The following is a 72,089-nucleotide window of genomic DNA, read 5'->3' as shown; positions in this document are numbered from 1 at the left end:
AGTTCAAGACCAGGCTGGGCTACATACTGAGTCCAAAGCCTGCCTGAGCTACATAGTGAGACCTTGTCTCCTTGTCTCAAAAAAAAAAAAAAACAAAAACAAACAAACAACAAAAAAAGAAAGTTCTGAGAAATTCTAGCCTTTCACTATTACGAGTATTGCCCAAGGTGACTCCTACTTAATTGTGTAAATGACCTACAGGAAACATAGAACTTTATAGCAAAAATCCATAGTACTTGGAAGGCTTCTCCAAGATTACTTTCCCTACCTTGGTCTGGTACCACAGTGATCAAGCCAGTGTCAGCGACTGCAGGAGCCAACACTTCACCAGGATAAGGTTCCTGTCTTGGGCTGCCCCAGTCACACTCGGACTTCAGCGGCTTGCCCTGTCAGTTATTCTGTGACAGTCTTTTTTTAATGAAGGCTATCACACATTGAAAAGATCAGAGAGGGGCTTACATTATATTAAATCAAACTTCTGAGACTCACGGTTCTCTGAAATAAAGCATTACTGAGCTATTAAAAATGCTGCCCAAATGTGAAAGGACCACTCCTGGGACCAGTTCCCTAAGCTCTCAGCAGCATGGCTGGATCAAATTGGAAAAATGTCCGCTGGGCCTAAGAAGTTAGGAGGTTTTATAATGAAAATTTAGGAAGAAAGATATTGGCAATAGATAAGAGGGGCAGGACAGGGAAAAGGGGGCCATGTCTGGGAGAGGGTTAGTCCAGAAAGAGTCCTTTGATGGCTAGTTCTAAAAACAAAATGCAATCTGGCCTTGATTAAAAAGAAAAAAATCTGGCCTTGATGGCTACCCTCGCATACACGAAAGAAAGGTGCAGCAGTTTTTCTTTGTTAATTTAGTTTTCATCTGTGAGTTAAAATGAGTTTCTCTCTCTCTCTTCTCTCTGTTCTGCAGACTGTAACTTAGCTTATAACATCTCACCATTTTTCTTTTTTCAGTGGCTGGCATACCCCTTGAGTATGTGATGTTTTACTACCTCTGTATCCTTTGTGACTCATACAATGCTCAGTACCAAAGGAATGGTAAAAATACAAGAAAGGATAACACATTTGTTTTCCCATGATTGCAATTTTCCAGGGGAGCCCTGGACTCTGCCTCCCTAGAACTGGCCCTTTCCCCCCAAGTCCTGCTACACTGCCCTGGAGGAGCTAGCAAAATAACAACTAAAGTACTTCTTAAAGTCTTAAAATACTTAGAGGCTTAAAAGAAATTATCTCCAAAGGTTAATGATGAGGTAAAACAATGGGGAAAGAAATGGAGGAAGTGTGTGAATGGGGGGAAGGGCAGGGACTTTCCAGTGCATTTCCTAACACACAGAGACACAGGCGCTTACTTTGCTTACAATGACTGGTCCTGCTGGAGGCAATTCTTTGAAGTACTACTTCCATTTACTGTCATAAAACCAAGCCCTGAATTTCATGTCGGTCCTTCTCTAGTCCTGACAATATCAGGTAAAAGGCAGATATTTTCTATGCTTTCCAAGTTTCCCATCAACCTCATTCTGTCCTTAGACACAAAGAGGGCTGAAGACAGGATGCTTGGAAGAAAATGGAAGAAAAAAAATTTGATTCAGAAAACACTATGGCAAGTAAATAGAACGCTCCAGGAACCAGGTGGACAACATTTGAAAACCTGGCTCATTTTGTGTTTCACGGACTAGATTCGAAGCACTTGTTTAAGTTGGTTGAGAAAAGTTTATTTGAGGATAAAATCCTGAAAGTCAAGTTGAAGATCCAAGATTTTTGTGTATATTGTTTCTACAAAACAAATGAAGCTACATTTAGAAACAATTATTTCCTAGGAAGGGAGAGCTGGAAGTGAATTTACAAGCTACTTAATCTCTGGAAACTGCATCTCAGAGAAGATAAGTGACTAGTTTGAAGAATAATACCGTCTTTAGGCAAGAAGGCTAGGTGTTCACCAGCTAAGGGAGGATTACCTTCTAGAGCATCCTGGGAAATCCCAGTTCCAGGTTGTGTGACTATTTCCAGGAACCAGGAGATTAACCTTTGATGAACACCAATAATTAGTGGGTTCTTTCCAGTTTGGGGCCAAATGCTGCATGTTTTCCCTTGATAATTCTTTTCTAGGAGAAATACTCAGTTCTTCAGGTATTTCTAGTCAACAGTGAGGGGCTTTTGACCCCGTTGCCTTCTTGGGTACCTTCTTCCTGATCTACTTCCATTCGTTAATGTTTCAGATAACAAGTGGAGCCCAAAAGAGAACAAAATACTCAGAAGCTGGATTGGTTTAGACATAGTACCACAGACACAATACTACTACTTGTTTCCAGTTCTGATCAATATTCTACTAGCAATGCTGCTTTCAAGTTCCCCATAGCTGTTTTAGTAATGGATTTTGATTCAACTTGCATTTATAGTTACAGGAAATTTATATTTCATATGTATGTTACTGTTCATATTATTTCATATTAAGCACTAATAATTTGTCTATATTAACTGCTCACAAACCAAGCTTCTTCCATCTTGGGTGTGTAAATCAAAAGTAGGGCTTCACATTCTACCTTTTTAGTTTTGGCCTAGTGACTGGGATTTTAAGGGAGAAACTCTTTTTTTTCCACCTGACTCTCCCTGTTGCTTCATTAATTTTCAGAAATTATGAGCTTCTTCTATGTCTTCATCCAGATCACCCACAAGAAAGAGGTAAACAGAAAACAGTTTTAATAGTTGCTTCTATGTCTTCATCCAGATCACCCACAAGAAAGAGGTAAACAGAAAACAGTTTTAATAGTTGCTTGGTCAGCCTGACCTCATTTCTCAACCATATTGTGCACAGCATATAAATGCAATACTTTGATATGCACAGGGATAAAAATCAAGATATACTGAGTCTATGGCACTTACTTAAATTTATACAAATTTTTTTCACATATGATATATTTCTGTAGATTTTTTTTTAAATCCCTCAAGATGTAGCATATTGAATAGTCTACCAAACTAGTAACTTAAAAAGCAATGGGCTAAGTTAAGAACATTACTTAACTTCTTTAAAACTGAGTTTATCATTCCATATAATGGGAACATTTGCTGTGTCCCCTTTACCAAGTGGTAGAGAGGCTCAACTGGTATAACAGGACATTTGAAAATGCATTTCAAACTGTAACATGTCACAGAAATAAAAATTTTATTATCATAATTTGTTACTAATATAGAGTGAAATTAGCTTAGGTGTGGCCTGCTTCCCTCTTATTCCCATTTGCAGTGCTTAATAGTGTATCATTTCCTGATTCCACATTTTCACTGGGTTTCTAATCTGTTCGCACCTCCCTGTCAGACCCGTCTCCTCTGATGCCTGACACAGATGCACAGCCAGACTCTGGTTTACTTGTTTCTTTCCATGGCGACTCCCAATTTCTGGTCTGGCCCCGTGTCAGGACTTGTTGCAGGGAAGCACAATTGCTGTATGATAACTCTACCTCTGAAGAGATCCTTGCACATGGAGAATTCAAGGGTGTCTAGCATTCAGGGCACAAAGTTTCCTAAAGGAATGAATGAATGAAAGAAAAACAAAGGCCTTCTTCATTTCCTCTTCTGTACCTTCTCCTGTTTTTGTCCTACAGTGGGCAGACACACAGGTAGATAGACGAAGAGATAAACCAATCAAGCAGAATATATGTGTGAAAGTAAGTTTGAAATGTTTCTGCTTTGCCATTTGCTCTCACTCAGGGCTGACTTTCAGCAGATAATCACTGGCATGGCTGCATCACTGTAGGGGATAGAAGTGGATGGAAAATGCCTAGAGCACCAAGTACCCTCAGTACTCACACCGCCCTGCCTATTCCCTGGGACTTGCCACTTCTCCATGGGACCCGCAGATATCCTTACAGCCTAACAGCCAAAGGAGTAACTCTCACCTTGGCAAGCCTCCAGAATGCTTCTCCAGCCAGTGCCCATTACTTATCAGCTCCTTATCCATCACCTGCGATCTGCCAGGCTCAGCACACTTTTCATTCTCTCCCTGATTTCCTGTGTTGCTCTCTTCCATGGAGACCTCCTACCTACTGTGAATTCCTTTGGGTCTTACTGTCTACTTCCATTCACCAGACACTTAATTGTGTGTGACTTTCTCCATGTGTGAAGTATTTCTCCAGTTTACTTTAAATTTCGTAAGGGGCAACATACCCAGTACACAGCTGGCTAGAAGTTTAAATCCCACGACAGAATCAAAGTGATTCTAATTGGGGTTGGAGACTAGATGTGCTCCACACAGTCCTGAAAAAGAGAGGTGCTATCAAGGTAGTCCAATAGCTTTCTGTGTTTCACTGATGTACAATCAGAAAGCAGAGCCTTTGACTGAGCTGGGTTTGAACTTTTTATTTTGTTTCTCAGAAGAGGTAGCTGCAGCCTGTTAGGCTGGCATTTTGGCTTAAGAGCTTTCAAATGTCATCTTGTACTACCTAGCACGCATGCTCAGAAGCTGTTCTCTCATCTTCATTCTGAGAACAGTTAAGAAAAGTTTTTGTGCTTTGGAAAGACCCTTCTTACTCCTACCCAAGCATTTTCTGCCTTCAGGATGGTAGTTCTTGAGCACAACTCCCCCAAGCACTAATTGGAAAAGACACACACAGCTTGTTCTGTCACATCTGCCTCATGTGACACCCACGGACCAGTCATGCATTGTGTACACAGACTCCTGTGACATTCGATAAGGCAAGCAGGATGCCGGCAACCCCACTGCCTGTTCAAACTTTCACTGGGTAAATTTTTGTTTTAGTTTCTCTTTAGAATCTTGTGAAAGTTTGCACGTGACACAATGGAAAAAACAAGTCGTACGTGAAAAATTTTTTTAAAAACTCCATTATATATGGCATGTGGGTAACTTTTGATTTTTCAGTAGGCAGACCCTGAAATTCTAAAATTCAACTTATTTTTAAAAGAACACTTAATGTTTATTATTTTTGGATCAAAGATGTTAATACAAGGAAATAAAAATTGCTTATAATCTCATGATAGCAACAAAAATAGTCCCTGCTATTGCCAGTCTCATTTTATAGTTGAGAAAGCAAAGGAGAGGAAAGTAGGAAAAGGGAGGGAATAATGAGTTTTTAGACTTTCTTCCAAACTTTTATAGAAGAACTCTGTGGAGGCATTAGAAGTGATATGTGTTTATCTTCCTAACTTAGGAGCACATGTTGTAGGAGTACCTTGGCTGTTTCTGCACACGGCACGCCAGTGGGCAGTGAGATTTACAGAGCTCAAGTTTTCATGGCATAGAGGAAATGTCTTTCAAAGCTTTCAGATTTTTATTATAAAATATATTATAAAAGTACTACAAATCTTGGAGTTTCTTTACAAGAAAATTACATACAACTCTACCACTCGAACAAAATCCTCTTGACATTTTAGTATATCTTCCCAGCCTTTCATCCCATTCTCAAGTTCTCTTGTGATTTACTTATTTGGATCTACACTGCAGTTGAAAGGGCAATAAGGCAATAATTATGATAAGGCCATTCACATTATTGCTTCACTGATTTACCTCCCTGTCATATTTTCTCTCTCATTCTCTCTCCCTTTCTTTCCTTTGCTTATTATCTTCAGGAGTCTGGGGCTTTCATAGTGTGTTAGATAAGAAAAAATTGCTTTGACATTAGTTATCTTACATCTGAATGCTGGTTCTTCTAAACTTTGTCTCAGTTCTCTCATCGTACAATGAGAATCACATTCTCCCCTCATAGGGTTCTGTGAAGACGGACATAGATAATGTATGTAAATTGCATGCTGATGGTGTTCAGTACTATATAAAGTAATTTTACTTTAAAATGATATAACAACTATGTCATATTTCTATGCAATTTTCATAACTGACATTTTTGTGGCTAGGTCGTTCTCTATAGTGCAGACACAACACTATGACTAATTCACTTCCATTTTGTTTGATAGGTTATTTCCAGTTTTGGGTCAGACAGATAATACTCTAATTAACATTTTTTGGGGGGGGGTTGTTTCTGTTTTACATACTAGTCCTTTCTCTTCAGTCTACTGAGTTTCTTTTTCTTTTTCTTTTCTTTTTTTTTTGATACAGGGAATCGAACTCAGGACCTTGCACTTGCCAGGCAGGCGCTTATGCCACTGAGCTATATCACCAGCTCCTGATTTTCTTTGGAAAAAAAAACACTTGAAATAGTATTTCTGGGTATAGTCATGAATCTTGGATTCTTATTACATAGTCGAGCATATTTTTTGAGTTCACCTCTTTTCAAACTTAGGCATAACCTGAGTAAGAGTTTTGTACCTTGCTTTTATCATTTAATATTGAAAGTTATGGGCACACAGCACAACCTCTCTGTATCTATAATTTTTCTCTACTTTCAATTATTTCCTTAGAGTAAATTTACAAAGGAGTATGATTACTTGAAGAAATGGAATAACAAATTGTATGGCCTCTGCTCTACAGACAAATGGTCTTCCAAAAGAGTTGTATCTGTGATTGCGAATAATTTATGAGTCTATCGACTTAAAAACACATTCTGGAAGGTTACGTGTAAAAATTTAAAACGTTTTTTGACACGTAATGGTTAGAAAAGACTAAGTTTAGTCTTGAATGAAATTTTAAGTTACTTTTAAGTCAGGCTTTCATTTTTTGAATTTTAAAAGAACTGAGATATTGGGAAGTTTACCTGATGTGACCACTGGTTCTCACCACTGTGATGTGACCAGCGGACTGGTTATATTCCTCTTCAGTCTCTATAATTCAACAGTCTGGACATTTGTTGCTTCTTTTGCAGCTGCTTTAATACGGAATTCTATTTTTATAGGACAAGCAGAGTCAAGAAGAAAACATACCACTTTCTTTTAGTTTACATCTCCTAAGAAGATCTGTTGTTGGGAATACACCAATACAGACAAGATATAGGGGACAGCTGAGGCCCACCATACCATCTTTACAGAATAATGATTCTTATTGGCATCACAAAGTAGTATCTCTAAGGTCAGGAAAAGTGGCTGTCGGTCCTCAACAAGATATGTGCAAACAGAGTGCAACAAATCATTAGAAAGATCATACATTATGACCAACTTGGCTTCATCCCAGAGATGCAAGGATTGTACAACATACATAAATCAATAAATGTAATGCACCACATGAATAGAATCAAGGATAAAAACTGCATAATCACTTCAATAGATGCAGAAGAAAAAGCTTTAACAAAATCCAACTCTTTCTCTTTAATAAAAACAAACCCTGATGAAAATAGGTGTAGAAATACCTTGTCTCAGTTGATAAAAGCCATATATGACAAACTTACAGCCAAGATCATACTGAATGGGGGAGAACTAAAAGCATCCCTTCTAACATCAGGAATGAGATAAGGGTGCCCTCTTTCACCACTACTGCTTCATATAATATTCAAAACTTTAGCTAGAGTAACCCAGCAGGACACAGAAAGAAAAGGGGTATAAATAAGACAGGAAGACATCTAGTCAGTAGTGTTCCTGTATGCCAATAATGAACACACTGAGAAGGAAATCAGGAAAACAACTCCATGTATAAAAGGGTCAAAAAATCAAATATCTAGGAATCAGCCTAAGCAAGGAGGTGAAAGACCTCTAAAATGAAAGCTATAGAACTCTGAAGAAAGAGATTGAAGAGGATGGTAGAAAATGGAAAGATATCTGCTGTTCCTAGAAGGCAAACTAATATTAAAATGACCACTTTGCCAAAAATGATCTATAGATTTAATGTGATCCCTATTAAAATGCCAAGAGCTTTCTTCACAGGCTTGAAAAACAATCTTAAAATTTATATGAAAATCAAAGAGATCCAGGATAGCAAAAATAATCCTGTGAAACAAGAGCAAAGTGGGAGGCATTATAATTCTGGATTTCAAATTATGTTACAAAGCTATAGTAACATAAACAGCATGGTACTGGGACAAAAATAGATATGTAGATGATTTGAGTAGAAATAGCAAACTTTAGCCATCTGATCTTTGACAAACAGGTCAAAAACATACACTAGAAAAAGATAGCATCTTTTAACAAGTGGTGATGAGAAAATTGGTTATCCACATGCAGAAAAATGAAATTGGACCCATATTTCTCACCCTGTCCTAACATTAAATAAAAATGGATAAAACACTGAAAGATATAAAAGTAGAAACTTTAAAACTACTGGAAAATAACATTAAGAAAAGCCTAACCCTAACCCTAACCCTAACCCTAACCCTAACCCTAACCCTAACCCTAACCCTAACCCTAACCCTATCCCTCACCCTCACCCTCACCCTAACCCTAAGGATGATGACAGGCAGTGTCACCCCTGATATGGGCTTCCTGATTTCAGTGGAAATGATGAGATCCCAGAAGCAATTAGATATTTTTCCCCCCACAGGGGTCTTTGGTGGCAGTTGGGTTTAAGAAATAAACAGATGGGTAATCTAACAAAGCATTACTTGATTTGTAGAACAGAAAATCTACACCTGACTTACTACCTTGAGAATTACAACTTCTTCCTCAATTACAAAATCAGTGTGAATCAGAATATATTTTACTCAGCTATTTCACAACTAACAAAATAATTTTAAAATATAATTTTTGAAGATTTTATCCTAAAAGGGTTAAGAATCTCCTAATGTCACAAAATAGAAGTATAAACATGAATACTATTGAGCTGTCCAGATCATCTATAGTATTATTTTATAAGGTAAATTCAATATAAATTTGAATGAAAAATTATTTTATTTTATTTTTGGAGATGGGATTTTGCTATGTTGTTGAAATTGCTTTCGAACCTCTGGGTTCAAGTGATCCTTCTACTTCAGCCTTCCAAGTGCTAGTACCACAGGTATGCATGCACATCCAGCTCCACAAAACTGAAAGAAAACTGATATAAATTTTGGTCAAAAGATTGGCATGATTTATTGATTGAACCCCATACATATTTATGAAGGTGAAAAGAATTTCTATTTCTTAGATGACTTTTATGTGCTGGGTGCACATAATTCTCACAATAATCTTGTTAAAGAGGAGAGCTATACAGAGGAAGACAATGAGACTTTTAAAAAATTGATTAATCTGTTAAAAAGATTAAATTACTTGGCACACTGGTGTTTGAATTTTAAAAAGGTTAAACCCTTAAGTAAATGAGTCACATAATTAGAGAATGAGTGGACAGGGGAGGAGCATTTTATACCTGGACACAACCCAAGGTAAGAATGGCTATGGGAAGAGCTCTGACTGAGAAGCAAATCTGAGCATAACCCCAGACATGAAATCATAAATCACCATAAAATCCCAGTTTAATCTGCTGAGTGAGCAAAATTACATTTCAAAAATATTCAGTATGGGAAGGACAGGCCCGTAGCAGTGTAAACAGAAATTTCAAAAGCTAGTTGAAGACAGGACTCAAAAGCCTGAAGAATGTTCATGTCCTTTGACTCTATAAATTCCGTTTCAGGTATACCCCTAAGGAAATTAGATGCAAAAAGACTTGCATTATCCAGCTAGGAGCTCAAGTGGATTGGTTGAGTACTTCATTAAAGGAACTCTTTACAAAGGATTTGGGTAATTAAAGGAACTCTTCACAAAGAATTTGAATAATTAAAGGGAAAGCCCACAATTTTGCAAAGGTGTGGGCTGGGTATAGGGAACTCCAAGGGACAGCTAGTACCTCAGGGCTAGCAAGAAGAGTGGTGTTGCTGTTGTTGTTATCATTCTTGTTGTTGTTCTTGGTGGTGGTGGTGCTCGTGGTGGTGTGTGTGTGTCACTTAGGCCTGAAAAGGGAAGGAGAGGGAGCCATTCCAGAACCTAGCAGCAGAATAAGCCAGAAGGTCATATGATGGTCTCTCTGGCCTTTGATTGAGAGACTGATCGGGCCAGCAGTGACCCTAGAGAGACGGAGCATGGGGGATAAATATCCTTTCTCATCTTCTGATTTCTTGCCAGCGTCCCCATTGGCTGAGCCCCATCAGAAGCCAGAGGACAAAGGAGCCCATTGTGGTAGTCAGCAAAAGATAGGCTTGTGGGGCAGCACAGGGAACAGGACAGGAGGAGAGTGGATCTGGAGGGCCAAGGCCAAATATCCAGCCCCCAAACTTTGAACTAAAATGGCAAAAAGTCAGCTGCAACTGTAGCCTTTTAGCAACAGGTAAATGGCTAATTAAACTTCGTTGCAGCTGTTCAGATTAGGTAGCCTTTCAAAATGAACGTTACAAGAACTGGTCAGCAATATAATATGAGCTTAAGGTACATAAGAAATTTTAAGAAGCATGGAAAATTACATGTTACAACTGTAACTAAATGTAATCAACAGGCAAAGAGCAGAACCAAATAGCAAAAAGGAAAATACTTGTGATTGGATGATGAGATCATGGGTGATTTTTGTTTGTTTACTCTTTCTCATTTCCTCAAACTCTCCCAAAAGCTCCCTTTATTTATTTATTTATTTTTTTTTTTATTTATTTTTCCAGTACCGGGAATCGAACTCACGACCTTGCGCTTGCCAGGCAGGCGCTGTGCCGCTGAGCTAAATCCCCAGTCCCAAATGCTCCCTTTATAAAATGTATTTTTTAAAAAAAGACTTAGTACTCTCTTACCTCTTTTAAGAATTTCCATTATATATTTTTAAGCCCGTCATATTAATGTCATAAAAAGCATGAATGCTTAGTGTAGTTGTTCTCTTCACTATATAATGAATCTCAGAGCCAACTGTGTATGAGGCACTTATCACATACATGGTATCATGGAAGTGACAAAATCCCACTCCTTGCCCTCCAGGAGCCCAAGGGGAAGATGAAGCAAATGGTCAAATCCTCAGGATTTGAAACTGAGAAAGATAATTGCTTTGGGGTCGGGGGAGCATTATTATATCCAAAGGAAAGCAAGTTCATACTCAGTTGGAGAAAATCATAAAATATTCACTCACAAAAAGGATGACACAATTTTTCCAGGGAGAATTAAGGTCCCTAAAAAAAATGAATTCTGGGTTAAAGGGACTGTGTAAGACATAGTTGAAGACCAGTGAGACTTTGATGCTGCTGGAAGTTGAAGCATATATACAAGAGCCTGGGACTCAAACTCATGCCATGTATTTAGGATAGAAATTTCTTGGAAAGGGGCTGGGGATTTAGCTCAGCAGCACAGAGCCTGCCTGGCAAGCGCAAGGTCATGAGTTCAATTCCCAGTACCGGGGAAAAACAACAACAACAACAACAAAAAGAAATTTCTTGGAAAGCGTAGCTCACTGCTCCCTTAGGAGTAAGGCTTAGGAAGACTCTCCTACAGATAAATTAGCTTGATCACATACTAGGAACTGCCTTTTTGGTAAGAGGTTGTGTCTGGTACGTAGTGAAACTACCAATGATATTTGGCATGTATCAAGAATTACTGTGTGTTACACATGCTAAATGCCTGATAAAGGAGAAGTATTAAGTACCTTTCTTATACTGTTTATTTTTAGATAGGAAGCTCACCTTTAGGGAGGTCAACTGGTACATCCAAAGTCATGCAACTTATGCATAGTCAAACTGGTGTTTGAAGCCAGAACCAGCACCCCACCGACTCTTCTGTGGTAACTCCTCAGAAAAAGCCAGCGTGTAATGAATCCTTGATCAGCCAAGAGACCATGGGATGTATGTAACTGGTAAAGTCCTACTTTAAAAGCCCTTCTGATAGGAAATCAAGGCACATTAAGGGTTGTAGTTTATATGGATTCATTGTCCTAATCTGAACTGGTAGCCTTAACCAAATTGTTTAACATCTCCATACCTCAGTTTCCTCATCTATAAAGTGGAGATATTAAGAGTGTCATTTTCAGAGAGTTTGGAAAAGATTCATTCCAACAGTTTGCACAAAATACTTAACAGCCTCAAGCACAGAGTATGTACTTGATGTAGATAAAAGGTGACGTCCTGTAGTGTAGAACATTTCCCACACTGGGACGCACTGCCTTGTGGTCTCCTCCCATGACAACAATGCCTGGATTTTAGGATACTGAAATTAGGTAGCCCCCTCCCTATTTGATATTCTAGAAAATAGCCCTAGCTCGGGCTAAAGATGGCAATATTTTGCAAAATTCATTATGCCACTGGAGCCCCAACAGAGCTCAACACAACCACCCAATCTCATTTGGCAGTCAGGATTCAGCATGCCAGTCACACATCTCGGACGGGGGACCAGCGTAGGTGAGCTTGCTTCCCAGGGAAGAAGACCATGGGTGCTTACCCTGTTCTCTGTGCATTCAGAAGTGCTCCCCTCTACCAGGGACCCCAGATCAAGACATGGGACCTGGGAAGCAACTCAGAGACCTTACCCTGCTGAAAATTGTATCCAAATGTGCCTCAAAATCTATCAAATCTATGCGAGCCAAACGGCCTGGCAGAAGATTAAATGTGCCAACTTGAAAGCCCTGAGAAAGCCACACTGCCAAAAATAAAACATCCGAAACACTTTAAAGAACAATTGACTCTATACTACAAAGGCATTCTCTGACTGGTGTAGACAGACAATTGAGAAATTACAGTGCATCATTTATTACTTTCATATCCCTTTATTCCCATTAGTCCCACGAATTCTGTCTGGCCTACATAGCGTGATAAAAAATACATTGAAAATTCAAACTAAAAAAATTATTTCAGTAAAAGACATATTTCTATTAATGTCCTCAAAATATTCAAAATGCCTCCCCTCACTTTGAACACACTTATCCCGCCATCCACGGTGATGTGTCTTTTGCTGTAGTAAGTTTTTAGAAATTCAAACATTCAACATTTTTTTTTTTTTTTTTTTTGTGTGTGGTTTTCTCCGGTACCAGGAATCAAACTCACGATGTTGCACTTGCCAGGCAGGCGCTGTGCCGCTGAGCTAAATCCCCAGCCCCCATTCAACATATTTTTTGATCACGTCTTGTAAGTAAGTACCAGCTAAAGAACTTGCTTTAGGCTTACTAATCTAGGACTGTTCTGCTGGTTATTGTACACATTTGGATATTCCATGGGTCAATTAATGCTTTGAGCTTCCTGACTCTGGGATATACACCTCAATGTTGTAGATTTAACACAACTACCCTGTTGTGTGGCCCCATCACTGTCTTCCTCAACACATGTACTGGGAGCTATAGGACGTCCATAGTGCTAACCATTAAAGGTCCACACTAGGGAGCATCACTGTACCCCAGGAGCAAAAACTGAGGTGCAGGAAAGGTTACATTTAAAGTCGTGCAGAGGACCAAGAAAGGAGGGTTGCTGGGGCTCTGTTATGGCCCTCATCTGAAACCTCTGCAGGAACAACATATTACAATGCCAATTCTTTTAACTGTATGTCATTGATTTCTAAGGTTAAAAAACAATATTTTAGAGGAAAGGTACAGTTAAAAGAAGAAAAAAACCCACCACCAAACATTGTGCCATTATTGGTTAAAACAAATACTATGTGATTTGAAATTTAAAAAAAAAATCACTCAAGGGTTTTGCTCTACCATTTGTGCACTTGATGTGTTCTTAAACGCATTTTGTTAATTAGAACAACTTCAAATGCAGTCAAGACTCCAGGAAGCCATAAAATGTGTCAGTTATGGCTTAAGTTTATACAAAGGCCTGTCTGTGAGATTCCAGTCTCTGGAGGAAATGATAAAAATAACTCTACTGACAACCTGTTTCTGTAACTGGAAATTTCCATGCATATCTGTCTCTGGAACTCATTTTGAAAAGTTAGGGGAAATAATTCCCTTTGCTTTCATGTTGATAGAAAGAAAAGGTCTCAGGACCCATGCTGCAGTGAGGATCCCATGGGCTGACTTTGTAAAGTACAATAGTGCTTTTTGGGATTTAGTATGGATTTCCACACTCCCATAGTAATAAAATCTCAATATAATAAACAAAAGTTTATTCTTGTCACATTCTACAGCAGTGAGAGCCCCAAGAGGGAAAGGGTGAGCTGCTTGACTTCCTCTAAGCACAACATGACCAGGTACTGTCTAGTCTTTGCAGGCTCCTAATGAAAAGCTGGGTTATCCAAAGGCATTGCAAAGTAAAAATGGGAAGATAAGCAGGCCAAGAGACACCTGTTCAGTCTAGAAGCCATTGGAAGATGTCCCATCAAGTCATTCTAGCTCCCAAGACCATAGGTTCAGATCTAGGAAGAAAAGTTATCAAATAGGAAAAAAAAAATCACTTTTCTGATTAGAAAACATGTAACTTCTCAAAAATAGGTTGGAGAGGAGAAATTATCCTTGGGAAAAAATGGCTCTATCTGCAAGCAGCATGATTCAAAACTTCTCTTACCACTCTACCGTTATCCTCGTCCAAGTGTTCAGCCTCTCTTCCCAGACCTATTACAAGAACTTTCTCCCTCCATGCTGTGGCCCGCCGACAGCTCAGTAACACCAGAGCACATTTCATGGAGTGCTCCCACTGTAAATATTATATACTGTCCTATTGACTCACATATTTTTATTGGTTTCTACAAAATTTACTCCCTACCCTGCTCTCCCCTGTTCACGTCCCAGGAGGGTGATGTTGTGTATGACCCGTCCTGCAGGCCCTTCCTTCTTCCCTATGCTCTGTGAAGAAAGAAAGGAAGCTTCAAGTTACTAGAGCTCACGTGGCACTTCCTGTGCTTTGTGCAGGAAGGAAAGAAAGCTTGAAGCCACTTGGGGTGGGGTTATGAGGACAGATAAATAGGGTTGGCTTTGGAATAAAACAATGCTATGAGCACTGAGTGATTTTCCAAATATGTCCTAAGAAGCACAAGGTACCTCAAAGGCCTCTGCACGGGCTTATCGTAGGGTGCTTATATCCTCCACTACAATCCTACCACTGTTTTTTAGACAAATATTTTTAATTGACATGTAATAATTGTGTATATTTATGGGGTACAACATGATATTTTAGTACTGTACACAATGTATAATGATTAGATCAGGGTAACTGGTATACCTCTCACTACACCTATATGGAAATGGTTATCATTTCTTTGTTTGGAGAACATTCAAAATCCTTTTCACTAGTTATTTTGAAACATACAATTAATCATTGTCAGTCATAGTTACCCTACTGTGCCATGGAACTTAAAAGATAGTTCTCCTATCCGACTGCATCCCTAAGTCCATTAACCACCCTCTCTCTCCCCACATGCTTCTCAGCCTCCGCAAACCACTACACTACAGTACTCTTTACTTTTTTTTTTTTTTTCCGGTACCGGGAATCGAACTCACAACGTTGCGCTTGCCAGGCAGGCGCTGTGCCTCTGAGCTAAATCCCCAGCCCCTGTACTCTTTACTTCTTTGAGATCCACTTCTTTAGCTTCCCCAGAAAAAAGAGAACAAGCAGTACATGTTTTTCTATGCCTGACTTATTTTGCTTAACACAATGCCCTCCAGTTCTATCCATGTTGCCACAAATTATAGGATTCATTATTATGTTTGAATAATATTCCACTGTTCATATACATCACATGTCTTTATCCATTCATCCTCTGGTGAACACCTAGGTTGATTTTTTATCTTGCTAGTGTAAATATTGCTGAAATAAACTTGGGAAATGCAGGTATTTTTTTTTCTTCTTTTACACACTCATTTAATTTCCTTCAGATACATCCCAGGGGGATTACTGGGTCATATGGTAGTTCTTTTTCTAGGTTAAAAAACCCTCTATGCTACTTTCTATAAGGAACACTAATTTACATTCTCACGAACAGCGTAAGGGTTCCCTTTTATGCATGTCTTCATCAGCACTTATCATTTCTCTTTTTGAAAATAGCCATGCTTATTGGTGTGTGGTGATCTCATTGTGGTTGTGAATACCTTATCTCTAATATTTAGCTGTAAGAATCTCAGATGGGGGCTGGGGATTTAGCTCAGCGGCAAAGCGCCTGCCTGGCAAGCGCAAGCGCGTGAGTTTGATTCCTGGTACTGGAAAAAAAAAAAAAAGAATCTCAGGTGGCTGATACTATGCTTCATTCATCCTTATAATTCCCATAAGACCTACTTGACACAGTCTTTCAAATAGCAGACACTTAAATCAGGTTTGTTATGGATGAATGAATGAAAGGTTAGTATTATACTAGGAATCAAAGGAATTATTTTTTTTTTGCTACTACTTGACTCAAGAAAGTCATTGAGTTCCAATATCACCTCCTCTAAAATAAAGGAGGTAGGCTGGGCATGGTGTGCATGCCTGTAATCCCAGCACTTGGGAAGCTGAGGCAGGAGGATCGTTGCCAGTTCGAGACCAGCCTGGGCTACAAAGTGAGCTCATGGCCGGCCTGAACTGCACAGCAAGACCCTGTCTCAAAAAGAAAAAATAAATAAATAAAATAAAATAAAGGAGGTAGATTACATGGTCTCACATATGCTAGACAAATGTTCTACCATTGAGTTATAATCTCAGCCCTAGAATAACTCTTTTTAAAGGTCATGAAATATATACCAGAATATACTCCTAAAAATTTATACATGCACACATATATATCAAAATCCATTCCTGATGGCCTAGCTGTTGTCTGCATAAGAACAAAAAGGCATGGGCCCAAAGAATAACATGTGCAAAGTTGGATGCAGGAGCAGTTTCCACAAAGGGTTTAACACAGACAAGGACTCAATTCCAGCTCCTGGTCTACCCTTCAGTTATGAGGTTACTTTATAGAAGTCAACTGACCTCTTATGTATTTGGAGAGTATCCACTTTTTTTGTTTAATTCTGTTAGGAATTTTAGAGAGGCAACTAAAACATTGGCAATTTCCTTTAAAAGAAAGCATAGCATTGCCCTCCCTACAGTCAACAAGAACCCACTGAAACTCTATGTAATGCAGCTCCATTGGATCGACAAGAAACCAGTCAAGTTTGACACAATACGTTTAACTACTGGAATACAGACAGGTGAACAGGAGATGGTTAAAAGGCCATTGCTCTTCATCTAACAGGCAGTCTTGGGAATTTAAATATAATATATTGGGGTGATTAAAATGCATTAAATACATATTACAAATGAAAATATATGAAATATGCAAGTAGACAACAATACAAGGTTCTATAACCCAAGATAATAATTCTGGGAATTTTCATACTTTTACTTCTTCATTTTTGGAGAAAGGGGATGTGGTAAGTATATAAAAATTTTTAATAGAACATGAATCATATAGTAAATATTTTAATATACTACCTCTTTCTACCTTTTATTATATAAAAAGTAATTCAATTCCATACCATTATTCCTCACAAATATGATACATATATTTTCAGTAGTGGGATTTAATCTAGGGCCTTGGGCATGCTAGACAAGTGCTCTACCACCGAGCTACATCGAGCTACACCCCCAACCTCAGAAACAGAATTATAAATGGCAACATATAGTCTGTTAGGCAGAGACTCACGTTCTCCCTTGTCGTAGCAGTCAGGATAAACTAGGTAATGCTGTAGCAGCCAAATCATACAACAAACATATTACTTTTGGTCATATTCTATAGCTGTTGAGCGTCAGCAAACATCTCGGTTAACTTTTGTTAGCAAGAGACTGAGGCTGATGTAGCCATTGCTACCTGAAAAGTTGTTGGTTACTATGTCAGATGGAGAAATCACAAAGCTCCCACATCTTCCACACAGAAATAACACCCATTCTTTATGTTTACACTTAAAGTGACTAAAGCAAGTTACATAACCAGATCTAGACACAGGTGCAGGGAGGTGGAATCCCATCATGTGCACAAGGACAAGAGACCTGTAAAACAGTGAAGTAGCACTAATGACCTCCACACTCACCATGTGAGAAGTAGGAATAAGTTATTTCTTTGGCAACATCTCCGTAGTATTAACTGAGTTGTTTTATTTTACAGTATTACAGTGAATGTATTGAGGGCCCATCTGGGTAAACTGAGAAGTATGGATTTCCATAAAAATAAGAGTAGGCAGCAATTTTCCCAGGATTGCTAGAAGGTTAAGGGCAGAACCATGGAGTGGCAAATGTCACTCTGAGAGGGTATTGCTTAAATCACTGAGCTCTGCAGGGCACTCCTACAGTGACTGGATCTGGATACAGTTGTTAGTGAAACTAAACCAGCACGATCTGCCCTGCTTAAGTGCGAAGGGGGAATACCCAGCTGAAGGAAAATCTTTTCAGAAATATGCACAATGGACATGCCCAGGCAAAGTGCTAACATCTCATCTCTCGGTGTGATGCTGAGTAAGATTATGAGGGTGCAGGATGGCTCTCAGGGATCCTAGAAGTGGCTAGTTCCTCACAGTGGAGAGCTTCAGGGTGAGACTGAGCTAGGATAAAGGAGAATGGGCATGGGAAAATGAAAGCCCGTGGCTGGCTGGACCTAAGCAATATTACAACGGTAGTTGTAATATGGATTTAAAATTATTTTTATATTCTTTATACTTTTTATTTTTATAATCAGAAAGAATACAGTAGTGAGAAAATTTGTTTAAAGTTAGTCATTTGTTTGAAATCCATCACAGAATAAAATATAAGAAACACAGACCAATATTAAACACTCAAAGCTGCACTGACACTTAATATTTCATTACTGTGATGAAGTAGATATAAAATATAGACATGTAGATACATGAAAAAAATACTATAATCATGTACTTAAGAGGGATGTGGACTGTGCACCCAATGCATAGGCATGAGCTGGGGAGAGTCTTACCAATTAAGCGGTAAAGTGTGGTGTGTAGGTGTGGACGGCTACTCTCAGCCAGGCTGCATGAAAGCTCCCCGTTGGCAACAGCATTCATCCATCGTCACACTCCTTACACATGAGGAATCTCTCAAATCATCTTCTCATCTGTCCTCCAGGCATGCGTGGCCTGAGATGAAAACCTGTTTGTCTTTCTGGACTTGATCCAAAGTTCTCAGTTTACAGAAAGTAAAACTAAAACCATATAGAGGCAATGAATCTTACCTATGATTCTGTAGCCAGCTCACAGAAAAACCTGAATCCAAATTTCCTGAATTTGAGTCACGAGCGCTTTTTAAAAACTAAAAGTAAATTTGGAGGGGGATTTATTGTCCATGCTTTATTAAAATGGTACTTATATTTACAGTGCCTGCAGAAAGAGTCCCTTCCAAGGCACTCACACACAGCCAGACACACCCACACAGACATCCACACCATGGCCCCATGCACCCACACCAGTGAGATGTGAGCTCTGATTCCTAAAATTAGGCAGTTTCTGTAGGGGGATAAGAGCTGTTGATCTGATTTCCTTTTTTTTTTTTTTTTTTTTTTTTAAGAAAGCATTTGGCATGCTTTTACATTCTATATACACAGAATGACATCAAAGCTCTGTGGGCCAGAAGAATATTTCAACTTCAGTCTCATTGCTGTTTTTAGTGACTTCTAAATTCATATAAGGGCTTCTCCTAAAAATAATTCACGTCTATGGAAGTAAAATAAGGCATGATTAATATTGATTTGAACTAAGGGAACGAAGGAAAGGGATAAACCTGGTTTGAAATGATCTTAGTTGGGGGAATTTCCTTGACTTCAATCCACTTTAAATCCCTTCTTTTTTTCTTTTTCTCTGAAATATTTCAAATAAAATAAGGTATGGTGAATAATACAGTAGACAACTGTGTACCATCTCTATACCCAGTCTAAGAGCTTGATTTTGACATTAATCATTTCCATGATGGTTTTATACATCGTTCATATGAGTATTTCCATAAAAACTACTAAAGGATTATTTGTATGCTCTAAAACACTCCATAATTAGCATTGTACTGTGTGTTTTCCTGAAAATTGTCATTCCACTCAAAATTATATTATCCAGATGTATGCACCCTCAAAACACATCTAGTCTTGCTTCTTTCACTTTTAATTATTCAGTACTCCTATCCGTCTATTCTACTGATACATTTTTGATCCTTTCCTGTTTGTTGCTATTATAACCCATGGCACCAAGAAACTTACTATATGGGACTCCTTGAGCACATGTGGGAAAGTATGTTACAATGCCTAAGTCATCCTGACTATTTAACACTACATCTAATATTCTCATGTAAGGAATAAGGCGGGCAGAGAGAGAGAGAGAGAGAGAGAGAGAGAGAGAGAGAGAGAGAGAGAGAGCGAGAGGGAGAGAGAGGGAGGAAAAGGAGAAGGAGGAGGAGGAAGAGAAAGAGGAGGAGGAACGGGATTCTCAACACCTCCACTTTCCCTCCTATCCAGGTTAGAAGGGAGAGAGGGTGACTATACATAACTTGGGAAAAAAATAAGAATAGTTGCATTTCTTTATCAGATTTTAATCAAGCTACATTTTGAATTTCAGATACTGTTAAAAGAATGTCTGAGAGTTTTCTTTTTATAGGGGAAAATATTTGTTAAAAATGCTTATGATATCCTAATTAACTCAAAAAGCTACTCCCTAACAGTGCAGTATTCAGACCATGTGACAGGCTATAAGACAAAATATTTAGAACCTTTAACAAGTTTTTGTGTGCTTTTGATTCCTCAAATAGATGTCTCTGCCATAATCATTCAGATCTTAGTGCTTTTTTTCTGATAGTATTTTCTTTCTTGGACAGATGTTGCAACCGGGAATGTTGCTAGAAGCTAGAAGTACCCATTTCCTCATATCACCCTATGGGGATATTTAATTGATCTCTTTGGTATTTAAAATGTTGTCTAGCTAGCATTTAAGAACTAGGAGATTTTACATAAATATCTAGGTTTCCAACTTCTTGACAGTGACAGCTAGTGGTGAGTTGACAGGTGTATGCTTTTCCTTGGCTGAATTTCCACTCTCCCAGCCTGCCCTTTTCACTCATTTTATCACCTGCCTGGCCCCTGTGAGCATCTGTGCTTACCACCTCTGTTCTCAGGCCTTTCAACCTTTCTTCTCTATACTGAGGAGCTGAAGAAATTGCTCAGACAGAGACCTGGCACCCGTGAAACTCAAACACACACCAGTGCTTCTCTTGGGAATCTACCTGTAGGCCAAGAAGGCTCTTTTATAAGAATACAGGGTTTCTGTTTCTTAAGAAGTGGACATTTTAATCAGGCTTCCTAGTGTTGATCCCAGACTTTTTGCTGATTCAGAGAAACTCACTGAAATTAGACCTCAGTAGAGTTCTGCGCAAGCTGCAGCTGATTCTGAGCCCAGGGCGTGAGTGTGCAGTGCCAGGGTACAGTTTTCAAGAATGGTTTTCAGAGCAATAGTGGGAAGTGGGGAGGGTGCAGAAAGCAGTGTCATCCTTATTTTGCCCTTGTGACTGCCATCTCATATATATGCTGAATGTAGATCCTGGAATTTGAAGATTTTCTAGGGTTGGTTTCACAACGTGTGAATCTGGAATTGTGCACGCTATATTTAGCAGAATTCTAAAATTAGTTCTAACTATTCTGAATTACTTATGCAGAGTTATTTCAAAGCGGCTCTTATTTGCCTGGGTCATTCTAGTGAACTCATGAATTCATGTGTCACACCATATGACTCCTAGATCACAAAGGAAAAACTGCTTTTCTCAAGAAAGCTAGAAGTACCCATTTCCTCATATCACACAGGGCTGTCTGATCCAAAAAAAATGCTTCCACAGGGTCTATTCTTTCCATTAAACTGACCTGTGTGATTTCGGCAATAACACTTCAGACTTAAAATTGTTTCTTTTTTCCCCCACAAATTCCAGCACCTCTCCTGTCAACCTCATGAAGAGACCTCCATTGGTCTAGCATGGTTCTTGACTTGGAGTCCCCAGTAATATACTTCTTAATTAGTGTTGGTTATAAAACACAGGCTGCTGATTTCATCATGGGTGAGTGTTTTTACCTTGCTGGTAAACGCCAACCATGTTTCTAACTTTGCAAGACAGTATTGTGCAGTGTTGCCTAGGAGAGTTTAGGAATACAGGCCAAGCAGGATTGCTCTGGGGCTGAGCAGCAGACACCACCTTCGCTCTCCGAGAGAGCTATGGACCACTACAGGATGCTAAGATGAAGCCTTGTGGAAATGCCATGGAACAGAAAGGTTCTGTATGAGCTGAAACTATTCAGTTGCCTTTCATGAGTAAATAGGACAGTAGTTACAGTTACCCCTCCCGATGTATGGAATCTGCATTCACAGGTTCAAACAACTGGGGCCAAAAATATTGCAAAAAATTGTGCCTATATTGAATGTGTACAGACTTTTGGTCTTGTTATTATTCATAATAGAGCATAACAACTATTTACATAGCATTTACATTGTATTAGATACTATAAATAATCCAGAGGTGATTTCAAGTATCAGGATGTATGTAAGTTATATGCAGCTATGTCATTTTACAGAAGGGACTTGAGAATTGATTTTGGTATCTGTGGGATGAGGGGGTCTTGGAACCAGTTCCTCATGGATATTGAGGAATGGTTGTATTTCTTAATTCAAGCTAAGAGAGAAAAGAATGTGAAAAAGAGGAGTCATGCTTCCAGCTCTGTTCACTTCCCTCTGTATTATCGTGACAGATCTTTTGGTTGTGCCTAACAAATACAAACAGAACAGTATTCATGAGAAATAATATTCAGAAACAATATTCTGTGTATGGACCACAATCTGGCAGAACAAAAAAAGTAAATCCATGTACAGAGCTCCACGTGTCCACCGTGGCTTGGGTTTCCGGGCTGGGTAATGTATAGTGTAAAATCTGGCCCCCTGCAAAGATCATGAGCAAATGCACCCTCTATTTTTATTTCATTGTCTGCTCTTCACCGTCCCAGGCACTCAAATGCTGAGGGGCTGCTAAGTTGAGTATTCAACCCAGAACAATGTCTGGCCCCAGAATTACCCCTCTCTTTTCTGCCGTAGCCTGGACTGCCAGTTGCTGCCTGCCGGCTGTGGCATAGAGCAGAAGGTATAATCACTTAATTTGCACTATGATATACGTGAACAATACAGATTCAAAATGTTAATGGGCAAAAGCACAAGTTTGTTTAATGGGTCACTGTTTACCACTAAGGTTCTTTGGTTTCATTTTCTTTCTTAGCCCTTGACTGCACACGTTCCCTTCCACTCTGAGTCTCTTCCTGGACTTGACTCTCAACTCTTGACATTGTGTGTGTTCCTAAACCCAGTCTTATTTCTGCTTTTGCTCCATATGTGAGGTTTTTACTAACTCCATCACAACTACCCTGACTTTGGCCTGGAATTTGAGGGTCTCTGTCCAGCACTGTAATCTCCTTTAGGCAGGTTTGCATTTGAAAGGTGCCCAAGGGTTAACCCAAGGGAACTGCTCTTGAAAGTTGGCATTTTCAGTGGGAGTAGCTCTAATGCCAGAGGTCAGTGGGAGCAGCTCTAATGCCAGAGGTTAGTAGGAGTAGCTCTAATACCAGAGGTCAGAGTCAGCCCCACTATTCTCTGTGGGGCTTAGGTAACTCTAAACCAGCATCGTTGGCCTTTGGTTGAGATCCCGGTAAGGTTCTGGCTCAGTCTCCTAGGGTAGTGCCACTCAAAGTCTGGATCTTGGGCCAGTGGTTAATAGGCAGGCTGTTTACACCAGTCTATGATAAATACAGAAGTAGACTGTAAACATGTAGAAATTTTTATAACAATTGTTTTACTGTTATTTTTCTAATTATACATATTGAAATGTAATGCTATATTTATTGTATATAGTAATAATTGGGGCTTACAGTTTTATGTTTTTATTCTTTCCATTATTTTTTTTATTATTTATTTATTTGGATTTTCTTGAGACAGGGTCTTGCTAGGTAGTTTAAGTTGCTCTTGAATTCACTGTGTAGCCCAGGCTGGCCTCGAACTTGAGGTGATCCTCTTGCCTCAGCTTCCCATGTGCTGGCATGATAGGTGTATGCCACCATGCTCAGCTTCTATTACAGTTTTTAGTAATTCATTTGCAAGGTGTATGATAAAAGTATTAACCCTAACAAATTGGAAATCAAGCAAAAAAAATAACCAAATTGATCCTTTATCTGAATTTGAGAAGCACTGTTTTTAAGATCTGGAGACTTGTTCTCATGGTTTAAATTCCATAGCCAGAAACTCCTACTGGATTCTAACTTGGTGTTGTCATTGGCTCAGCAAGTCAGTGGAAAAAATTCACTCAGTTCTTTGGGGATGAGATGTATTTGTCCCTTCAGTTACGCAAAGGTGTTATTATTCAGATAGATCCAAATTTTAATAAACTCTTCTGCAACAAAAAACCCCACAAACTTTGGAGTCAGGCAGACCTGTGGACCTGTGTTCACACCCAAGCCGTGTTACTCGGAAAGTCAGAAAAACACCAAGTTGCAGTTCTTTCATCTGCAAGGTAAACGCTATATTCTGCTTCCAGCAACTTTTGTGAAAGTAAGTGAAAAGTTTGTGAAGGATCAAGTACGGTGCTACCCATAGAACTTCCCACAGGGATGGAAATGTTGATGATCCATAGTATTCAAATATGGTACCCACTTGCTGTAAGTAGCTCCTGAGCACCTTTAATATGCCAGCATTTAAAATGTGACCAATGAATTGAGCATTTTATTAAATTTAAACTTAGACACAGGTGGCCATTGTACTGCACAGAACGGATATGGCATACTCACTTCTCTATGGTAGGTTCAGTGTTTAAAGTTTTCTTGAATATTTTATAGACACCAAATAATGCTTTAGACACTGGCCTATGTTGGTGAATGAGAGAAACACAGTCTTTGTACATACGAAACTTAAAGAATAGCAAATAAAGCAGAACTTGACGTTATCTTTGAAACAGAAATGGCCAACTTCTTCTCTGGGACCTTGCAGGTTTCCTGGGAGCTCTGAACCATTGGATCTTCCTTCTTAGGAGGAAATGGTAAACAGGGCCTTTTATGGTGTAACAGTGGCTGCCCTCCCAATACATCTCAGTGTGCAGAGCTGCTGGTGAGGCATAGTTGCATAAATTAGCGTAGGGGCCAAGGAACTGTTTAGAAAGAAAGGGACTGAGAGTGTGTTTTACTTAAGTCTCCAACGAGCTAAGAAGTTCAAGACACCAATGACTTTAAGAGGAAGTCAAGAGCGGGAAGTTAGGACTGCTGTCTGAGGCTCAGTGTGAAGGCCTGTGCAGAAGTGGCTGACTGTACACAGCTGCGGCTGAGGCAGGAAGCCCCTCCTGTCTCTGCAGCCCACAAGGCTCCTACATTGGGACCAATGGCAAAGCATGTAAGGTGGAGCCATTGGAAGTGAATTCTGCTATCGCGGGTTGCCGCGGGGATTTGGACCAACGAGGGTACTAAGTGCAGCAGATGGAGGCATCTGGAGGGAACAGCGGTTCTGAGTGGCAGGAGTAGAGAGAGCAACAGCTCAGACCCGGGGCCTCCCCTGGCCTTTCTGCCTGTTTGGAAACAACACTGGCCCTACAGGCCCAGTAAGCTTCCCGACAGTTTGTCAGGGGTGGGAAGTGTGTGCCGAAGGGCGAAGACATTGGATTTCTTGCTAAGATGGGCAGGTGGATACTTGAGGAATTAACTGGAAAATTAAAAAGGATGTAATTGCCTCCCAAGCTACTAAAACAGCCCTAGTACTGTGTGCTGAGTACACTGACAGGAGGGGTGAGGGAGACGGGAGCACATGACAGGAGCGTTTGAGGCACTAGGTGTGGTGAGTGGAGTAGAATCAAGGAGGCTGATGAAATAGCTTAGCTGGACTTTAAAGGATGACTTTAACAGAGGTAGACAAGAGAAAAACATGTTAAGAGAGATTGCTATATGAAAAAGCCCTGAATTAAAAGACTGGGATGCCTCCAAGGACTAGAAAGTCCTGTATGGCGAGGTCTTGAGCAATTAAGGTGGTGCTGGTGATGCAGTTAAAGGTGGGGAACAGATGTGAGTTGGGCCGTGCAGGGCTTGTTGGAACTTACCTCACTCGATGAGCAATGAGGTCTGGGTGGAATAAGTCTGAGCAGAGGAGATACACCAGATTCTTTCTTTTAAAAGGCTGTTCTGGCTCAAAAGAGAAAATATGGATGTAGCTCAGTGGCAGAGCCCTGGCCTGGCACATGTGAAGCCCTGGGTTCAGTGTCCAGCATCACACATGCCAAGTGAAGACAAATCATATTAACGATGCCAGGCTTGGTTACAGAGAGACCAGCTAGGAGGGTTCTGCCATAGTCAAAGTGGAACCACAGACATAGCAGTGAGGGTGGATCAGTAAGCTGGAAATTTTTTTCTCTTTAAAAAAAAAATCTATTTCCTTGCTGCCTCCCACTCACACATAGAAAGACCATCTCAGAAAAGTTAGGCAATTCATACAAGGTCACAGAGCTCACAAAGGGCAGCACCAGATCCAAACCCAGCCTTCGAACACGCGTTCGAAATTCTGTCTACTGTACCAGCTGTTCTCAACCCTTTCCTATGACACTCCAGGTGTGCATAACAGGCAGACTTCTCACATATACCATGTACCTTTCATGCAAGAAAGCAGATCTGAATGTGAGTTAGAGAGGGAGGTTGTTGTATGGGAGTCTGTGATTTTGCTCTGGTTCATTAAAAACACAAAAAAGGGTATCCTTAACAAATGTATTTACTTAATTCTTACTAGTAACAAATTGGTCCTAAACACAGGTAGGAGCTGAGCCTCACACACAAGTGCTGAGCTGCTGGAGCCTTATGCTTCAGAGCGGAGGACTTTTTCAGCTGTATCTTTGAGTGTATCTTTGACTTCATTCCATTCTCCCAAAGAGAGCCAGATGGTAGGCTGAGCTGCTCATTTCTGAAGTGGCTGAGGGGTCCTAGGCCTTTGGCCTGGAATCTCGTTTACAAGAGCTCTGTGTGTGGGAGTTAAAAGAAGAACGACAGAAGGTAAGACTTTAGTGAACTACATCTGCCACACCCCTCTAAGGTCGCAGCTTTGCAGAAGTGATTTTTATTTAAAAGCTAAAGTTCTGTTGAACAAACTATATTTTAATTTCTCCTCTTTTACCGTGAAACTCCCTTCTTTCCATTTTTAATGTCTTTTCTTTCCCTTCTTCCTTTGCTCTTTCTTTCTCTCTTATTGTTTCTCTGTCTTATTTTTTCCTTCCTATCTTCTTCTTCTCTCTGTTTCTTTCTCAAATTTCCTTGGATCCTACAGTTAGGGGGTTTTGTTGTCACATCTAAGCTAAGTCACATATATCTCTATATGAGCATGAAAATATTTCATAGCCAAGGAAAATGTAGAAGTTAGGACTGTAGAGGCAGGATAATAATCACTAAAAACTCTCTCCACCCCCACTAGTACTGTCCTAAACTCCTATAATATTATTCTGAGACGATATTTCATTTTCTTACAAAGAAGGCCAGAACAGACCTTGAGCTAACAAGGACCGCTGAGGGAAGCACCAGGCAGGCCTGCATTCATCCTGGGGGTTTTGTGACAGGGCTTCTCCCAGGAGAACCCAAGGACAGCACACCAAGGAGAGACAGGAACAACTGAACGCTGTGTGCAGGGCTGAGAGACTGCAGGTGGGCTCTGATGCCGCAGGCAGAGTAGAACAGGAGTGAGTTGGGGAGAATATATTAGGGTAAGGAGGTGCTCTGGGGAGCTGCTGAAGGAATTCCCAGCCCCAGATAGCTCACAGACTTTCCTCTTCCCTCACCTGTATGGGGGGTGTGGTTTCAGATTCCTGGGACGTGGAGCAGGTTTAACCTGGTTCATGCCCGGAACGGAGACAAGAGGGCTGAATCTGCCAGACTCCTCAGAAAGCCTTCTGCCACCTCTCAGAAAACTCTGACCACATAGCTGTCTGTATTGCCAAAATGACATCCTTTGCCCAAGGCTGATCAAAGTTTTTGGCTGAAAGAACAAGCCAAAGTATTTCAGCCACAGGAAAAAACATGCCCTTTAAAAAGCTCAATGCAAGGAATTCAGCTCACTGAAGACTAAAACCATTTTCTTTATTTTTTCCAAAACACCCAAGAACTTTTATGGAAAGTGATAAAATACAGAAACGCCAGACTGTCATTTTAAAGTAAAATTAACAGCATCTCCCAGAACTTTCCTGGTACCGTACTTATTCTTGTCATTATTATATAAGAAAAGTTCTAAATCCAAAATAATAAATGGACCTTCTGGTAAACACTTTTCTCATGGTTCTAAGCCCTACCCAAGTTACTTTTCTAAATTTTACATTCGTGCCATTTCATGCATGGGTAGCATTTAAAAAAATGACTAATATTTGTGGAAGTTGGACTTACTTTCTTCATATTAACTAGAAACAAAAAGCTACGCACATCCTCCTCAAACTCATAAAAAATATACATTTGTTCATGAAAGCTCATCTGCTGTGTATAATTTTTTCTTTGATCCAATGAAGCCATTTTCGTTTAGGGAAAACGTCATCAGGATGAGCTCAGACTAGTTCACGAGCCCCGAGCGGATTTAGTGTGATGCCGGGAAGCTGCTGGCTGTGGTGCAAGGCAGAGGCTTACACTGCCGACTTCTGGTCCACTTGATTATGTACCGTGAAAAAACTCACCCTCTCCTGAAGACACCTCTTTGTAGATTTGTTTTCTCAGGACTATCGTTGCGACCGTGAAAATTATGACGAGGATGCAGCGGGGGATAAACATGCAAAGCAGTGAAACTGCAGGAAGTTCAAATTCCATCTGACCGGGGTGAAGGTGAGAACTGCAGTCTCATTACAGGGCACCACACACAGACCACTAAATTGGTCCCGTGAGTGGGAGGTCACCAACACGGCCACTGTGTTGAGCTTTTAATCCATGCCAGGCACTACTGAGTGTTCTGTGCATAGCAGCTCATTTATTCTTCACAACTCTATGAAATAGGCTTACCACCATCCCCATTTTACTGGTGAAGGAGTGATGCACAGACAGCTGAGAAACTTTCCCAAAGACACTGAGTCACTTAGCTGAGATATAATCCAGGCTGTCTGTTTCCAGGTTCAACGCTTTTTGTTACTCTTCTGTATCTATCGTTATCAATCAGTCAGTCAACTATCAAACTTTCTCTCTTTTCTTTCTCTTTCCTGTCCCTCTCTCCCTCTCTTTTCTCATGATCTTCCTTTTTGTCTCTTTCCAGAGGATAATCCTTCAGCTTTGAAATCTCTACCCCTTCCCCACTGAGAAGCACTCAAGTGCTTAGGATCTATACCATGAGGTAGTCAATTTCAAAGATTCACAAGGTCTTTTTTGAAGAAGGTAGACTATCCCAGGTAGTGGTAGTATACTAAATCTGGTCCCTTAGGACAGTGTGAATTACTATATCTGGCTCTTTTTCTTGTCTCGGCTGTTCAAGCTCCTAGCACTGAGTAAAACATCAGGTTAATAATAGATGGATAAGAACGACAGCATTGGAGGCCTCGGAAACCTTGAAAAAGAGAAATCTTGGCCTCTACTGGTGAACGCAAAGGCCCCAGACTGACAGAGCATAGGGCTGCGGTGTGTTCCCAACAGGGAGATGAAAAGATAACCGAGCGAGGGTGCCTACTTTTCAAAATCCTGGCCTTCTCCTCAGGGGGTAACTCATACAAAACAAGCATGACAGGCTGGTCCAGGAAAAACTGGACAAAACTGTTCAGGAGAAAGGCCTTTAACCTGCCAGCTACGCCCCTCCTGCTCTCCCCCATCACAGGGTGCTCTAAGAACCATAGACTGCTTTAGCTGAACCTCTCATTTCAGAGTTGAGGAAGCCCCAGAGATGCTAAATAATCCATCAACAGTCACTGCTTCCAAGTCAGTGGCAGAGTCAGGATTGCACACCCAGATCTGTCTGACCCAGAGTGGGGTCCCACAGATACTGTCTCTATCCAAAAAGGTACAGAGAACATTAAGGAAGAAAAGGATACGACTCCTTCAGATAAGCAAGATTGGATAATCTGCATTGACGGTTTTGCTTCTTCACTTCTAGGAAGTTTTATTAAGCACTTGCTGCATGTAGAACTGTGAGTCAAGGAGACTGGACCCGTCATTGTTGCTACAATGGGTGGGATTCCTGCCCCATTGCCTTTCAGAAAACCCTTGTCCTGAGCAGGGTTTCTCCTCTTCCCTTCTACATGCAGATACTCCACTCAACCCTAAAGACTTTCTGAATTGAACATCCAACAGGACATCGTCTGCCTAGACTATAAGTATTTATAGGTCTTCTCTATATCACCTCTAAATCCTTTATAGCGCCAACACCAGCTACCTGAAAGGTGTCAGTCAATAAACATCGTTGGGCTGAATTGACTGTTTAATCCACCTGGCTGATCCTTCTAGTTGCTGGTTACCTTGTAGGAAACTGCTGTTACCTTTAACCCGTTCTCTCCTTTCTTCCTTAGTATTAGGGTGTTAGCTGGACACATGGCTTCTCAAAGGTTGTACTTCCAGCACACCCACCCCATTCCCACAGTTATGTGCCCCTAGTCATGTCTACTAGGTTCACACAAAAAGATTGAGTCTTCTGAAACCTGTCCCACCACTCTTCTTTCTGAGGGCAGAAGTACAGATTTGGCAATGACTCAGCTTTGATAGTTCAAGAGGGACAATGTCCTGGAGAATGATAAAGCAGCAAAATAGAAATAATCTGGATCACTGAATGACCTTAGCTGCTCTGAAGCACCTTCAATCTCTGAATATTCCTTGGTAAGAAATATGTTTCCTTCTTGTTTGAGTCATTGTATGTTGGGGTCTCTTCATTATGAATGTTGAGCCTGTTTCCTAGCACATATTCTTCTAAATTGTTTTATAATTGCATGCTCTTTAACAATATGATGGTGCAATGGGGAAAATGTTCATCTTATCTTAACCACAATGCCTGAACTCATAAGGAGGCCATGTATTTCGCCCGAGATGCTGTATGTTTTCTTTTCATTCTTCCTGAGTGCTAATCCCTTTAAAAGCATATTTCAGTACTCATCACAATGACATTTTGAGGGAGCCACCATTATTTGCCCTTATTCTATACCTGAGAGATTGAGTTCTAGGATGGATAAATAGTACGTTTGAATTCTCAGAGAAGTAGATAGCAGAGAGAACATTTGGAATTTGTGTCTGTCTGACTTCAGAGCCCATGTTTACAATCACTGCCTGGAGTCACTTCCATGTGTCATAAGAGGGCTGCACTTTTCTGCCAGCTCCCCAGGAGTATTTTTGTAGTTATTTCCTTTGCTCTTGTCCAGCTATATTTCATAACGCAATACCAACTGACTAACCAAAAGAAACTTTATTTCCAAAGAAAAGTGACTTAGTTGCTGCCTAACTCCTGACTGAAAGTTAGAGTGTTCTGTCATCCATTCTAGAATCACTGGTGCACCTCCAACCCTCCAAACTCTCATTTCTGTTTGTTTTATTCACTGACGTCTGGAGAAGCTTGTGGTGGTTCACAGCAGTCATCAGAGAACAGCTCAATTTATGAGAATGAGTAGAGGAAATAGTCCTATGACAACCTGAAAATTCCTTTCACAAATGGAAGCAAAAAACCTGTGAGAGAATGTGCAACTTTGGTTATTCTATCGGGTGGTTTTTTTTCCCCTCACAAACCGGGATATCATTTGGCATCTGTAATCTGACCACATATCTGGCAGTTTGGCAGTTGAGATCACGGGATGGGGATTATTCAAGATCAAGTTTCCAATCCATCAGTCCAGCATTTATTGAGCACTTCTTGTGGACAAAAGGCTCTGCTTTTGCTTTTGTCTGGATATAAAGAAGACCTGCGTGAACAGTAAAGTAGCAATAAAAGAAAAAAGACAAGCACAGTCACAAGGTAAACAAGCAAAAGGTACAATTTTAAGATTGCAGAGGGGCGTGGTGGTGCACGCCTGTAATCCCAGCACTTGGGAGGCTGAGGCAGGAGGATCTTTGTGAGTTCAAGACCAGCCTGGGCTACAAAGTGAACTCAAGGCCAGCCTGAACTGCATAGTGAGACCCTGTCTCAAAAAGACCAAAAAAAAAAAAAAAAAAGAGGAAAAGACTCCCTTATAACTTGGAGTTGTCTGATCTACTTGGAAAGAGGGTGGGGCTTATGCTGATAGAGAAGGAGAGTGATATTTTGGGTGGAAGAAATGGAGAGCACAAAGATGGGATGGCAGTGGGAAAAGTGCAAGTTCTGACAGCATGTGGTGAGGAAGGAGCCCAGAAGGAAGCACCCATGCCATGGAAAAGTTAGGATGAACAGAAAGCTGGGAAGGAGGGGTAAGCCAGGCTGAGTGTCTTCAGCTGTACAGAGATGTCCCCATCTCCCTATTGGTTGATTCATGAGTGATACCCCAGGACAGTGGCGGTGAAGCTATAGCACGCCTGCTGCAGCGGCACACAGAGCCGTCTCCGTTGGCATTAAGCCAAATTGCCCCAGCAACTGAGCATTGCATAATAGTTGTTTTTTTTTCTAAACTAAAGCCTCAGTATTCAGGTTTAATTGCAGAGTTGGCTCTTTGCGATAAATAAGTGGGTTTTGGGTTGCAGTTTGTGTACTCAGTCTCTATAAGTTTTGCCATCACTGCCCTAGGAAATGCAGAGATTTGTCCTGTTTTGTTTTTACAGTGCGGTGGATGATTAAATCCAGGGCTTTCTCCCTGAACTACACACCCATCCCTTTTTTTTGAGACAGCGTCTCCCTAAGTCACTAAGCTGCCCCGGCAGGACTTTAGCTTGCACTCTTCTTGCCTCAGGCTCCCTCAGGTGTGTACCACTGCACCCGGCTAAGGAGACCCTGAGTTCCAACTCAGGCTCTTCCCGCAGTTGTTACTATTTGGTCAGCCATATTGGCTGTCACGAGAAAGTGGCCATTTACCTTCATTCTTAACTCCTCACAACATGAAGGTTTCCAGGGGAATAATTCTGCCCTTGCACTGCTCTACCCTGAAGGAAAAAACAGACATAATCAGTGGTCCAAAGGCTGGAGTTAGGTTGTTTCCAAATTCCTCTTAGGCAGAGTCCTATTTCTCTGCAGAAGTCCTTATAAAAGCATCCTTCTAGAAAGTCACATTTCATCCAAAGCGCTGGCTTACACTTAACCAGGCAGGAAATTCCATATAATCAAGGACAGCTGAGAAAACAATTCCAGGAAAAATAAAGTTCCCAGGACTCGTAATATTTAAACCTTTAATGCTTTAGCCTGAATTAGTTACAGTTCATTATTTTATGAGGTAGCAAGTCTTAACTGTGACTTTTAGAAAAACATAGATAATGTTGAAGTACTAACTTGTCTGATACATTATTTTCCCCAAATTGATCCTGAAATTGGTGTATGTTTAGTGTCTTCATTGCTATCAAAATCTTTAATGTGATTCTTCTCTTTACTTCCTTGCGTCTTATTATAATAATTTAGTTAGGAAGCAGCTGGGTTAACTTTAGTGCTGAATCGGGCAATTATGTGCACACAGGTGGGGAAATGGACAGAAGGAAGGGATGTCAAGGCCGCAGCTGCCTCTGAAAAATGTCAGGGAAGAATTTTTTTTCATTAAAAATATTAGGAAAGTAATGGAGGGAAATTTAGTCACTTGAGAGTAATCAGTCTGGTCTGTGGGTTAGTAGCAATTCACAAAAAAAAAGCTTTTTCTTTTCCTTTGGAATAGACCAGATACTTGACTCATATTCCATCTACCCACACTGACAGCTTTCATAATGCACTTTTACATTTGCTTTGCCTTCTTTCCCGTCTTACTTTCCTACACTTCCCACTCCTGTTCCCTGGGGTCACCAATTAAATACCTACATATCACAAAGTCTTTATCATAGGCTCCGTCTTGCCTAACTAGGACAAAGGGAAAAAATATGAGTATAATAACAAGGTAGTGAGTTTTTTATAAAGTCAAATTTAATCAGTACTAGAGGATAGCCTTTATTCTGAGACTATATCCTTTCTTGTTAAGGTAGATATTTTACTCCTCCCAAGGATATCCATGTCCTAAAGCCTGGAGCCTGCACATACTTTACATGGCAAAAGGAGTTCTGTGGATGTATTATGCTACGGAGATGGGCAGATTATCCTAAATTATTCCAGGGTTGGGGGAACATAATACAATTACAAGGGTATCTAGAAGGTGCAAGAGGAAGGCAGAGACAGAAAAAGATGAGATGACAGAAACAGAGGGCTGTGATGTGATTGCTCACTTTGAAGACGGAGTAAGGGTTCACAAGCCAAGGACTGTAGGTAGCTTCTAGAAGCTGAGAAAGGCAAGAAAATGGAATATACCCTTAGAATTTCTGCAATCCTGTGACATCTTGGCTAGAGCCCTGTGAAAATTATTCAAACCTCAGCCTCCAGAAGTACAAGATAATGTTTGTGTTGTTTTAAATCACTAAGTTTGTGATAATTTGATATAAGAGCAATAGGAAAACTATATGTGTGGTGATAAAATTACTGTCTCTTATGAAATGATCTTGATTCTAGATGGAGCTCAGCCTGGTGGGTCTCCTGGCAGGGACACACAAGTGTCTCTGTCATTTTTAGTTGGAAAATAAATGTTCTTACTTGGCAAAAAAAATGTTTTTGGTCTCTGCAAATTGCTTGCAATTTTGATAATGTTTTCAAAATATGGGATCTACCTCCAAAAAGACCTAGTATAGCCACTCAAGGCTCTGAAGAATTTTCTAAGAGGTCAACTTTCTTGGAAATACCCATCACTGGTTGACTGGCAGTAAACTCAGCAAAATAATATTCATCCTACTCACTTTTGGCACTGTACATGAGTCACAGTGGTTAGCTGTTGTTGGGGATGGTTTCTGTTCTCCAAGTCCATTTTCCATGCTTCAAATTTTGCCCTGAGGCCTGAGACACTGACCTTAATTGAAGACATCACTGGATTCCTTTGTTCTCTGACTTCCAGCCGTGTTCAGCCAACCAGAGGCATCACCAGGGGGTGAGAGGCTGGGAGAGAGTGAGGCGGAGGCATCATTCACCCAGATTCCCTCTTCTGAAGGATAGAGCTCCTAAGTGGTGCTGTCCACATAGTTGCCTTCTGGCTCCAATAACCCCTCCAAACCATAGTTATTGTTCCCTTAGTAATAAAGTCCCAGTTGCCTGTGCTATCTTTTGCAGCTTTTTAAAATTCTGATCAAACCTTTGTAGATAGTTTATTACACTTTCCTCAAATCACTTTGAACTAGGAGGTGGGGGCCACACTTATCTTAAGGGTCAAGGGTGGTTGAAATAAGTTCCTTCTCATCAGCATTACAAACACACTGCAAAGTTTCTGCCAGGTTGCTTCGAGTGCAGCACACTGGTGATCCAGTAGAGGTCTTTGGGTGTCCTGGTAGGGTGGGTGCTGGCAGGAACACTGACGTTTGGCCAGGATATTTCTGCCAAGGGCTAATCTTTGTCCTGACAAGTGAGCTCCAATTCATCTGTTCTTCCAGGAACCTTTAGTATGCCAGGGTCTACTTTCTTGTAGGAACCTGGACAATAGAGGAAGAAAAATAAATATTTTTCTTTTATGATCCTGTAGAGGTCTGTATCCAATGCCATGTGAAATGAATAAAATCATCACTTAATGTTAAATAATGTTTTTCACCTGTAAAATACTTTCTATGTCCCAGAGATCATATGATTTTACATATATTGAATGATTTAAATCTTATAGCAAAGATGCCATTGTTGATTTTCCCAATTTGGGGAGTTAATTAAAAATAGAAGTTGAGTGTTGTGTTCTGTATTATCATAAGCATAATAAGTGGTGGAGACAATATTGGAACATTGAGAGACTGTGATTTTAGATATCAACTCTAAGTGACCATACTCTCCAGCTCCTTACACTACTGTGAATTATCCCACAATTGGGGAATGGAGAGGGCTAAGGAGGTAGATAAACAAAATTACTAGGTAACCCCTATGTCTCTCTTTATGCAATGCTTTTCAAACATCTCTAGTAGAAAATTTGCTTTCCAGTTTCTCCTTTTGTCTGTTTTCTTTGCGATTAGGAGAAAAATAAGGAAATAGGTAATGTCTATACATAGTAAGGACTTGCGTATATTCATTATGTGTTCCCTTAACACACACACATGCGTGCACGCACGTCTATGTTGTGTATGCTGAGTGAATTAAACACATAGGATTCCCTACCTTCTGGAAAAGTGTAATCTAAGATAGTAAAGGATGATAGAAAACTGCAAGGACAAACCATTTAACAATTTTAGATCACACCTGAAAGTAAACAAATGTTAACACCTTTGTAGATGTGAGGGAGTGTGGAAAACAAACTACTGATATTTTATTAGCTACTGAATACTTCTTCATGAGTATGGAATAGAATTTCATGTGAAATGTATATGTATCAAACTCCCAAGATGAATGTGACCACTGTGTGTCCCAACCATGTGCTAATAAAAAAAGAAATAGAATTTCAATAGTCTTCAGGTAATAGTAACCTTAAAGTGAAAGCACAGCTGTGATGAAGCATTTTTTTCTTAAATTGTTAGGGGTATACATGGACAAATTTTGTGGATGGTGATTCCTTATTAAAGTGATAACTGTAAGGAAAACATGAAATATGTATGATTTACTTAATCTTTTCTATGTGTTGAACTTCATGCCATGTCCTTGGAATACTGCAGAGGAGGAAGGAATGTTCATGCCCACCTCCTTATTGTATAACTCCGTGTAATAACTTGCTATTTTGATTAGTCATACCAAAGATGCCCATGGAATTAAGAGCTCTTAGCGATGGTCCAAAGCACTGATCCTAACTCAACCTTCTTTTAAGTTTGTCTCCTGTGCTGAGCATATCCAACTGGGCCTGCTAGTGCCTCACAAATCTGTGGTATCTTCCTAGTTTACAGTATACCAGCCTCTGCCTGTGCCTGCATAGATGGGGCAGATTTCCATTTGTTTGTTTTTGTGATGCTGGAGATTGACTCCTGGGACATGCTAGACAAGCACTCTGCCACTGAACTACATCCTCAACCCTGGGGTAGATGTCCTTACTTGTGAAGCAAGTCTGATCTGCCAATCTGGATTCTTAGATTAAGATGAGGGAGCAAGAAACTAGAGATTTTCCATTCTAAAACATGCTCTGTTGCTTAGATTGTCAGAGACACCATAAAGGAGGAGCTGGGGAAGCATGTGCTCATCTACCTATTAACTTAATACATGGTACACATGGTGTCCATTTCCCATTCTTGTGTGTATTGCTCATTTAGTCAAAAACTTAGGAGTGACTCTAATATTTAGTCCCAGCCTTCATATTCTTACTCTGTAGATAGGGAAACAGCAGGAATCTAGGGTGGGTGAAGGAACTTAAACTCATACCCTTCACTTCTATAGCCTTGGAAACACCATCACAGTATGATATTTTATGTAATTGGGGAAGTCTGGAAGATGGAGCAACACGAACAGAAAGAGGGATACATTCCCCCTAAGGAACTAGTCATACCTAGAACTAGTAGAACACAAGAAGAATCAGGTTCTAAAACAGTGAATTGAAGGACTTGGCCTCCATAGATTCACCTGTCTTTAGTAGAGCCAAAATTTAGCCCAGCTTTAGCTTGAACAGTACCAGAAATGTGCATTTTGAGAATTCATTTTATCTTTTATTTTAGGCTATTTGTCTACATTTATTTTCCCTTAGCTTGATGTCCTCATAATTATTTAACTCTGCCATATTTATGTTATTTCTGTAAACACTTGGGTCTTTGGGGAACAACATTAAAATGGATTCATTTTAATGGATTCATTGAACCAGTGTGTTAGGGGTGAAGGTCTGGCCAAGGCAGGACGAGTAGTGGATCTGGATGACGGAGTTGAGAGGTGATTTTAGAGAGAAAAGGGCCAGAAATCAAGAGCATGGCGGAGGCTTTGACTTGGGATGCATATATGAAGGAGCAAATGGAGAAATGTTTAGCTAAAAACATTGGCAACATTTGGAGAAAGGACAGGAGCCTATACTCCACATTTTTACAACCCCAAAATTGCTGCCCATCTTAGTTACATTTTTCTCATTGCTGAGACAAGATATCAGACACTCAAAGTTAAATGGGGAAAAGGTTTATTTAGGTCACCGTTTGTAGAGATTTTAGTCCATATTCAGCTGGTTCCAAGGCAGGGTGACACACAGACAGGCATCACAGAGGAGAAGCAGTTCATGGTGGGCAGAAGGTAGCAAAAGCAAGTGAGTGATGACCACAGCTCTTTTTACCTCTTGTATCTTATCTAGGCTACTTAGGGCAGGTAGCAGCCACACTCTTAATCTTAGTGCTCTTGATCTTAGCATTGTACCATTAATCAATCTTGGCATCACACACTCTAGATCCAGCCACCTCTACAGAAGTCCCAACTATGACTGCGTGAGGCTTTGGGGGGACATTTAGACACAAGCTATAACTTTCTGCCCCTGACCCCCTAAAGACTCATGTATATCTCTTTATGTAAAAGCATTTAGTCCATCTCTAAGAGTTGCCAAAGTCTTAACAATTTAGCCTTGCTGAAAAGTTTAAGTCCAAATTCTCCCTTGAGATTTAAGGCAAACCCTTAGACTTTTAGATACAACCCACAACACTGCCATAGCCTCTTTTACGTTTGGGAAAGAGATGAAGAGGTATTATATCAATAACATGCAATGGGGAAGCTGGGCTGAGGCGGGATATTCTTCAGAAAAGATGAGTAAATTTTAGAATGTCAGAGATGGAAGTGATCTTAAATTCAAGCTTTCCAACTTCCCACTCAAGAAGAGCACCCTTTTTCAGCAACTCTGCTAGAATATGATCTCAATGAATATTCCACATAGACCTAAAAATAATGTGTATTCTGCAGTTGTTTGCTTTAAATTCTATACACATAAATCACATCGAGATGGCCAATTGTTCAAATTTGCTACAGTGTTTTATTTGCTTGTTCTATCATTTACAACAGAGATAAGCTGAAAGCATAGATATGACTGTAGATTTATCTATTTTCATTTCCAGTATGCCAGTTTTTAATATTTTCAAATATGTTATTAGGTGCATATACATTTAGGATTTTTGTATACCCTTGTATAACTGACTCTTTTATCATTATGAAATATTGCTTTTATCTTGAGTAATATTTATTTATTTTTGGTACTACTAATAAGCATATAAGTAACTTTTGGTTAAAGACATCTATGAATGGAAGCTCTGGCTTCCTCCAGAAGCAGGATTTGCCGTGATTAAATAATTCAACATTTGTTGGGCAGATTACCTTTATGCTAGCTTCTTTATAGCTTCAGCTCATTGGTACCTGTTTGGTTTAGTAAAACAACATATAGTAAGTATAGTAATTAAGAATAAGATCATCAAAATCTGAAAGGTTTGACCATATGTTGGCCAAGGGCTATTACCTGCCCTCTCAAATCCTCAGTTCTCTCAATAAAATTAGTACAATACTATTTCTCCTTAAGGGTGTTAGGATGATTAAATAGATACCTAGAACATAGTGAATACTCAATCAGTGTTAGCAATTATTAACTCTTCCTTATTAAAGGCAACTTGTCAGTTACTTGAAGATATCTAGAAAGACTCCATATGTTCTTTTTGATTTTAAGTAAAACATCCCTACTTCTTTCATAGGAAATAGTTTTCAGACTCATTTTCAGATATTAATCTTTGGATACATTTTGTTTTTAACTTTTTAAAAAAGTGACAGTGTAACATGCTTATATCACAGTTATTAACTAAGCATCACAAAGTATAGTATAACTATTAGTTCCTGTGAGTTGAGCACTTTTGGACCCAACACAGCGTAGTAATGTAAACTAAGGTCAAAAGATTAATTTGCCAAATGTATGATCTGATGCCTAGATGGTTGACTACTATCTCCAGTTGGAATAACAGACATTTTATGAAGTAGAGGTTATCTCGAAATTAGCCTGAGGCCTTCAGTCCCTATTTGTTGGCCCTAACTCTACAACTATCAGCTGTTTAATCTGTTATAAATTCAGCTGCTTGAATCAGGTATGGTTGCACATATCTCTTATTCCAGCAGTCTGGTAGGTTGAGGTAGAAGGATCACAAGTTTGAGCACTGCCAGGACAGTTTAGCAACTCAGAGAGATCCTGTCCGCTCTCCCACAAAAAAATTCCAGTGCTATGTGGCTCTGGCATCTACCTTTAGATTCACCCCTCACTTTTTCTTTTCTGCTTTGTATTGCAAGAAAGGAGACTTGCAGACTGTGTATACGAGGCTCCTGACAGCCGAAAGGAAGTAGGATGAGAAGTCTGGAGGGTGGGTAGGAGTGATAAATAAGGCTATTTCTCTCCCATATCTATATCCTAGTGGCTACTCCAGGAGCACATGCATCTCTTCCCTGGATTCAGCTGCTACTGGGCAGTCTCACTGTGTTCCAGTGTCCCTTGGTGCCTATACCCTGGCCTTCACATTCCCCGTCTACCCTTTTTACCTCTTGTGTAGTGGTGGCTATTAAAATTGCTGAATTATTTCCCTGTTCCCTGATTGGCTTCTCAGTGTGATAACATTGAAAGAATTGCTATTCTCTGCTTTAGATGTCTACAGGTTTAAATAGTTTCTGTTTTCTCTGGTTGACTCTTGCTATGTGAGATAATTATGTTACCAGTGACAATATCTTACCATCTTCTTTATCATATGATTTTACCATCTTTTTCATCATGACTGTACATAAAGTGAGAAATTGTAGCTTTAGTCTTAGTCTTAGTTTTAGAAAATCCAGGCACTGAAATAGATATTTTGGGATTACTTTCCAGTCGTCTGTTAAACAAGCCTGGAGAGGAAGATCAGGTTAGGAATTTCTAATTCCCAGGAGATTTTCCCTCTTCAATTTTAGGACATTGTTCTTTCGATTCCAGATTTCTCTATTCTCTGCTTTACCTGAGGGGAAAAGGACACTGAAAGCAGAGATGGAGCTCCATCAGAAAATTATTTTACCAAATGCTTTCTCGGGGCCAAGAGGTTTGAACATACAGTTAGCTTTTCACTCCTGCCTTGCCTCTCTTCCACTATTCCTTTGTGTTTTTGTCTTCCTCTTTTATACTGAAGGTCATTTCAATGGAAGTCATGCTGCCTCCTTTCTCCACTGCTGAAGTAGTTATTACTGCCTCTGTTGGGTCTTTTTGTTGGCTTGAAGTACTTCTATAACCTTCAGCCCATTCCTGGCTATATCTCTTCCCTCTCCCACCTCAGCCCAAGCCTACAGGTTGCTTTAGATCTCGTGTTCTGAGTGCTGCTGTGTCTTCCTTGGGTCCTCTGCACAGGCCAGCTCCTCTGCAACTTCCCTGGCCTCTCTGAGCCTCTGTAATCTGCTGTAGTCACTTTCCCTGCCATCCTTAGATGATTTGCTTTCAGTCAGATATTTGCAACCTGGTTTTTCAAAAGCCACAGCCCTTCTGTCTGTCTCTTCTGTATTCTCTAGCCATTCTGCCCCGTGTTTTTTCTATTCTTCTGAAACAAATTCTCTTTTCATTACATTTAATATGAAGTGATACATGGAGATAAAAGAAACTACTTGAAACTATTTCCCAGGTTTATGCAATGGGTCTTCAGGTGAAAGCATTCCCTTTCTTTACTCCTGCTTCATTTATGGAAACCCTCGCCGAGACTCCAGATCTGCCCTGCCGCCCTTAGGAGCACCTGTGAAACTCTTAGATGCTGGTCTGCAACTTTTTTCCTTACATCCCTCCTAAAGGAATTACAATGCAGTATGCTTCCTTTTATATATTAAATTGACTGTTGGGGGGAGGGAGAGGGAAGAAGGAGGGGGAGGGGGAGGAGAGAGAGAATTTTAGAATTTTTCATACATTTCTATATTGGAAAATGCACAAATTTGGAGATTTTATATACATTTATATTTTTAGTTAAATGATTATTTCACTCTTACATATTTGCCAATGGTCTCTAAATATCAAAGAAACTGTCTTTTATATACTCCATCCTTCACTGAAAAATACATACAAAAATTCTTATCTAATGATCAGAGCTTTACACAGTATCTTTTTATTTCTTGAACCTCACTTTTCATTCTACTTTCCCTAGAGAAGTTTATCTTAATGCTACATTTGTTTATTTTACAGCTCTTTGTTTATTATACATATATGTTTATTATACATATATGCCTTGCAACGAAATATGTACAGCTAATGAAATTAACTTTCTAGTGACTGAAATTTATACTCAGTTTTCTTCCACTTGAGGTCTAATTTCTATTAATATCAACACATACATGATTAAAATGTAAAATGTTATGGCATGTCAACTAGATTAAAAATTCAAGAAAAAAAATCAGAGTCAAACTACACCATTGAACAAATCAGCTTAACAAATATCTACAGAGTGTTTTATCAAACAACAACAAATACACATTTTTCTCAATGGTTTATGGAAATTTTCTCATAATAGACCATGACTTAGACCATAAAGCATGCTTAAAAATAGAAAAAATTGAAAAATCCCCTGCATACTATCAGATTGCAGCATAATGAAGCTAGGAATCAACATCTAAAGAAGCTAAGAAATTACGCAAAAATAGGCAGAGTAAATGATACGTTGTTGGATAATCAGTGGATTACAGAAGAAATAAAGGAGGAAAGAAGTTCCTGGAATCAGATGACAATGGAATCACAACACACCAAAGCCTATGAAACACAATGAAAGCAGTTCTAAGAGGGAGGGTATGAAGTATAATACCCTTTATATGCACATAAAAAGAATAGAGGATTCTAAATAAATCACGTAGTGACGTACTTCAAAGTCCTAGAAAGCCAAGAACAATCCAAATCTGAAACTAGTAGAAGGAAAGAAATTATAATGATCAGAGTGGAAATTAATGAAACAGACTAGAAAAAAACAAAGAATCAGTGAACCCAAGATTTGGTTCTTTCAAAGGATGGGGAACAGGTATAAGGATGTACAAGAGAGAAGAAGGGAAGGGAGTAAAAAGGATCACAAGGCAGTTTGGGTATGTACCAATTCCCCCACGGTGAAGGTGTGCACTGTGTACTGCAAATACATGCTAATGAAAACTTCAGAGAAAAACAATGTTTTGAATTCTGCATCCCTTTTATTTCTGTTTTTCATTTCTGTACCATGAGGACTAAAGAATTGTACTCTTATAAGTTGGTGGGAACTAGACACTATTTTGGTACAGCTGTGTTTGTCATTCTTTGAATGATATGATTTGTATGACATAAACCACTTATTTTTGATTAACAGCTAACTCTATGTGAGTGTCCTTTCAATGTTTTGAAAGCAGAGAACTTGATACCACCTGTTTTGCAAGATGATTAGTCATAAATGCTAGTCATGATAGTCTCATAAAGTGCCAAGATGTTTCCAGGCCTCTTTGGTTGGCACTATGGAGTCTAAACCCTGGGTGAATGGATTCACTTCATGGTGAGGGATGAGTAGGCTTTCTTTTTTTTATGAAGTAGAAGAGAGCAATAGTAAAAGAGGAAGTATTCTAGGGGAACCCCAAGAGCCTTGCCTGGCAGGCATGTTCTCAGGTTCATCAGTTTTGGGAAAGAGTGCCATACTTGGGGACGATGAGGATTTAGAAAGCTGTTTCTTAACACAGTGGTACCTCGGTTCACAAACCTAATCTGCTTTACGATTTGGGGGAAGAGGCCCTTGCTTGTGTGGGGAAGGTGGCCATGGCTGTGTTTGTCACCTCATGCAGAGTTTGTGAATGGAAGCAAAATTTGGTCCAACACTTTTGTTTGAGAACTGAACTGTTTGTGAAAAGAAGCATTCGAGGTCTGACTATACTGCCTGGGCTGGTGCAGCCCTTAGAAAGTCTTTGTAACACTCAACATGCCCCAGTGTGATTATACTGCTTAAAGGAACAAATCTTTGCACATCTGAAGAATCTCTGGTCTAGCTGAAGAAATACTGTACCTTCCCAGGAAGGAGAGCAGCCTCCTCCCACAGTTTCCCAAACACCCTAGATCAGTGATGGCGAACCTTTCAGAGCTTTGAGTGTTAACAGCCCACTGCAGCACATGTGCCATGAGTTTGCCGCCACTGCCCTAGACGTACTATAGAGCTCAAGTAAGGGCTATTAAACATGGGAGTGGTGATTTCAGTGTATGACAGGATCCTCAAAACATATAGCCTTCTTTCCTCATGTTCGTTGAATTCAGATTAATGCCCATGTTATAAAGTTTCTTCCTGCTGATGCCAGGATGGAGGAAATAGAGTAATTTTCCTAGTGGCTCACTCATGGCTGAATTGTGGGAAAGTCACGTCCCTGTAATAACTGAGGATCTTTTTAAATAAATCTATGCACCCTTTCTCTATGCCAAGCAGGAGGCTCAGTTCTATGGTTACACAGTGGTACCATGTTCACGAACTTAATGTGTTTTATGACTTCGGGGAAGAGAGCTGTGTTTGTCATCCAATATGGAGTCTGTGAACAGAAGCAAACTTTTGTCAAATGCTTTTGCTTGAGAACTGAATTGTTTGCAAACAGAAGCATTCGTGAACTGAGGTACTGTTGTACTTCCTTACTTTTATTTTGTTTTATTTTGAAGAGAAAAGAACAAAAACAAAGACAGAAACAAAACAACACAAAAACAATAAAAACAACACAGAATTCCAAAAAAGGTGATAGGAAATTAACAATGGCTGTTGTACTACATACTGTTATTTTTAAAGTAGTTGCTCATCTGTAGATTAGCAGGTACAGGCATGCAAGGTTGATCAAACAATTCAATGTTAACTGCACTTTTTAAATGTTTATGACAATCCTGTACAGTAGGAGCAACCATTGTCGTTCTTTTATAAATAAGCAAAACATGAGGTTATGAGAGGTGAAACCACCAAGGATACCAGTGAAGTGAACTTTGTTTCTATTCCTTCTAGCATGTTTGTCTTTGTACCAGATCACAGCCACAGCGTTGATGCCAAGGTCAAGGTCAGTGATCTCTGGGGTCAAAATACGTAAATCCTCCAGGAGACAAAGCAGATTCACTGCGGTCTCAGGAGTCTGATGGGGAGGGGTAGGGAACTGCTAGCTCAGTCTAACTCATGAGCCTAGAAAGTACAAGCAAATCAATGAGCTATTTATTCTTTCATAACACTAACATGTCTTGCCCAAAATGACCCTTCCCAAACAAGCAAGAACACAAAGATTCTCTTCAGATTTATGCTCTCGGTGCTGTTACTGGGGAGAGACCTGAACCCAGAGAAGTGGGGACAGTTGCTCCTTAACCAGGCTTTCTCGAGCTACCCAGTTCACTTCTCTGACATGGCTGCTTTGCCTGCAGTAGGTAGGACTTGGCATTTGAGCAGCGTTTTCAAAACCTTTAACTTTTTATGACCCAAAATAAGAAATTAAAACAAAAACCAAGAATCCTTCAGTCCATGGTGTACGTGTGTGTGTGAGTGTGTGTGTGCTCACGTGTGTGCATACACACACACACCCACACACAGCTGAAACAAGAGTCTTACAAAAAAACCCCACTCAGACTTACTGTATGCTGTTTTTGATCTATTTATTTTATTTTATTCATTTAGCATTTGGGGGGAAAAACACTTATCTGGTTGCTACTCACTAAATTGATATTTTATCCTATCAACGACTGGCAAACCGTGATTTAAAAACTCTGGGCTAGAGGAATAAGCCACTTGGAAAGAGTAATTTTCTAATCGAGTCAGGACTCTTTGTGGGGGAAATGTGAACTAGGCAAAGCTTACTTTTGGCACCTTCCCACCGTTCAAGGCCTCATTTTCCTGGCGTCTAGTTCCACTTTATTTCTATAACTCCTTCTCATATTTATCCTTACTAAGCTGCTTTACATGCAGATGTCAAAAATATTTCTGAGTAGGTGCTTGGCCTGAGCTACCACGGGTGGGTTTCTGTTACTCGCAGCTAACACAGGCCCTCTGTTGAAGTCCTGCCTCTGTGGATTCTTGGCCTTGAAACTACTCATCTTTGACTTTCATAGTCAGGTACCTGCGGTCCCAGGTGGCCCCACGGATGACTGGGCAGTGGTACTATTATAGACAGCTAAGTTAGATAAAAATATTGTAGGCAGTCAGGTAGGGCTGGCCCTTGAGAGAGTCAAGACAAAAGTTGAAAACCCACTACAACTGTGGCCAGGCCTCAAGACAACAATAAAAATACCAGACCTACATACCCTCCAAGCCATGAGATTAGTGATAACCCTTGGTCTAGAAAGGCATCGGTCACCACAGTGGGCAACCAAGACCCCAGGCTCAGCACCTACCTGAGAAGTTCTTTGACCTTCCCATGGCCACTCACTACTGACTTGCTTCCCCACTGGATCAGTATTACTTAAGCAGCTAAGCTACACTTATAATTGTATTGGTTGGTCATAGCTGTAACCCACATTGTACTCACATGGGTTTTGCTCTATAAAATATCCCCATGGGATGGCATCCCTGGCTACCCTTTTGGGACCCCTGCTGTCCCTCTAACAGGAGCTTTCTATCTCTCAAATATTTCTTACTCTTAACCTCTGTTGTTCCTAAAGTTCATTCTTCGATTTTTAGAGAACACGAACTCGGCGTATCAGACATCTAACAGGTTGGGAGACATCATATTTCTCTTATATCATATTTGGAGGTCCTGCTGTCATCCCTGTAACAGTACCGCCCTGCATCTCTCACTTGCACTCCGGAATGGTGGGATAAGCCTTCCCCAGGAGCCAGCTGCTTTTGCAGCAGAGCGGCTCTTTCGCTGCAAGAGGATGTAACACTCTCCACCTTTTCCAAACTACCTTTTATTGATTCAAGTTCCACTTGACCTATAGTGTCAAAATCACACCCCAGGGTCAGATTGCTGCCACCGTCTACTGTGTACCGTTCCTTAGGGGCCGTCACTGTGAATAAAGCTGAAAAGGAAAGATGCTTCGCTGTTGTCTAACTGTACATGTCAGTTCTTCCAGAGGAGGAGCTGACCCCATTCCAGCCTCATTTTCCAGGAGATCACAGTCATTATTTGGGCCTTCCCTTAGGTTCTCCTTTGTCCCACCTCAGCTGGGCAAGAGTGGAATTCTTGGTCCATTGCTCTGAGGTGGTTCTTTCCCCTCAACAGTTCCCTGAAGTTGGGCAACTGACTGCCCTCCTGCTCCTCCCTGGACGCCCCAGCATGAAGGGCAGCACTGTTGGTCCCATGGCATCTCCCACCTCTCCCCAAGAGCTCGGAGTCATTCCAGATCACACCTCACAGGAGAGCAAAGCCTCTCGCTATAGCTCCTCTGCCACTGAGGTCTGAGTCCATTTTACTAAATTGCTTTCACAATTTATAATGCAGACCATTTTTATTCATGTATATGGGTCAAGTTATACATTTCCCTGGCAAATATCCTTGAGAAGAATAACAACTGTCACTTATTAAGTCTTTAGACACTCTGCTAATACAAGGTATGCTCAAAATACTCCCACTTGCTTTGAACACACTTATCCCATTGTTATTGCCACTTTCTGAAGCAGTTCTGGAAGTACTCTTTCTTTTTTTTTTGTCTTTTTGAGACAGTGTCTCACTATGCAGTTCAGGCTGAACTTGAACTCACTTTGTAGCCCAGGCTGGTCTTGAACTCAAAATGATCCTTCTGCCTCAGCCTCCCAAGTGCTGGGATTACAGGCATGTGCCACCATGCCCAGCCTGGAAGTACTCTTTCATGAGTATTTTTATGAGACATGTTCAAAAATATGGTGAAGGGTGCTGCTAAGTAACAGCTAAATGAGAAGCAGGCTAGTAAAAACATAGTGTGTCCTCATCTAGGGACCATGCAACTTCCGGATCTTACACAAAGTCAAAATGACCAGAAAAGGTAAATGTTTTCAATCAACTCAGGACACCAAACCACTCACAACTGTTCAACCAAAGATGGAAAAGAGAAGAGAGACTTCAAAACATAGCAAGAAACGAGTGTGTTCAAGCTGAGAGGGAGAATTTTGAGGGGGATTAATGGCAGTATGTCTTTTATTAAAATAATTTTTAAACATGTAATATTCTGTCATTTTCAACTGCTTCTCATGAATGACCTCATTTCGCTTCTCGAGGAAGCTAGTGAAGTAGGCAGGCAGTCCCGCTATTCTCTTTTTAGAAAATAAAATGAGGCCCAGAAAAGTTTAGTAACTTGTCCAAGACTATATAGCCGAGTTCAGACTAGCAGTTTCTGTAAGTCCCAAGTGCTAGTAACCAGAACGCCATACAAGCCCGCTGTAGATGCTTTCTAATTTCTATCAATAAGGGAAGAGGAACAATGGAATGAATATTTAATGTGTATATACTATGTGCTAGGCACTATGCCAGGCACTTTACGACTACAGGATATTATTTAACTCCAAAAGCAAGACTCTGAAATATTTATTATCATGAAGGTTTTACACAGTAGTTGAAGAAACTGGCTCAAAGAAATTGGTTTTAATAACTTAGTTAGTAAGGGTAAGATTCAGAGCCAGACAGTGTTGACTTCAAAATCTATAGTTTCCACTTAAACAGTATTTCCCAAAATATGAGGTACATACCACTGGAAGTGTGTAAAGTGATTTTAAATGGGACAGAATGAAAGCCTGAAGGGAGTTGAATTATTTAGAGAGAACTTCACCCTCCTGTGAAATCTCTTTCAGTCCTTCAATTACATAAATCTGCAGCGTGTAACACCAGCTATTTTTCCCTTTAATAAAACAGAAAGAGTCCAGTCAGGTAAGTAGTATCCAGGTAGAATTTAATAAAAGTTGATTTATTTTCATTTTACTTCATTTTGTTCCTGTCCTACATCTTACTAGTACAAGTAATACTGGTTTTCCATCTATATAGAGTATTTATTTTGTTAAAAAATAAAAAGCTGAGTTGATCTAAATAATTTTGTAAAAATAGTAGCATAAGTAGTGGTGAAATATGGTAGAACTTGTAAAGACAGGGTTTCCATGCCCAGTATGAGAAGCTGTACTAAATTATGTTGCTTTTATTGTTACAAATGAGTATTCATTTTGATGAAGGTATAGAAAGATCTGGAAGTAGTTTCTGAATCATCACAGGTTAGACCAAACTGTGCTCAGTAGCACTTGCTTCATGCATTCATTAATTTATTCAATCAAATCTTTCATTAAAAAATATTTGGCAGTTTGTAAATGGTCACTATTTGAAGAGTCATTTCAGTATAAACATGGTAGGGGAAGAGCATAGGATTTAGTCACAAGTGAGCCTGGGTTCAAATCTTGACTGTGTCAGGATTAGGAGCTGGGAGCCCTCACTCAACCAACATGAATCTCAGCCTCTCTTCTGTCAGATGAGGTCAGTATCTATCTCAGAGTACTGTGGGGAACACTGGGCAAGATGCCCAGGTCTACCAGCCAGTAGTCACTCAGCAAACTTTCTTTCATGCCATGTTTTAATTCGTGGGAAAGTGGTGGTCTATATATGAAATGGCCATTCTCTATTAGATATAATGTTCTACTAACCAGGACAGTCAGTTCCCAGTGACCAGATTCCAACTTTCAGGTTTCCCACTGTTTCAACGATGCCCGTTACAACTGACTTCTGATTCAAGATTTTTCTTCCGTTACCCCGCAAGTCTCAGAAGGCAATAATCAGGCTGAGTTTGCTTTGCAACCCTATGCTCTCGAGCACACACTGTCTCAGTTCAGGATCTGGCAAATAAGAGAGGAGGACGGGGAGAGGGAAGGGAGACGGAACCCTGACACTGCTCCTTCTCACTGAACTTCACCCTGTCAGAGATCACCGGCCTTTCCATCCACTCTGGATAGTGACAGACACAAATGAGCTTTATCAAAAATGACTAAGAGCAGCTATTCCCCTTGGTATCTTTCTGAAAGAATTAAAAGCACCATACCACTGCAACATATGCACACCCATGTTTATAGCAGCACAGTTTGTACAATTGCTAAATCTTGGAAATAGCCCAGATGCCCATCAGTAATGAATAAAGATTTTTTTTATACAATGGAATACTACTTTGCCACAAAGAAGGGTAAACCTGAGACATTTCTAGATAAATGGATGCACCTTGAGACCATACTCTTAAGTGACATAAATTGGACACACATGCAAATACCACATTGTTTCTGTAGTGTGAGAAACTGAAAGTGTAAATATGGACCAAAAGATATAGATATTTTGAAATAGAAAGAAATGGCTATTGTGAACTAGAAAGAAAATATTCAAATGGGAAGGGGAGCTGGGGGATGAGGGAAGGAAGGGAAAAGAAAAAAATGAGAAAAGAAGAAATAGAAACAAAGATTGTGTAAATAAGAAGAAGAGGAGCTGAATGGAGGGTAGGGAAATGGGGAAAAAGTACCAAGACATACTTTGCACAGGTACAGATTCCCTATGACAAATGTGATTATTACGTATACGTAAAATGTACCAATAAACTTAATTTTAAAAAAAGAAGAAAATGACTGTGAGGTTTCTACTTTGATAATTACACAACCTTTTTCTGTTGTTGTTGTTTTTTTTTCTGGTACTGGGAATCGAACTCAGGACCTCGTGCTTGCCAGGCAGGTGCTGTGCCGCTGAGCTAAATCCCCAGCCCTGACTGTGAGGTTTCTAGATTCCCTTCAATTCCTGTCCTTTCTACTGAGATCTGTGGTCCAGAGAGGAGAGTTTACACATATCGAGCAGGCTTTTGTGTGGGGCAGGACCAGGGCAGGTCTGGAAGCTAAGTGCTTCCATGTGAATGCACCTGCGCTTGCTGAGCCAAGTTATGAAGACCCTGGGGTGCAAAGGGACGTGGAGCTTCAGGGTTTCGCATATGATTCCATTTTGTGGAGTCTACCACACACTTATAATAATAGGGTCTCAAATACTGGGAGCAGCCTTCATAATGGGACTCTTTTAAGGGTAGATCCCTCTAGGATGTGAACCATCTCTCAGCGGAGATGCCTGGTGCCAGATCTACTGTGCCCCAGAAGGATCATATTTACTTATTCATTCATCAAAAATGCATTCACTGTCTTCTCTGTGCTAGGTTCAGGAACTTACTATGTTTACTCTTCTCGTAGGACTTCTTTTATTACACATGATAAAACAAGAAACAAGGAAGGAATTGGGGCATGAGAGGAGGGATAGCTGTTGTGTCTGAGCAACAAGAACTGGATAGTTTGGGTTTAAACTCTATTGGATTTATTTAGCAAATCTATTTACTGCACTGTGCTTTCTTCTCATAAGAAAGGGCTCCACTGCGACTTCCTCTGGAACTCCCCGTAGCACATTGCAGAACTCCCCTCTGCTCCCCAAGCCTTTTATAAATATATGTTTACTTCTCACTTTCCCCCTCTGCCTGCTACACTGTAAATGTGAGGGGCCGTGGACGTAAAATATGATATCTCTAAGACAAGTGACATGTTTTGGCTAATATTCTCAAGAGGAAATAATTAGCAAACACAGATCATGTACCTGAGTACCTCAGAATAACTGACAATTGTTACGTGGTATAATTTTGTCCCAATTAAAGCTTCTAATACATGAAAAGCTTTGAGTTTGATTACCCCATGTAAGATAAAGGTTTGAGGACATGCAAAAACACTTGTCAACTCCTAAGACATTCTTACCTTTTTTATCTTTTGAGACAGGGTCTCACTATGCAGTTAGGGCTGGGCTTGAGCTCACCTTGTAGCCCAGGCTGGTCTCAAACTTGCAACAATTCTCCTGTCTCAGCCTCCTGGGTGCTGGGATTATAGGCATGCACCACCATGCCCAGCTACCTTTTTTAAATTACAGAGGAAATTCAAACACTTGCAAACAATTCAGTGAAGTGGTTTTTCTCAAGCCTGGTTGCACATTAGAATCACAGCAGAGGGCCTCGCCCTTGGAATCACATGGGAGGCTGTCTTCATCTATTCAAAGTTGTTTTAACAAAATGCCAAAGGATGTTTACTTTCTAAAGAGGAACATCGTTCTGGTGTCTGGAGGATCCAACCGTCATGGCACCGGTGTCCTGGTGAGGGCCCCTTGGCAGTGTTGCGACATACTGGAGAAGTAGAAAGGGAACCAGCCGTGTGCAGAAGAGCTGTGAGCTCCAGCTCACTTAACAACCCAGTCTGGAGAGACAGGTTCAATCCCTTCATGAAGATGGTGCCCCAGGCACCTGTCTCCGTTCTACTAACAGCCCCTACCTCTTAACATTTCCACCACCTCAGCTCCACCGCAGTGGACAGCAAGCCACCAGCGCGTGAACTCCTGAGACAAACCACATCCCAAACCAGAACATAGGCTTTTTAAAAATACGCTAATCCCCAGAACCCATTTTGACAGTTTTTCAGAACTAGATAATAAACCCAGGGCCTTTGCATTGGGTTACATCTCCAGCACTCCTCCCCACCTTTTTAGTTTTTCAATTTTGAAACAGGGTCTCTTAAGTTGTTTCTAAAGCTAGGCTTGAACTTCCAATCTTCCTGACTAAGGCTTTCAGAGTTGGGATTACAGGCAGGCTCCACCAAGCATGGTTCACACTGATGTCTTTAAAATCAAATTCCCTCAGTGGTGGAGCCAGCATCAGTTTTTGGCTGTTTCTCTTTTTTCTTTTTTTGTTTTCTTTTTTTGAGACAGGGTCTCACTATGCAGTTCAGGCCGGCCTAGAGCTCACTTTGTGGCCCAGGCTGGCCTCGAATTCGTGACAATCCTCCTGCCTCAGCCTCCCGACTGCCGGGATTAAAGGCGTGCGCCACCACGCCCAGCTCTCAGCATCAGTTTTTAAAGAACATTTTTCCTGGCAACTTTTAACGTGCACACAGTACTGAGAAACAAAACACCTGCACATGCAAACACATTTTGTCATCTTGCCCTCAAAATGTTCTCCTTAGCTTCACCTGGGAGCTGGTTAGAAGTTGAGAATATCATGGCTGCTCCCCCGACCAAACCTAGACAATCAGGAGCTGCACTGTAACCAGGTTTGGGTGATTCACATGAGTATTAATGTCTGACAAGCAGTGTTATAACCCTAGTCTGCATTGGGCTTGTTGTTGGGGAATGCGGTAATAATTAACATTTCTGAAACACTTATGATGATCCAGACACTGAGTTAAACTCTTCTTTCATCATCTCACTTGATTCTTCCAACAGTTCTTTAGAAGGGGAGTTGCTATCCATATTTTACAGATGAGGAAAATGAGGACTTTCAAGGTGACTCAACTTGTTCAAGATCAGCGAGTGTGGCTATGGAATTGGAATTCAAATTCATCTCTGAGTCTTCAATGCACATTCATCTCTGTGTTTCTTCTTAATAATTGTATTGCTCTGACTATATTTCTACTGGCGTGTGTATATCACAACCATGAATAAGATAGGTATGCACTTTAGCTTTATGTTAAGGAAAAATGTTTTCTATTTCAGGTACCATGCCTATTAAACTTCAGTCTAGCATTCAACTTCTGAAGTTATGAAAGGAGAATGTTAGAAAGTTTCCACAACTATGAAATAAGGTAGACAGCAATTTTCCTCCTCAATGTGGGGCTCTTAACCTAAGCAAAAGGGCAAAGAATTAGGCAAAAGCACACACACAAACAATCATACATGCTAGTCCACTAGCCAGGTGCAAGCAGTTAACTTGCTAGAGGTTTTTTGAAAATTCTGGGGACAACTTTGCATTTTATTTGCAACCAGGCATCAGTGAGAGTCGGCACCTGTCACATCTCCAGGAAACACATAACAAATCATTTGCATCGGCTCCCAAGATAGCTTCCTCTTTAAGCTAATTTTATACTTTTTTTTCCATTTAACAACAGAAGTTTAAATTTTTCAGACTTCTTATACTATGTGCTTGAGGTGAGAGAGGGCTGGAGAATTGCTTTACATGGCCGCATTCTGCCAGACTCCCAGCTTGGGACAGAATCCCACTCTGCATCTGGCTCATGTTCTGCTCCCTGTATGGGGACTGCCTGGAGACATTACTGATTTCTCTCCTTTGTATATCTCAGCAGTCAGCAGAAGTAGCAGAAGACGGGGCAAGTGGGATGACCCAGGGTAACCTCAGACATCACCTTAATCACATCCTCAAGACAATGTAAGGGGTAATACATATATATTTTATGCCTTATCATATCTTTCTCTCATTAATGTCTCCATCTCTCTTCATCCTTCAAAGATGGATGGAAAGCAGGAATGGTGTGGCGCACATGATCATGGTGATGTCTGAGGTTATTCTGGAGCAGAGACTGTCTTGGGTTAATGGTGATATATGGATCAGTATTCTCAATCCCTGTTTTTAAAAGATTGGAAGGTACTGGAAAGCACAAGCTGCTCTGGGAACCATCCTTTCTGTGGGGCTTATAAGAGCTAGTAATCGTACTTCCTCTCAAAGAAAGCCACCAGCCCAACAACCACAGTCTCATAGGCTTTAGCTAGAAGCTATCTCCTGAATCGCTTGTGCAGGAACTTCCCCTGTCCTTTCTTACCAGATACAATCTCAGGCTCAATACCAGCAGGACGAGGAACATGTTTTGTACTTGATCTGAAATAGCTAATGGACAGAGCTCAGATTCAATGCAGCTCTTCTGGGCCCCATGATGTGGTGGTTGGCTCACTTCTGAGAAGAGCATAATGACACATCTTTTGTGGAAGACAGTAGACAGTGGAGGGATGGGGCTGGAAAGAAAAGACTGACTATCTGGAGGAGAGGGATGTTAGGGGAAATACAGGATTCTTTCTAAATCCAGACGAGCTCCTGTTCCTTTTCTGGTGGCCTTTTCTGAAGATGAACACATCCTCAGGGGTTGTTCACACTGGTGGTTATCTGTACCTCTTTGTGTCTTCCATGAAGCTTTCCACAATTACTTCAAAGCAGGCACACTGGAACACTGACCTTGTTTGTCAAATGAATAGTGTACACCAACTTCTTAGCTGGGCCAGAAATTGAGGAGTCAGACACTTGAGAACAGGGCTCAGTAGAACACAGCCATATTCTCAACAAATATAGTACTTGCTCATTGACTGAGAAGTAAAGTAGCCAAGCTCTCTTGAGGGCTCCAGTCAAGTGTGCCCATCACCCGACCTACCTCTTCTGAGAACTTCAGATGTGGAAGGCAGACATCTTTGTGTGGAAGCAGGCTCTGGTGGAGGGTGCACCACCTTGGTCCTGCTTCTCCCACTGTGCTTCAACTCTTGATCTCAGGTTTTCTCCACCCACAGAATGGTCGTGGTTGAAGGAGAAAGAGATAGGGTATGACACTGTCTTGAAAAGGGGCTTGGAAACTTTTATGAGCCAGGGGACTATTTCTCAAGGGAAATCTGTTGGAGTGGTACCTCTAAGTCAGGTAACTCAGAGGTGCTCTGAGTGTGATGGAAAGCCAGTGGTGGATTTGGATCAGGAGAATGACAGAACTTCACTCATTGGTAGCTAGAAAGAATAGAGGAGAAGCAGAAAGATCAGTTAAGAATGCCTGTATACATGATGATAGCTTGGATTAATGTGGTTGGGCTAGTAAACAGGTGGTCTGTTGTGGCTTTACATTTTTATTGTCATTTACACTTATTTAACAAAAATTCCACAGTTTTATTGAAGTAGACTTTGACATACAAAAGAGGGTTATCTGTGTGTGTTTTTAATATAGACTTTTAAAAAGTGTACAATTCAGTAATTTTCAGTGTATTCACACAATTGTGCAACTAACACCACTGTCTAATTTTGGAACATTTTCTTTACCCCCTAAAAGAACCATATCAATTAAAAGAAACTCCCCATCTCCTTTTCCCTCTCTCTCCAGCCCCTGACAATCACTAACCTGTTTTCTATCTCTATGAATTCCTTATGCTGGACAGTTCATACAAATAGAATCTTAAGGAGTATTGTCTTTTGTGACTGGCTGCTTTCATTGAGCATAGTGTCAAAATTTACCTGTGTTATAGCACATACCAATCATTCCTTCCTTCTTGTGTCTGTATAATATTGCAGTGTATAATAAACCATATTTTGCTTAACCACTCTTCATCATTTGATAGGTTTTTGAGTTGTTTCCATTTGCTAGCTATTATGAATATTGCTTCTACAAATACTCATGTACAAGTATTTGTGTATGAATGCTTTCAATTATCATGGCTGTTGTAGTCAGAGTTTACAGGGGAATAGATTTAATACAGGACACATAACTCATAGGATTATTTTATAATATTCACCTAAAGAGTCAAATGCAGAAAAGTGCCAGAAATCTATCCACACACTAGAAACTCAAAGAATCCAGCTGAAGACCCAGAGCCTATGGGAATGTCTTCCACTATTCCAGCTGGAAGCTAAGAGCCCATGACAATGTCTTGTGCAAGTCTGTATCAAAGATCTGCACTGTAAAGGCCCAAAGATCAGTGGTGGAAGCTAGAAAATCTGTGCTAGTGGGGTGAAGGATCTGTGCCAGCAGGCTGAGGGACCTATAATGGAGCCAGGAAGTGACACTCAAGGTAAGTGCTCCCTCAAAGAGAACCACAGCCATCCTCAGTGACATTGAGGACCCAAGCTCCTCTGATGATGAGAATAGCTGAGTTCACATCAGGAAAACCAGCATGAAAGCCTTCTCCAGGAGAATCAACAGCACTAGCATCTTCCCCTCCAGTTCTCCTTTCATGTTACTGGCAACAATCCTCTGGTGGACCTTCCACCCCAGAAACACCCTGATTCAGTTCAGCTGGGTGCCACAGGTTGACCACTATTTAATTCATCACAATGAGAATACAAGTAGGTGTAGAATTACTGGCTCAAATAGTAACTCTGAAAGTTATTGAGGAAATACCAGGGTGTTTTATAAAATATAAGATGTGCAAATACTTTCACCCATTCAATGCATTGTGTTTTCAATTTCTTGATAGCATTCTTCAAAGCGCAAATATTTCAACTTAAATTTAATTTTAAGCATAAATTAAATTTTGATATGGTTCAAATTCTCTATTTTTTCCTTTATTTCTCATGGTTTAGGTGTCATATCAAAGAAACCACTGCCTAGGAAATAAATATGTTTTAGTTTTTATATTTCAATCTCTGATTCATTTTGAGTTAATTTTTATAGATGATATAAGGCTCTAAATTTATTCTTTTGCACATGGATAACCACCTGTGCTTTTATAATTTATTGAAAAAATTCATTCTTTATTGAATTGTCTTGGTACTCTTACAAAAAAATCTCTTGGTCATGGATATGTGGGTTTATTTCTGGGATTATAATTCTCTTTCACTGAACTTTATATCTGTTCTATGTCAGTCAATACCACACAGTTTCAATTACTGTCACTTTATAGAAAGCTCTAACAATGGGGAGTCTGAGTCCTTCAACTTAGCTCTTCTTTTCGAAGTTGTTGCTTTGTTTTTGGCCATTCTGGCTCCCTCACCTATGACTGTTTGCATGGGCTTGTCAATCTTCTGCTGCCATGAAATTTTGCCCCTCTGCCATGTGGCATCCTGCCCTGGAGCCAGCCAATTACGGACTGGAAATGAAAAGGAAAAAACTGTACAAGAGAAATTGTTCTGTTTAAAACTCTGTTCTTTTGAAACTTGCTCGCGTGGGGAGGAAAAAGAAGCTAGAACTCCGGTAGAAATAACATTAAATCTGTAGATCCATTTGGGGACTATAGCTATCTTAATAATATTAAATCTTCCAATCCATGAAGATAGCATGCTTTTCCATTTACTTAACACTCCCATTGTCTTAGATCTTAGACATTTTGAAAGAAGACCTGAAGAGAATTGTTGGCTGCTTGAATATGCAGTTTGAGGAAAAAAATACAGAAATACAGGAAAACTCTGGGATTGAGGTTTAAGTCATTAGGGAACTTGAGGAACTATTTATGAAAACTGACAGAGGGCTGAGGAAGAAGAAGATTAGAGAAGAGACACTAATACTTGTGTTTGGTGCATATTTAAAGTGCCTATTAGATCTCCAAGTGAAGGTGCTTAAAAGGCAGTTGAATAACAAGTTGTTCAAAGTTTGAGGTAGAGATATAAATGTTGGAGTCATAGTGTCATTATTTAAAGTCATGGGACTGCTTGGTATCACCTAGAGGGAGAGGGAAGAGAAAATATGCAAGAACTGAGACAATGAGTCTTCTGACATTTATAGCTCTTTGTGAGGCAAGAGCATCATCAAAGAAGATTGAGAAGTGTGAAAATGGCAAATGTTTGTGTATATTAACTACATCTTTTATTCTCTATATTCTGATGCTTTGATATCCTGGAGGCTTTCTGACCCCAAAAAGGTTGTGCCTCCCAAGGTCAGTGTTATGGTTTGTGTCTAGATGTCCCCCCAAAGCCTCATGCAATCCTATTATTTTTTTGGAGGTGGCTGAATCTAGAGTGTGTGATAGATTTGTTGCGCAACGCTGGGATTGAGAGTGGGTGATTGCTGGATCAGTACACTGATTGGTTTGGCATCATCCTAATCCCAGTAGACGGGATACAATGTAAGAGATAGAAAGAGGTTTGTCTTGCTGTCTTTCTTGTTGCTTTTGCTGTCTTCTGCTGCCATGAACTTTTGCCTCTCTGCCATGTGGCACCCTGCCTTGGACAGCCAATTATAGACTGGAAATGAAAAGGAAAAAATGTAGAAACTGCTCTTGTTAAAACTTTGTCCTTTTGAAACTGCCTAGTTCTGTAACTGTTTCAGGGCTTTGGAGTTGCTTTCTTGACCCCTGTGACCACGAGAGCATAACTGAACATGCAGGATGCCTGATTGTACCACTGCACCAAGCTTCATAAATGGATGATCATTAATCTACCCTTGCAACTGATGTCTCACCCCACTGGCTAATCAGAACAGCCAGGCTGTTCTGTCTCACCTTGGTACTTCCTTTGTACCTCTTGTTTGCGGATCATATAAAAGCCCTAGACCACCAAAGATTGGGGCCTGATATTCTGGGAATGATCTCAGTCAGTCCCTGTCAACAGAAATAAATCTGCCTCCAAATCCTTGGTGTCATTTCGGTGTTTCTGCTTGCTCTTGCAAAACCTGTACAAACTGTGAGCTAAATAAACCTTTCCTTCCTTAACTTGTGGGTGTTGGGTATTTTGTCTCAGCAAGGAGAAAAGCGACTAAGACAGTCAGCTACATCCAAGAGATAGTAAAGAACACGGCCAGAACAGGACCTTTCAAATGTAAACCAATCAACTCACAGCCCTGCCCTTAACCTTCAGTGAGCTAATTCAGTGGAGCTGTTCACATTCCCAGTGTCTTAGTGACTTTCTTATTGCTGGGACAAAATACCCGATTTAAAGGAGAGGTTTATTTTGGCTCACAGTTTCATATGAATGGCTCCAAAGGCAGAAACAGGATGGCAGAGGGAATGGCAAAAAAATAAATAAATAAATACTCGGACCAGGGATATAGGTCAGTGGCACAAGTGCCTGCCTGACAAGCACAAGGTCCTGAGTTCAATTCCTGGTACCAAAAAGAAAGTGAAAAGTGCTCAGCCCATGGCAGCCAGGAAGGAAAGACAGAAGGGAAGAGCTGGAGACAAGAGTACACCCTTCCGCCCTTCCAGGTCAGAGCCTCATGACCCAGCGCTAACCAGGCCCCACTTCCTAACAGCCCATTCAGCTACTGAACTCAGCAAAGGATGAATCCACCGAGAGTTAGTGCCCCGTGACCCTTCCACACACTGGAGAATTTGGGGGCACATTTTATATCTAACCAATAACACCCAGCCACCATCTGCCTGCCTTCATCCCCCCAGGGAGAGGTGCCAGAAAACTACATTCAAGTCTTTTGTCCCAGAACCTGCAGAAAGTATTCATATTAGACAATCCTGAATCTGTTTCCCTCTCACCCATTCCTTCCTGTGGAAACCAGAACAAAAGTGACCGCCACCAGCATCTGCCCACTCCTTTCTGGCTGACCCTGGTGCCTCCCTGTTGACTCCCTGTGGTATGAGGTTCCTTTCTCTCGGGATCTGCTGGTACAACTGAACTATCTTTCCGTAACAAAATCAGCCAAGGCCTCCACACACCGGAAGCAGATTCCTTAAATAACAAAGTGCTTATGTTGTTTTTCAGGAAATGCTTTCAGAATCTATTCAGGGATGGCTTGAAACCAGCTTTTCAAGAAGATGTATGCTCAGAAGAAGCTGGCTCATCTGGTCAATGACCTTTGGATGTCTAAAGCTCAAAATTCCCTGCACAGACCATAATAACTTTCTCCAAACAGAAGTGTGCACTTGCAGAGGCAAAGCTATCTACACCTGTGCAAAAGAACCCTGAAACTCCCTTTCATGGCAACCAATCAACGAGCAGCTTCTCCCCTCTCCCTCCCTATAAATTCCCCTGCTACTACCCACCCATTGGAAAGATAGTTTGAGCTCTTTCCTCTGCTCCTGAACTTTTTGCTAGTTGACCTCACAATAAAGCTCTTTCTTCTTATAAAAACAGTGCCCTAGTACTGGCTTCTGTTCCCCTCAGGCAATGAGCCCTTATTGGATGTTAATGCTAGTCATCTCCTGATCTGTTGGCTTCACTACACTTAAATAATGATAAAGCTTATATTTTAAAACACTGTATTATAAGGACGGAGTAATCAGTAGAGGAAAATGCTCTAGAGCGTTGGATTTGGCAGGATGGAGGTCATCAAAAACCCTGAGGAGTGCAGATGAAAGTCTAAGTAGGTGCAAGAGAGACTAGGAGGGAAGCATGTGGAGACAGCAGAATATAGGTAACCATTCAGAGAAGAATGTTATAAAGGGAAGACGAGGAGCAAGGCAGTAGCTAAAGGGAGATGTTAGGTCTACAGCAGCCTCCAGTTTTTAAAAAGTATTTTAGGAATGGGGGTTACTATAGCACATAACAGCTGAGAGCTTTCCACAGGGGAATGCTTTTGCGCAGCTTAACTGAACCTGACAGTACTCCTCCTTATAAAATGCAAATGAAACCTGAAAGGTATCATTTTAAAGTTCACTGGCAGGCCTGGACTTGCCAGCATTTTCTGATTTCTAGAACACAAAAGGATGACATGTCACCTAATTATAGTAACAGGACTCCTGGATTACCCACTACTGACTTCAGCTTCCCCTTTGTCCTGGCCAATCCAAGGGGACTTTCCTCAAACACTGGCTCCTCGGGCGAACTGAGGGACAGACACTCTTATAAAGGTGCTTTCCAAACAGCAGATGGTTCGACTGATCTTTTTTCTAGGGAAAATGTGTTCTGTGTGAAGAGCTCAGGCTGTAAAGTCAGACATGTCTGGGTTCAAACCCCAAGTTCACAAATTATTGGCTTCCAACACATTGGACAATTTATGAAAACTTTGTGCTTTATTTCCTTACAATGCCAATAATCATAATACGCACCCCAAGTCAGAATGTGGGGATCATATTAGACCTCTCATCTTGTGAATCTAGTTTATCTTCTAGTTCTATTAATTCCAACTCCTGGATACTTCTTAGATGATCCCTCTCCTTTCTGCCACTCCACTGCCATCATCTAATTCAGCTTCTCCTCATTTTTCTTTATCTCATAACAGAGCCTCCTCACTATTGGTTTTTCCTCGTATTCTCATTCTGCTCTGCCCTCCTCTTGTTGAGGCAAAGGACACAAACCTTGGAGTCATTCTGAATTCCTTTTTTCTTTTACTCTGCGTGTGGTTTATTAACAAATCCTCCAGCTCTATTCAGAATGTCACCCTTTCTCATCACCTCCACGATTCCCATATCCACCAGAGCCACCATCCTCTCTCTGTAGTGGTTTCTGCAATAATTTGATAGGTGGATTCTGATTCTCATCTCATTTTCCTGCAGCTGATCCTCAACACAGCAGCCAGAGTGATTCTCTGCAGGCATAAGTCACATGTGAGCTTCCGATATGTCAAAATTACACTCAGGAAAACATTCTAAAGTCCTTCCAATAGCCCAGGCAAAAAAGGCCTCTGTGCCCATGCACTGCCCTGCAGCATGAGTAGTTTGTAGGATGGAGAGGTGTCCCCTGGAGCCATTGACCTCCCCATCCCCATCCACAGTCTGTATCCTGGGACATTGGAATTCCCCGTCTGAATGACTCTAGGTCTTCTGCTAGGCCTGCGTGCCTTCTTCCCCAGAGGCAGTCCCCAAGGATACACTTACTCCCGCTGTGCATATTCCTGTAGCTGCACACATCCATTTCTCTCTTTTGTGAGATTGCCCTATGTAAAACTGCTATAGCACCTGTACTCTCACTCCCGGCATTCCTACCTTTCCAACCCATCTTTTATTTCCTGAAAGCAGTCATCTAACACATCACATAATTTACTTCTGCATTATATATTCCAAATAAATATAAATAACTGAGATAGTAGTACAACAGCAAACAGAAACACTGAAAATGTCACCCAGGATTTGGAGGCAGATTTATTTAATGTCAATGGGCACTGACAAGGAATCAATTATCCTTCAAAATGTCAAGCCCTGATCCTTGGTAGTTTGGCGCTTGTATGGGATAAGCAAGCAGGAAGTACAGAAGCAGAGTATTTGGCTATCTTTGATTGGTCCTTACAATATGCATCATAGTGACCAGCTGTTTCTAGGAAACAGTAGTAACAGGAACTGTTACCTGGGCAACTGAAGTCTACTGGCTGGGAGGGCATTTTCTGCTATAGGAAGGATCTTTTTTTTTTTTCACTGCTCTGCTTTCAGTCCCTATAACAGTAAAAATGCACTTAATATTTTTTTAATGCATTACCCCCTTACAAAGTAGGCAGAATGTCTGAAATGATCAAACCTGACTCTATTACTCCTGCTTAAAAGACTTTAATATCTCCCACTAATTACAAACTTAAATTCTCTTTAGTGAGGCCTGCTCCACCCTTCCTTAATCTGGCCCCTCTTACCACAGCCATGTGAAAATTCACAGACTTGCCATGAATAGGACCTCACAGCTACTTTGAGAATTTTAATATCATTTTAGTTTTTCTAATCTTGCTTTTCATTTACCTGTTTATTTATGAGCTTTAAAAAATAGTATTACATCATACATATCTTCTTCTGCACGCTACTCCAGGCTTCCTTCTCCATCTTTGGCTGTCCCCTCTGCTTCAACAGTATTCTCTTCACCTCTAGGGTTAGCACTTGACTAGTTATGGGCCAGTTAACTTGTATTTCTGTTTTCCCTAATGGAACAAGAGCTCTTTGCACTGTATGAGGTCCTTAAATTTTACTGAATGAATAAAGAAATACTGCTTGCATATATAATTTAGCAACATTCTCCGGAACCTGAGACTACCAGCTCCCAGCTGGCTCCTTGCTCTTTTAGAGAAGCAAGAACTTTGTTTATTTTGGCCCAGCCTAAGAAAGAACTGTCCATCAGTCAAGAGCTACTTGTGACAGAACAGGCTGCTAATGGAGTTTGGGGGTGGGAGTGGGGGTGGGGCTATCTCTGGACTTGCTTAAGAAAAGGGACCACATTGAAGCAAGGGTTTCCACAGAAGCAGCAGGTAAAGCCTTTGCAATGATAAGGTTATTCACAAGGCCACAGGTATCTCAAGCCCTTCACCAGCCTTTCCCCAAGCCTAGTCAGTATGGACAAGAACTTTGTCTTTTGGGTCCCAGGAACGTGTTTACTGAGTGAGTAGGTTCTTAGGGAAGCAAAAATAAAACAAACTTAGGGAAGCATGAATTCTTCTATATCTAGACAGAAGTACATAGCCAGTGTTAATAAACTTATCGGATCATCTACAGAACATTCACTCCTCTTGCTAAGTGAGAACCGAGATGGTACTTCCTCAGGATACAAAATGAACACGTTAAAACAACCATCCCAGCTGCGCATGGTGGCACACATCTGTAAATTCCAGCACTCAGGGGTCTGAGGCAGGAGGTTGGCAGCAAGTTCCAGGCCAGCCTGGATACATACTGAAACCCTGTCCTAACAAGACAAAAATAAATAAATAAAACAACCTTCCCATCTCTTAAGTCTTCTCTTCTAAAATACACTTATTTTATTGTATTGGGAGGGGTGAGAAAACGGAAACCATCAAGTCTCTAACATCCGGGTCTCCTGACCACACCACAGGTAGTGGACAGAAATGTTTATGGTTTTTGGATAACAATTTATAAGTGGAGGATCTTGCTTCATATTCATTGTCATCACCACTTAGAGGGTGACAGGTGTTCTTCGGTGTAGCAAATTACTTGATTCCTACATGACTACTCCTTTCACCAACCTCACCAAGATCTCACCCAGCCTTTAAGCCTCATGGAACCTTCCCTGAGCCTTCCGATCAAACATGCAGAATTTTCCTATCTCCAGGTATTTAACAGCTTGTATTTAACAGCTGATAGTGCTTATTTCCACCTAAAAACTGCTGGTACCAGTTTCATTCCATTGCATCAGGAAGTTACATCTTTCTGGAGAAAGCAAGGAAACTTTCCTAAACTCTGAGGAGAGGTTTATAAGAAAATAAGAAAAATTTCTTGAAGATGTGCATGAGTATCAAAAATCATAGTAAGGGCTTTACTTTTTGGTTGCTACAGGCCTCGCTTCTTGGCATTTCTACTGTTCCCTGAAATCAACTTCAAACAGATGAAATAAAACTTGTGGTGCTGCGGCAGTATTAGAGGCTTTTTTTCCTTCTTTTTCATCAAAACATTTGCTGGGCATTTACAATGTGCTAAGCTCTGGTGCAGAGAAACAAATAAACACCACCTATGATTTTAAGAAATTCTCTGGTCCTTAAGAGTGACTGAGACATAGATGCTCTGGGAGTGACTCAAGAATCTTAGCAAATCGTTCCTTTGTGTAATAACAACATGCATAAAGAATCATGTATCACATGATCTTAACCAAAAGGCCGAACTGACATACCTGAATTAGCCACTGTTTCTGAAGCCAAGTGTCTGAGACAAATTACAATTAACAACATTTTAAAATACTTTGAATTTGAATGCCTTTGGGCAAATAATGCAGAATTAGTCCAGGCTGCTACCACTTCTCATACCTAGCTTGATTCGAGTATCTTTGATACCTCTAGCCCTGGGGGTATCTGGGTTTTTAGGTGCTCTGAGAGCCAATGCTCTGCTTGTATAGTGTGTGAGTAATTATTTGCTCTCTAAAACCATCTATGGCATAAACTCCCTGAGGTCTTCATGGGCTATTCTACTCAATTTAATGAGGCACTAAATTTGAGTTGCATCTCAATTTTTAGACATTAAACAGAGCTCCTATTTTTGAGAGTCTTTCTGTCAGATGGTAGAGAATTTATCCAAGGATTCATCATCAAGGAGAGGGCTCCTACCTTTATAGACTCTATAACATAGAAGGTTAAACATAGTTAAAACTCATACAAATGAGAAATAGAAATAACTGGTGTAGAAGGAGTGAAATGTAAAAATCTTTGGAAGTTGACTAGAGCATAGGAGACTTTTTAGGGGATGAGGTGGGGCGCTTGGAACTGGCCTTTGAAGCACCGATGGGATTTGGACTAGATGCCATTCCAGGCAGCAATGCAGAGGACCAAGAAGCAAGGCCTCAGATGTGCAAATATACAGCAGAGTTGAGGGGACAGTGACTAACCTGGTTGGAAATTTAGGTTGAAATGATAATGTCAAAGGCTTGATAGCTGGAAGAGCTGCCCAATGGGAAGATAATGACTGTCTTAAATGCTAAGTTATAATACTATAGTGTTTGGACAAGATTAAATCTGAGGGTTTGGTTTTGTTTTAATATAGAACTGAGTATAGGAATGGAAGTGGAGACCAGATGCTCAACTGGGAGTCACTGTATTCATTCAGATGTTTGATAACAAAGTCTTGATTTAGTGTTAGACAAGGGAAGCAAGGGAGAGCAAGGAAAAACTTAGTACAAGACAACTGACAGAACAATCAGCAACTGGTCAGCCATACAGGAGAGAAAACAAGGGGTAACAAGAGAGATTATTTTAAGGCCAGAATATCAAGACAATATTGGAGGCTTTGGAGGAGTGAAGGAAAGAAATATAAAATCAGGAGATGATTTCAGAGAGAAGACAGTGAGAGGGGATTTGAGTTACAGAGTAATGCAGGCATTCAAGAAAAATATAGGCCTAAAGTCTGGGACATAATTTAGGGCTACAGATAAAGGTAGAGAAGTTATTTCCAATATGGGAATGTCAGTTTCTACTGGGGAAAGAATACACTGTCAAGGGGAGAATATAAAAAGATTCAAGAGAAATTATCTAGATTTCAGGAATGCTCCAACATTTGGAGAGCAGGAATAGAGGGTCTGTGAGGAAGGCCAAGATGAAAAGTATTCCCCAGAGCAGCATCACCCAGACGATGGAGCAAACCCCCACAAAGCAGGGGTGGCCAGCAAGACAGAGATTGTGAAAGTAAGAACTGGGACCTCGCTCATAGGACTGTTACAGGTAAGTGGAAGGCATCAGAAATGGCTGGCGCTGGCTGTCTTCTCAGAATCATTTATCCATCTTGGAATTCTGTGTGTTGATTTGAAGGTTAGGGGTCCTAGCCGCAGCAGAGCTGGGTGCAATAGGAGATCAGACAGGAGTAGCCTTGGTAGGGGGTAACCCCGGAGCAAAGACAGTACATGGTGTAATTGGACATTGGTATGTGCAATAAAAAGGAACACTTTGTGGGTCACTGTTCAATGTGTTCTAAAGCTAATCAACTCGGAAGCATGACCCTTAATATTATATCTAAGGACAATTCCACCACCTCCTTTTTGAATCAATATCAAACTTTCCCCTGTATTTAATTTCTGGTGGTTCACTTGGCATCTCATGAAACGAATTCAATAATTTAAGAACAAGCACCTGAATGAGCACCTATATGTGTGTTCAGGCACTGTGCTAGGCATGAGGTAGGTTGCTAAGAGGACTTTTTAGTAGGTTAAGTCATTTGCTCAACGCCAAACAGTGAACAAGAACAGAGACAGATTTGAACCCAGGCAGTCCGACTCTGGAATCAGATGTATAACTAAAGCAGGGAGCTCACAGGACATCAAAGCAGCTGTTTTTAGAAAATAAACAAGCAGCTCTACTTTTGGGTGATAAGAACGGGAAAGAAAACAAGTGGTTAATCAAAGTGGCTATCAGTGCACTCCCTGAGGTAAGGAGGCCGGGTACACAGGCAAGCTAGATAAGACCAGTAAGTTCTACCCTCTCCTTATTATTACTGAATTTAAAAACAAACACCCTTGTGCAGTGGGTGCCTACAATCCCAGCAGTTTGGGAGGCTGAGGCAGGAGGATCTCAATATTTCAAGCTCAGCTTGAGCAACTTAGAGAGACCCTGTTTCAAAATAAAAAAATAAAAGGATTGGAGATATAGTTCAGTGTGAAGACTTGGGTGCATTCCCCAGGTTTTTTTTTTTTTCTTTAAGGAAAACCCTTTGTAAAACCATAATTCGTGACATTCCTTTGAGACCTGATAAAAGTAAGATGCCTCCTTTGTGCGGACCGCTGTATCTGTGCAGTAGCCACGTCTGCTGTCCTTAGCTAGGCTGTCCAGCAGTAGCCAACTTCACTGTCCTTCCTGAGGCTACTGTCTGTGGAGCAAATTTTATTTTATCTTAACCTCGAAACTGGCCCACCTACGACTTCTGCCTTATATGCAGCTGAGAACTCATACTTGCTGGTGACAGAACCTTAAAGGTGTGGTCCTGGCCTATGAGGAGTCCCCATGTAGTCAAAAGTCCCACAGGAGAAATCTAGGGAGAAGACATCTTGAAATAACAGGCAGGGAAGAGCCCGCAGAGACTGAGAAGCCCAGATAATAAAGGCAACGAGACCAGGTCCACCGGGGCAAGAGTGATAAAAGCAGTATTGTTCATCCGCTCACAGAGCCTTAGGCTTGACCGGCCGCTTGGAGAGCATGCAAGTCAGTCAGTGCATGATACAACCGTGTGATTGCTCCTGAGTACATATTTTTACTCTTGTTTTGGAAACTTGTGCTTATTATTCCCTTCCACAGAGCCAAAGAATTTCAGGGATAGAAGAAGTCTTGATTCATAGATAATCTCAAGGTTCACCTCTGCCATCCACATGAATCGACTGTCATAGCTCTTTTACTATGTATGCCCAGGTAGTAAGCAATAAATAGCAGCAGTTGTACGTTAATTTTTGCTGATACATTTCTAGTTTTTTTTATATGGAAAATAAACCTTTTAGTAGGCTGAAATTATGCTTTTGCTAAATACTGGTTGCTTCTAAAAGTTATTAAACTAATAGCTTCTTCTATCCCTAATAGCTTACTCCTAAAACTTAACTTGTAAACACAGGCCAGCCTCAGCTGTAGATTATGTGCCAAAAAGATAACCACAAACAGATGTTAGTTGTTGGAAAATATTTTCTATGTTCTTAACTATTAACCCTTCAAAAACTCTAAACTGAAGATAACCTCAAGAATAGTGTACATTGTTTGTGCAGAGATTATTTCACATCATAAAACTGCCCCAATTACTGAGTGTAAGCAAGAAAAATCCTGCTATTTGGGGGGAAAGGAAGAAACTAGCTTGTCTGCATCCCAAATCATAATAACTGAGGTGGAATTTCTCCTGCCTCGAATGACACAGAGAAAAAGTAAGCCCACAGTCCCCCAACATGATGTACAACAGAAACTCAAACAATACAAGAAAATCTCAGCCCACTCACATAAGGATTTGGTACAGTTCCTCATGCACAGACACAAAAGAAAAGCAACAGACAGCTGAAGTTTGCCTCCGATTCTCTTACAGAATCCAACAACACAAACAGCTAAAATCAAAACCAAAACCAAAACCATTAACAACCAGGATTCTTTCCAGTTGAGACACAGGAGAATGGAACAAAATGGTCAGAGATTGAGGTTAAGATGTGTTCAGCAATAGAAGCAAAGATGTCATCTTGTCTATCAGTTCAGCTTTCCTGTAACATGAAGGTAATTCAAACCAGAGCATGTTAAGAGGAACTGTTGCTTTGGTTTTGGTTTTGGTCTTGCTGCTCTAGGTATGGGAGTGGAAGTGTACATTGAGAAGCAGGGGGAAAGAGAAAGAGCACCAGTGTGTCCTAGCTGTACAGGAGGAGCTTCTTCATCCATTTCCAAGGGCTCTGTAACAAATTACCACATACTGGGTAGCTTAAAACATCAGACAATTACTCTCTCACAGTTTAGGAAACTTGGAGACTGAAATTTAGGAGTCACAGGACCGTCTCCTTCTGAAGGCCATAAACCAAGAATGTGTCTCTGCTACTTCCTAACTTCCTTTGCAAGTGGCTCTTGGCAGTCCTCAGCATTCCTTGCCTTGTAGCAGCACCACTGCAATCTTCCCCTCCATTTCTACCTCCTTTGTGTACCTCCGTCCTCTCTTCTTAGAAGGGTACCAGCCATTGGATGAGAGACCACCCTAATCTAGTGTGAACTTACCTAAACCCTATATATTCTATCTCCAAAACCCTATTTCCAAGTGTGGTCCCATTCCAACGTCTGGGTATGCATGAGTTTGGAGGCATTGTTCAACCCACTGCTGTACCTCATTTCATTCTCAGGGTAGATTGTGATCCAGATACCACTAGACCCGTTCTACACATGAGAACACAGTCCAGAAAGCAGTATCTGCTTAGTTCCCTGGCTAGATTTGAACTCATGGCATAGCCCTACCGCACCATGAACCTGGTCGGTGAGATTCAAATCAGGTAGTAAGAAAAAGCCATCAGTCTAGGCCAGCCTGAGCTACAAAGTGAGCTCAAGGCCAGCCTGAACTGCATAGCGAGACCCTGTCTCAAAAAGACAAAAGAAAAAAGAAAAAAAGCATCAGGAGCACAGGTTTGGATGACCATTTGCCTTCATTTCCTTGCCATCCCTTTTGGACTCTAAGGGTGGGAGTCGGAGGTCTGCACATTCAGAGAGGCGGGTTTCCTTGTCCTTCATGTGCACTGCCCCCCAAGCCTCCCTGCCTCCCAGTTTTCCTTCTCGAGAAGCAGGACTCTCCCTCCTTCCTTGTTCTGCATCCTCTTTTCACTCCACTACACTAGCAAAAAGGGACCGCAAATGGGAATGACTGCCTCCGCCACATAAAACGGGCCCTGTGCATGGAAGTGATCCTTCCTCTGGAACCTGCCTCTCCACCCACAGCTCCAGGCATGTGGTTTCTGTGGGAAATGCCGTGCCCTGACTCTGACTGCTATGCCCTAGCCTCAGTGACTGGCTGAAGAGTGGCTGGACATCCCCCACGACCTCTGAGAGTTTGGGGACTGTGGCACCCGTGTCCCACCCCACCAGCGTTCCTACCCCCCTTTACAAGTGGAATATGCCTCCCACTGCTCCCTTTCCTCTGTGATGCGCCCAGGTCAGCCACCTTTCTTGTTATCCCTCTGGGCGCTGCAGCTGTTTTTCCACATGCTTATGCTTGGGGGACAGTGTCATCTGACAGCAAGGCAATAACCAGGTGTTCTTACAAGAGGGCCAAACAAAACTGACACTAACATCCCTGCACGCTGGCCTGCCGCAGAGACCTAGATGCCTAGGAGAACACTATAGAGGGGTAGGTACCAAAGTGTTAAGAGACATTTCAGGCGGAGGACATGCAGGTTGTTTTGCAGTTGCCATTTATTTATTTACTTTTTTTGCCTGTCTTGATCACACATTACTTTTTAAATACAGAGAAATAATTTTTAAAAAGAAGTAATTGAACATATACTTTGGTTAGCAATAAGATTTTAAGAGCTTAGCAAAGGGCTCATGTGTTTCTAATGTATTTGATTTTAATTATTTAATGAAATACACATGAGCCCTTTGCTAAATTCTTAAATTAGCAACACACATAAGCCCTTTGTTTTTTCGCTTTATAGTTGAAGATGCCTGAGAGGCATGGGGGTGGGGTGGGGTGTGGTGTGTGTGTGTGTGTGTGTGTGTGTGTATGTGTGTGTGTTCACAATCCCCAACACTGTACTGATACTTGGTAATGGAAAAATCAGAATTCAGGTCCTAAAATATTGCATTATAATATGCATAATAACGATCTTGTCAGTGTTTATGAGGCTCCTCCATTTTATAGAAGGGAAAGCTCAGGCCTGGAAAGATGACAGAACTTAAGCAAGCTTGCCCTAGGGGCGTAGGGTAGAAGGAAGTCCATTTCTGCCCTTCCTTTCCAAGGTGTTTTCTTCCAGAGGCAGGGTAACGCGAATGCAGTTCTGTACAGTGCAGCGCAGTGTGTAGAGAGAGGTGCTCTGGTGCAAATGCTGATATCAAGCACCCAGGACAGTGCCTGCCATGCAGCAGGTGCTGAATCATTGTTAACTATTTCAGGTCTTTAAAAAAGTCAGTTCAGTTTTCCTCACTCTTCTTGGCCTTAGAGGGCAAAAAAGCACACAGCTGGAGAGTGAGAAAGAAATGCCCTTGTTTTTTTGGGGAAATGGGCAAAGAGCAAAACTAAGGAAGGGGTGAGAACTGCAAGGAGCCAGCATTTTATCCAGAATCAGCCTAGTGACCTTCCAAAGTCAGGAGTGAAGGATAGGACGCGAGCTTATCCGGAATGTGATGGAAGGGAGTGAAAGCCAGCCTTCTTCCTTGAACATGGGGCCAGGGTTCCAGGGGAGAGGGGAGCATAAGCAGCTGGGAGCAGAGGAGAGGAGCAGGGAGGAGCTCACATGGGGGGCAGCCTGGAAATCGGCCTCCCTTGTGTCCTAATCCGCCCAGGCAGTGGAGGTCAGGCAGTCACCGGCTCGCACTTGGCTTATATTCTCAGCAGGTCTCTCCTGAGAAAGGCCTGGCCTCAGGCAGAGGGATAAAAAGGGGTAGATCAAGGTTTTGGTCTGAGACAATGAGATTCTTGTTTGTTTTTAGAAAGATGAAAGTCTAGGTTTGACTCATTTGCTGAAAATAACTTTTCAAAATACAGACAGGTTTATTACTGAGTTGATATGAGGCACTAATAAAGTGTCTCTCTATATTTTTTGGTTTTGTATTTTGAGATAGGGTTTTGCTATGTAGCCCAGGCTGGCCTCGAATTCTCAGCGATCCTCCAACCTCAGCCTCGCAAGTGCTGGGATTGCAGGTGTGCGCCATCATGCCTGGCACTAACGAAGTCTTTGTCCTGCCCTACCTCCCCCTTATCCTCCATGATCCCGAATAGTGAAGACAGCACGGGGGGAATGGGTCCTTGTTAAGAAACAAGTTACCAAGCTGACAAAGATCAAATTTAAGTAAGGCATGATTCCACCAGTGAGTATCTTAGGTGCGGGTGTAGGGGGAGGATGTAACAGCAGAAAAGAGTGGTCTATGGGAGAGCTATCACTGGTCCACTTGCCTTTTACAATGAGAACTAGAGAACTTGTGAGACAGAGAAAGTGTTCTAGGTGGCTGAGTGGCTGTATAGTGTCCTCTTCCCTTCATTCTTGGGCAGAGTAAGGGGTGCTGGACACATATCTCTCAAGCTTGAGAGTGCCTTGCAGACAGATTAACACTAGCCTTTGCCTAAGGTTTCTGAAGG

The 72,089-nt window shown here is 40.9% G+C and overlaps 1 protein-coding gene across 1 annotated transcript; it reads right to left on the bottom strand.

Moving 5' to 3' along the window:
• Positions 1 to 34,907: 34,907 nt before the first annotated feature.
• On the bottom strand, positions 34,908 to 54,196 carry Pdcd1lg2 (programmed cell death 1 ligand 2). The gene is given in 6 exon segments (XM_013516295.1): positions 34,908 to 35,245; positions 38,026 to 38,032; positions 45,707 to 45,763; positions 45,907 to 45,940; positions 46,383 to 46,639; positions 54,155 to 54,196. Coding segments are annotated over 6 exon segments (621 nt in total). The 3' UTR covers positions 34,908 to 35,021.
• Positions 54,197 to 72,089: the final 17,893 nt, after the last annotated feature.

This window comes from Chinchilla lanigera, unplaced genomic scaffold (genome assembly GCF_000276665.1).
Source record: "Chinchilla lanigera isolate Chin_1 unplaced genomic scaffold, ChiLan1.0 scaffold00033, whole genome shotgun sequence".
NCBI lineage: Eukaryota > Metazoa > Chordata > Mammalia > Rodentia > Chinchillidae > Chinchilla > Chinchilla lanigera.
Note: the sequence above shows the minus strand (reverse complement) of the source record. Positions and strands in the feature narration are given on the sequence as shown.